This window comes from Periplaneta americana, chromosome 9 (genome assembly GCF_040183065.1).
Source record: "Periplaneta americana isolate PAMFEO1 chromosome 9, P.americana_PAMFEO1_priV1, whole genome shotgun sequence".
In the NCBI taxonomy this organism is placed as follows: domain Eukaryota; kingdom Metazoa; phylum Arthropoda; class Insecta; order Blattodea; family Blattidae; genus Periplaneta; species Periplaneta americana.
The window spans coordinates 126,825,935-126,889,026 of NC_091125.1; the positions used below are offsets into that span (position 1 = coordinate 126,825,935).

At 34.1% G+C, this 63,092-nt stretch overlaps 1 protein-coding gene across 6 annotated transcripts; it reads left to right on the forward strand.

Moving 5' to 3' along the window:
* Window positions 1-1,974: 1,974 nt before the first annotated feature.
* LOC138706459 (uncharacterized) lies at window positions 1,975-56,880 on the forward strand. 6 transcript variants are annotated; one of them, XR_011333999.1, is made up of 9 exons: window positions 1,975-2,176; window positions 3,057-4,581; window positions 5,516-5,699; window positions 19,993-20,050; window positions 27,524-28,861; window positions 44,659-44,778; window positions 45,939-46,067; window positions 54,241-54,298; window positions 56,570-56,880. XR_011333999.1 is itself a non-coding variant. In XM_069835783.1 (6 exons), the coding sequence occupies exons 3-6, from the start codon at window positions 8,933-8,935 to the stop codon at window positions 22,970-22,972; spliced, it is 264 nt and encodes an 87-aa protein (XP_069691884.1). In that variant the 5' UTR covers window positions 4,320-4,581; window positions 5,516-5,699; window positions 8,832-8,932; the 3' UTR covers window positions 22,973-25,272. The 6 variants fall into 6 exon arrangements, 3 of the variants coding, with proteins under 3 accessions (XP_069691884.1, XP_069691883.1, XP_069691882.1); XM_069835783.1 differs by lacking the exons at window positions 1,975-2,176; window positions 27,524-28,861; window positions 44,659-44,778; ... (1 more) ...; window positions 54,241-54,298; window positions 56,570-56,880 and adding exons at window positions 8,832-8,951; window positions 16,062-16,175; window positions 22,900-25,272 and having other exon boundaries at window positions 4,320-4,581; XM_069835782.1 differs by lacking the exons at window positions 1,975-2,176; window positions 3,057-4,581; window positions 5,516-5,699; window positions 19,993-20,050 and having other exon boundaries at window positions 28,837-28,861; window positions 45,939-46,007; window positions 46,038-46,067.
* Window positions 56,881-63,092: the final 6,212 nt, after the last annotated feature.

The following is a 63,092-nucleotide window of genomic DNA, read 5'->3' on the forward strand; positions in this document are numbered from 1 at the left end:
TCAAGTCATAATTTCCAATTCAGAGGATAATTTACAAAGAGGATTGTATACATTAAATGAAATATTAAAAATTTTGGGATGGAAATTTCAGCACAAAAATCAAAAGTAATGGCATTTTTAGGACAAGACCCAGTGAGAAGTAAGATAATACACAATAACCAATGCCTCGAACAAGTGCAAAATTACAATTATCTGGGTTGTGAAATATCTTATCAAAATGAAAAAGATGTGAACAAGAAAATTACCAAATTTACACAAATTCTAGGAATAATAAACAATACATTAAAAGCTAAATTAGTACAAAAATCTACAAGAATAAAAATATATAATACACTAGCATTACCCACCCTTCTATACGGAAGCGAGATTTGGACATTAAAGAAAAAAGACATGAACAGAATCAAAGCAACGGAAATGAAATTTTTCAGGAGAACAGCAGGATATACTCTTTTAGACCGAAAAAGGAATGAAGAAATTTTAGAACAATTAGAAGTAGAGTCAGTAGAAGAAAAAATCACCAGATACAAATTCAATTGGCTAGATCATGTAAGAAGAATGGAAAATTCAAGAATCCCAAAAATTATGATGCAATATAAACCTAGAGGACATCGTCGACCAGGAAGACCGTTAAGAAGACTGCTAGATGGGGCCGAAACAGGTCTACAGAGGCCTAATTCGTGAAGGATGATGATGATGATGATGATGTGTATACGATCCAGGACACCATTTATACGAGGGGACTGTGCATTATTTTAAGATCCATCCATAACTTCTCTTTTTTCAGTCAGTGACATAGAAAAAGAGATATTCGAGTGTTCCTTCTTAAAATACAGAAAATAACTGTTGCACAGAATTCTAATAGGCCTATAAGCAGCCTATCCTTAGGAGAAATACAACTGTAGATTTTGATAAGCGAAATCCCTCCTGAAATTTTCTGTCACCCGCTCTCCATAATTTTTAAGTACGATATTTTACGACGCTTTATCAACATCTTAGGTTATTTAGTGCCTGAATGAGATGAAGGTGATAATGCCGGTGAAATTTGTCTGGGGTCCAGCACCGAAAGTTATCCAGCATTTGCTCATATTGGGATGAGGGAAAACCCCGGAAAAACTTCTACCAGGTAACTTGCCCCAATCGGAAATCGAACCCGGGCCACCTGGTTTCACGGCCAGACGCGCTAACCGTTACTCCACAGGTGTCGACCTCTCAATCATTTCTATCCAAGTAATTCAAGTACTGTACAATAATAATCGCCTTCGAAATAATCACCTGTGGATCTGGCCGCCATTTTCTTTTACTTGCTCTACTAATCACTGGTTATCTTCTTTAACCACTCGAATATGTCCGATTAGAGATTATTGTGGTTAGCCTCCTATGTAAGTCCTAACCAAGGTCGATCCACCGTAAAAATGGTTAACCAGGGGTTAGGTGACAATTTTAACCGGTGGTTACACTAACCGAAGTTGATGCAGGTGGACAATAATCATATGCTTTGCTTTTTTGAGGTTTACTTCTAAACTTATCTCCTTACTTGCTTCAAGTAAAATTCTTGTGTTTTCCCTAATCGTTTGTGGATTTTCTCCTAACATATTCACAACATCCGCATAAACAAGCAACGTTCAATAATAATATTAATAACAATAACAATAGCAACACTAATAAATTTACTAAGAATTCTCCACAGTAGAACAGTTGCCCTTTTCACTTCACTAGACCTCCAGCCATCCACTTCTCTTTCGCTCTTCCGATCCAACGCACTCTTCCTATTTCCAGCTTCATTATTTTTCTTGGAATCTATTTGTATGAATGTTCTTATGTCCAAACCAGCGTAGTCTTATTTCTCCTACTATATCGTCCAAAAAGAATTTTGACCTTTATGTAAGGAAATTCTCAGGCAGTAGTTTTCGTTGGGTTTCGTATCAAATGGTTTTCATAACAACGTGAATTCGAAAATATTTGTTTTGCTAAATCTTCTGTTTTATAATTTCAGAAAAAATACTTCAGCACCTTGGCATAATTCCCAGATTCTACTTCCATAAGAAGGAAACTGAAACGAATTCAAAAAGAAGAAAACAGTACAAAGAGTATAACATGAATAACACCACTAGGTAAACTTACCATGTACCTATGTACCCTGAGAACCTGCATCGAAGAAGGCATTTTTAACAAAAATGTAAGTAATTTCTGTATGATTTGTAGCTAATCTCTTACTTACTTACTTACTTACTTACTTACTTACTTACTGGGTTTTAAGGAACCCGCAGGTTCATTGCCGCCCTCACATAAGCCCGCCATTGGTCCCTATCCTGAGCAAGATTAATCCAGTCTCTATCATCATATCCCACCTCCTTCAAATCGATTTCAATATTATCTTCCCATCTAAGTCTCGTCCTCCCCAAAGGTCTTTTCCCCTCTGGCCTCCCAACTAACACTCTATATGCATTTCTGGATTCGCCCATACGTGCTACATGCCCTGCCCATCTCAAACGTCTGGATTTAATGTTCCTAATTATGTCAGGTGAAGGATACAATGCGTGCAGCTCTGCGTTGTGTAACTTTCTCCATTCTCCTGTAACTTCATCCCTTTTAGCCCCAAATATTTTCCTAAGAACCTTATTCTCAAAAACCCTCAATCTCTGTTCCTCTCTCAAAGTGAGAGTCCAAGTTTCACAGCCATACAGAACAACTGGTAATATAACTGTTTTATAAATTCTAACTTTCACATTTTTTGACAGCAGACTAGATGACAAAAGCTTCTCAACCGAATAATAACAGGCATTTCCCATATTTGTTTTGCATTTAATTTCCTCCCGAGTGTCATTTATATTTGTTACTGTTGCTCCAAGATATTTGAATTTTTCCACCTCTTCGAAGTATAAATCTCCAACTTTTATAGTTCCATTTCGTACAATATTCTGGTAGCTAATCTCTAATGCTGTGAAAAATGTTGAGTTAATTTATGATCTATGGCAGAGATTTTGTTATTGAATTTTGTGAAAATAAATTTTATTTACTGGAATTTATTATTATTTTGTTTCTTTCTTATGTTATAGCTTTGGAAGTGTATTTCGGGGTTCGATTCCAGATTATAGAGGACTAGTTCATATAAATTATGGAGGATCGTTTCCTGAAAAAAAAGACGAGCTCGCAAGCCTGAGCAACCACTCATATAGAAAATATAAATAGAAAAGCAGAAGCAAGAATTTTGTAAATTCTACAATATGAAGCTGCAATAAGACAACGACATTAATAGTTTTTTGTACAATTTCTAAGAAGTCTTTCAAGTGTAAGCAAGGAAAACAATAAAAATAGTGGTTTATTTTAGTATCAAGATATTTTGGTCGCAATATGTGACACTATCAGTTACTTCATACCAGAACAATTTACAAAACATTTAAATAACGATGAAAATCTCTTAAACACTGAACACAGAAATAAGAGATATAGAACAAACCCGACTAATTTCGTGATATTTTTATCCACCATCTGCTCGAATGCATCCATGCATCTGATGGCTGCTTATACAGTCTGCCCATGGTCAAACATGTAACATGACATATATTATGCCCATAACCACAAGTGACTTCACTGACCGTTAAGAGCTGCCATCTAGCGACATTTTTTTCTATTCAATGAGTTGCTCAATTACAAAAGTTGGTATATGACAGAATTAAAAACAGTTTCCAAGTTAAAAATGTCAAATGAACTACTAGTAGAACATTTTATGGAACTTGTAAGGTTAAGTTGTTATTTTTGTTCTTAAAAAACTGACTAAGACCATAGTATATTTGGTGCTCCCACCTAACATTTCTGCGGAAGCATTGTTAGAATGGTCTCATGAGCAGGCAGTATAAGCAGCCATCATATGCATTGAAGCAGGCGGTATTTGTATCTAATTATATCACGAATTTATACCAGGGACAAATATAATCCTGATGGTACATTATAAAAGGCAGAAGATGTATTATAACATAGATTTTGTCCACTGAGATCTTGGAGTGACATGAGCGGATTTTTTGGAAACTACTTGAAGAGTTGTATGATCTGTAGCTTTGGATTTGTGAGTGAATACACCAACCGATTTCCTTCGTTAAAAGGAGAGTTTTTGCTGTGCTTGCAATATTTTGTAAGTAGGGGAGAGTCGGGTAGTATCGGACATCAGGTAATATCGGACAGTGAGTTTCTTTCATCTACCACACGATGATAGTACCTGATTGACATGGTTACGTTTCTGTGATGTCGCATAGAGAAACGTCACCATGTCATTCAGGTGCTACCATATGGTGGTAGATGAAAGAAACGCACTGTCATATTACCCGATGTCCGATACTACCCGACTCTCCCCTAAGTCAATTTAAACAGATTGGTTATTCTTCTTTCTGACAATATAACCACACATCTAGTTGATCTAAACTTTCAGAGATTATTTAGTAATCAAAGAATGCGGGAAATGTGCGGTTTAGTCTCCAACATCCTCAACCGTTGTTTCCATTTCCGTTGAAGTTATTTATTTAACTTCCACTGAATCTAGCAGTGACATACAACTTTAGATACGGACATACTGCAAACAGATAACGGGTAAGTAAGACTAAAATATTATTGGAGCAGTATGACTTTCTCCCGTACTTATCATTGTTGTTTACATAGGCTATTTCGTAAGTAGACGATACCGCACGTTCTGTCATTGCTATATAAACAAAAGAGATATCACAGTGTAGTGCGGTAAGTAGAAACAAATACAAAAATGGAGCCTCTATTTAGAAAAATTAAATGTTCTATTATAATTCGTACAATTATTAAACAGATACTTCACTCTTCTTCAATCTCTTGATACACTAAATCCTCAATGATTTACCATCTCAAAATTTGTTTTTAGACTTTAAAGTACTTAACGTAAGACAAATTTATTATATTGTATTAATAAAATTCATACATAAAAATCGAGATAATTTTGAATTGTATTCTCATAGTTATGAAACAAAAGGTATGAATTCTTTAAGATTGTTTGAACCAAAATGCAACACTGTTACAGTATTTAATCATAGTAGTAATTTAGGCCCAAGAATATATAACAAATTTATATTTAAATATCCTAATCTTGTCAATTCTAATAGTTCTAGTATTAAATTTAAAAAGTTATGTATGGATTTTATAAAAATTGAAAAATTGTAAATTTAAATTTATATACTATAATTGCATAGAAGACATAAGACAAAATAATCAATGACTTACCTAAACAGATTTTGCACTCTAAATGTTTACAATATGCTGATGATATTAAATTGTATAAAGTCATTAACAAACAACAAGACGCTTCTGATCTACAGCATGATTTGGACAGACTATATAGATGGAGTAGCGATAATTTTCTACTGTTAAATCTTAATAAGTGTTACTTTATGACGTATTCTAAAAATAAGACAGTTGCTCAAAATTCATATGAAATTAATGGTGTGAAGTTACTTAGAGTTGAATCATTTAAGGATTTGGGTATTTATTTTTTTATTTTTAGTAGGTTATTTTACGACGCTGTATCAACATCTCAGGTTATTTAGCGTCTGAATCAAATGAAGGTGATAATACCGGTGAATGAGTCCGGGGTCCAGCACTACCTCAACCAGGTAACTTGCCCCAAGCGGGATTCGAACCCGGGCCACCTGGTTTCGCGGCCAGACGCGCTAACCGCTACTCCACAGGTATGGACTTGGGTATATATTTTACACACAACTTATGTTTTAAAGTGCATTTAAATCACGTGGTAAGTGACGCATATAGAAATTTAGGATTTATAATCAGAAATACAAAAGAAAAAAAAATGTAAATAATATTGATACTCTATATAAAACTCTAGTTAGGAGTAAGCTAGAGTATGCGTCTGTAATATGGTCACCTCAGTTCCAGTCCCATCAGATGCAAATAGAAAGGATACAGAAAAGATTTTTACGTCATTTATATTTTAAAGAACATCACGTGTCATCTTATGACAAGCAAATTTCATATAATCAGTTACTTTTTTAATTTAATTATGAAACTTTACAATCTCGACGATTAATAAATAGTAAAATTTTACTATATTAGACTGTTAACGGTATATTGAATAACTGTGATTTTCTAAAATTCCTTCAGTTCAATATTAAAAAAAAAAACAGAATTACGTCATAGGCAACCTTTTGTTATTCCCATTCCTAGAACTGTTTTCTTCAAGAACTCTCCATTGTTTGTTATGTGTAATACTTACAACTCTCTGTCTTTAAGCTGTGATTCTCAATTAGATTTCAGTTTAACAGTTGAAAAATTTTATACAATATTAAAAAGAATTGTATTTCCTTAAATATTTAAATTATAAAGAAGTGTATTATAATGTTTTTACTCTAGTTTTTAAATAATTTTGCATCATTATATTGACATTTGGCACTATATTAACAGCAATATTATATTCTAGCATCTATTACCGTTATGTATTTTCTTTCTTTCGTTTATGTTGTTTGTTTTGTTTTTTTTTTCTTATTATGTATTTTGTGTATGTATATATGTAAGCCACCTGTAATTGGAAGCCTTCTTCTGTTGGTGGTGGATTTAAAAATAAAATAAAATGAAATATTAATAGAAATTTAATTATCAGAAACAACAAAGACTGTTTACACAAACAAAATAACCGACATATTGCCTTGGCAACAACGTTCAAAACTTTCTCACAGGAGACAATTTTACCTATCAAATAAGTTTATGCAATATTCAAAATTAAAAACAAATTTATTTACATCGCGATCATTAAAAAAGTATATGCAATATACATGCATTAAGTGCGTAACAGAATCTCTGAATTTGAAGAAACGTTTCAAATTGTTTCCTTGGTTCTGTTATAATGCACTTACCACATTTGTATCACAATATATCTTCTTCTATATAATTTGAACTGGTAATGGAAATTACGGGAAAACGGCTGAACGGATTTTAATAAATAACCCCTCATTTTGAAGCTTGGAACCCAAAGTTTTTCGGAAAAATAGTAGTTTTCAGTGAAATGTCAATTTTCCTACATCATTTTCCTTTTTTTTTTTTTTTTTTTTTCCAAAATCCATCTTTCGTCAGTTTTGAGAACTAATTGTATCCACGGCCGACTTGATGTTCGCTTCCTTAAGCGAAGCGACATCAAGTCGGCCGTGTTGCATTTCAGAATAAAACAAAAGACACACTACAATAAACAATAGGCTATTACACGAAGGCCATGACCTACAGGATTGCTGACATAGAGTTCAGACGGCTCAGATTCTTTCGAATCATAATGCCAATATGTCGATCTTCATTTGTGAAATTCTTTGATAACGTATAAAAAATAATTTACAGGTTTGATTCCCTGGTCTGTAGTTTTCCGAGTACAGCTGTGTATTGGATATTAAGAACTACGAAACTTTTTTGGAGTCTATAAATATTTCAAATAGTAGCAAACGTGTCCTTAACTCAATTTCATTAAAAATGACTAGGGATGTTTTTGTAATAATGTCTTCATATTATCAAGCATATTTTAACTATATTTGTTTGCGTAAAATTCTAATTTTTAATAATATTAATACTTAATTACAAGTGGTTTTTAAGGAAACCGGAGGTTCACTCCCGCCCTCACGTAAGTTCGCCATCGGTCCCTATTCTGGGCAAGATTCGTCCAGTTTCTACCATTATGTCCCACCCCTCAAATCCATTTTTATATTATCCTCCCATCTACGTCTCGGCCTCCCACAATGTCTTTTTCCCTTCGTCCTCCCAACTAACACTCCATATGCATTTCTGGATTCGCCCATAAGTGCTACATGCCCAGCCCATCTCAAGCGTCTGAATTTAATTTTCTTAATTAGATGTTAGGTAAACAATATAATGCGTGCAGTTCTGCGTCATGTAACTTTCTCCATTCTCCTGTAGTTTTATCCCTCTTAGCCCCAAATCTTTTTCTAAGCACCTCATTCTCAAACACCCTTAACCTCTGTTACTCTCTCAAAGTGAGAGTCAAAGTTTCACAACCATACTGAACAAACGATAATATAACTGTTTTATAAATCCTAACTTTCAGCAATTTTGAGAGCAGTCTGGATGAAAAAAGCTTCTCAACCGAATAATAACAGGCATTTCCATATTTATTCTGCGCTTAATTTCCTCTCGAGTGTCATTTATATTTCTTACTCTTGCTCCTAGGTACTAGAATTTTTTCATATTTTAAAAGAATAAATTTTCAATCTTTGTATTCACATTTCGTACTATGTTATGATCACAAGACATAATACTTTGTTTTTTGAGGTTTACTTCTAAAATTATCTCCTTACTTGCTTCAAGTAAAATTCCTCTGTTTTCCCTAATCGTTTGTGGGTTTTCTTCTAACATATTCACAACATCCGCATAAATAAACAGCTTGCAATAACAATATTAATAACAATAACAATAGCAACACTAATAACTTTACTAGGAATTCTCCACAGTAGAACAGTTACACAGAACTATTAGTTTTATATCTCCAAAAGTTTACATTATAAGTATCCTCTTCCTTTTCACTTCACTGGACCTCCAGTCATTCACTTCTCTTTCGCTCTTCCCATCATACGCACTCTTCCTATTTTCCGCTCCATTATTTTTCTTGGAATTTATTTGTATGAATGTTCTCATGTTCAAACCAGCGTAGTCTTATTTCTCCTACTACGTATATCATCCAAAAAGAATTTAACTGTATTTAAGGAAATTCCCAGGCAGTAGTTTTCGTTGGGTTTTGTATCAAATGGTTTTCATAACAACGCGAATTCGAAAATATTTATTTTGCTAAATCTTCTGTTTTATAATTTCAGAAAAAATGCTTCAGCATATTGGCATAATTCCCTGATGCTACTTCCATTAAGAGGGAACTGAAACGAATTCAAAAAGAAGAAAACAGTACAAAGAGTATAACATGAATAACACATCACTAGGTAAACTTACAATTTTTTTTTATTATCCAATTTAATAAACCCTATTTCACCCTGAGGTATATTAGGGTTATAGTTGGCATCAAAATACATATTTTATAAGCAATAAACAATAATAAATTTATAATACAAAATTCGAAAATGTCTAACCATTTCAGAGTAAATACACGACCTAAAAAGGTAATCATTAATACATTCATAATTCATGTGAATTGTAACCTTGACCACAATTCTACAAGAATGGATCCTGTTAAAGATTAATAAGATGTTTGAGGAATAATCAATTGTATATTATACAAAAATGTCTAACTCTTTCGGAGTAAACACACGACCTAAAAAGATAATCATTAATCAATACTAATAATAAATCTGTAGCCGAAATTTTTCTGCTAATTTTAGATTTTCCAGAAATAATTGGTTCTAACATATATAATTAACCACCCTGAAACCGAAATTTATGTTTGTATGTCTGTCTGTCTTTCTGTCTGTATGTTTGTTACCTTTTGACGCGATAATGACTGAACGGATTTCGATGAAAATTTGAATATAAATTAAGTTCGTTGTAACTTAGATTTTAGGCTATATGGCATGCAAAATACTTTATTTAAAAGGGGGGTTATAAGGGGGCCTGAATTAAATAAATCGAAATATCTCGCTTATTATTGATTTTTGTAAAAAATGTTACATAACAAACGTTTCTTTAAAAATAATTTGCGATAAGTTTTATTCCTTGAAAAAGTTTGATAGGACTGATATTTAATGAGATAAATGAGTTTTAAAATAACTGCCATCTAAGACCGTGTAATGAATTACAAAACAAATGACTTCGTCTATAAGGGGCCTTGGACAGCAACAATCGAAAGCTATGAAAGATAGCCTACAGATAATGTTTCTGCGTTTCTATGAAGTAATATCGGAAGCTAAATTAACCGATTTGTATAATTAATTATTAATTCACCATTGGAAAGTGTAGTTTCTCTAGATGGACATAATGCTATAATGTTATTACAGTAACTTCTGATATGATATAATATAATATAATATAATATAATATAATATAATATAATATAATATAATATAATATAATATAATACAATATACAGTAATATAATATAATAATATAATATAATATAATATGTAATATTATATAATATAATTTAAGTTATTTTAAGGGTTCACAACCATAGTGGGCCAAGCGCCATTTACTGAATACGTAGAAAACAAGGGTTAAAATTAAGTTATTACCATAATTCAATGGAAACCTATAACAAGTAAACTATGGTTGCATGTAATAAAAATTAAGAAACATGTTAAAGGAATTGTCATTGCACCAAATGAGTGTCTCTGGACCAAAATGATGGCATTTTAATTATTTCGATGCAATTTAAATTAAGTAACATATTAAACGATTTATCCTTCTATCAAACACGAATGTTCCCTGGACCATATGTCCTATTTTAATTATGTAATTACTTTATATTTATTTCTAACGGGTGCAGCGGAGCGCACGGGTACGGCTAGTACATTAATATAACAAAGTTTGACTTTCACTTTCAAATTTATACTTAATTCATGAACAATGGAACAGTTAAGAGTAATAAAAGGATATTACAAGCAATGATTTACGGTTACAAGTTACATACGTGATTGAGGAACAGGTACAATAATTGAAATAACAGCACAAGTAATTACTTATAACTAACGAAATTCTTGAAGGGCAATACAAAAGATTTAAAAACAAATGTAAACAGTAAAGGAATAGTAGAAAAATTGACTTAAAATTACACATTCTTTTTAAAGTAATAGGTAACAAAAAATAGATACTAATAACAATACACTGACTGTAGTTAGAGATTAAACACATTATTTTAAAAACAAACACGCAGAGGAACAATAGCTATTTTCAGGCATTATATACATGGACCATGTCTTTAATTCACATTTTTTGACGTTACTTCGTATATAATTTTGTCTTTCAATCTATTTAAATTTGTTATTTTTCACTGTAACAACAAAAATATGTTTCATAAAGCCTCAAGGCTTTGTATCATGGTACTCTTTGTTAATGGCAACCTCTAATGGTTTTAGGAAGATATATATATATATATATATATATATATATATATATATATATATATAAAATAGCAATTAGACTTGTTATTTTAGAAGCAATAAATAGCTATACTAAGAGATGGCTTAAAATTTACGAATTAAATACATTATTTAGTAACAACAGTTGGCAATAAGGAGGTATTACAAGAAATGGCTCAAAATTAGAAATCAAATGCCTAATTAAAATAATAAATTAAAACCAATAGTACAATATTATAGTATGCGAAAACAGTTTCATTATAGTTGATTAGAAATAGTACGATTTTTTTTTCCCGGAATAATTTAACATTTTACAGTTTCACGAATATTCTATTCACGAAGGACATGAAATAATTATACGACTTAGAGTTGGTAAGTATATTGGTTAACGGTTTGGTAAATGTATAATTTAAAGTGTTTAGTAACAACTCAAGCTCGTATCTTTCACGGCAAAAGACTGGACAATCATATAATACATGTTTGACATTTTGAGAATCCTCCCCACAAATGCAAGTTGCATTGTCTTTAATATGGAATTTATTTATGTATTCCCCGAATTTTCCGTGCCCAGTCAAAAACTGTGTCAGTACGAAATTTGGCGTTATTACTTTACATTTATTACGATCATACACCTTTGGAAAATATAGCTCTTTTGTAAGAATTCCCTTATCACTATTGACCCATCTTTCGTTCCATTCTTGCATATAATGTTCTTTGGATACTTACAATTTAAATGTATCACAAATTTTAAAACTTCAGTTTGGAATGACTAAACACGGATCGGAGGCACGACCAGATATTAATGTGCTAGTTCAATTTGCCAAAATTATAGGAAAATTACTAGTGTTCTCTTGTTACCAGTATTACTGTAATTCAGGCACTGTAACTTTATTTTTTGCTCTCTTCCGTGTAAAAATTTGAGGTATCTAGTTCTTGCATTCTGGTAAAGATTTAATGATGTTGACACATAGCTGAATTATACAGATTTATATAGGATTTTACTTGGCAGTATATTAAACACAGACAAAACTATTAATCTCTAGAGTCTTACTCTTTAAATAATTAACTAAACCTCTTCCAAATGGTTTAGGTACGAACATTTTAGCACTGAAATGTTCACTTCATATTTCCATATGTTACCAAAATAACTTTCATATTTTGGCAAACTTTTCTTCATATTCCACCGGTCCCTAGTCATAAGCTTAGAAGTAATGCTTTAGCTGTTTTACGAGAGGGTGAAGGATACTGCGAAGAAAGGTTACGATATGTAGATAAATGTTAAATCTAATGAGAAAAAATTGACATGGGAGATAAGAAAATTCCAATGAGTGCATGACACGTCTAACTCTAATCATAGCAATATAATAATAAATCGTCGTTGTTCCTGCAATAACTCCTATGTGACACATTTATCGATCGTCAGATTTTTTCTCTATTTTTTAAATAGTGATAGAGCAATTAATAAAATCTGCTATATGTAATTATATTTCTTTGTTATTCACAGTCTCCTATGTACGGCTGCCACAGGATGAATAAATGTGTTTTTTCTTCCTACTGAAAAATGTTATATTTTACACATAGGACTTATTCTAGGAACAACGACGAAATACATTTTAACACTGTAGTAGGTCTATTTTATTTTATATTCATGTTATAATTAATACTCGATATAACCATGATATACCCAATATTTCCATGACTATTGCCAGCACTTAAACTTATCTTACAGAACATTGCTCATTTTTATATTTTTTTCATACCTGTGAGAATTGGTCTAATATGACTGAAGTAGACAATAAAGTTCAAAAAATGAAGAAAATCAACATCTCTAACAAACAATATAATTACAGCAATTATTCGTTATAACGATAAGTTTTATTGCAATGTAGTAGCTCATGGATTGTGTAAGGAAGTGACAATAGTCTTCTATTTCCATGGTACGAGTGACGCCAGAGTTTGCTGAAAACCTTTCATGTCAAAACGTTACAATTTTTCTCTCCTACTAGGTTAAGTATAGGAGTTTCACTTCAAAATATTATGATAGGGATTTATGCAGTAAACACCATAGAACACGGAAGAAAACGTAACACCGAAACTGTCCATTATCTGTATTAAAGGGTTAGGTACAGCTTACAGCAGTAGAATTTTTCGAAATATTCAACATTTTTTTCTTCCATTAGGATATATCTTGTACAACAATGAAAATTGCTATATATAAATCACTGTCCTTCAGCTATATGAAAAAAAAATATTTTTTTACGATTTAAAAAATTATTTACATTTTTTAATTCAAAACGGCAGTAATGAAGCTTTTCCCTCATAACTCAAAAACTTGTTAACTTTTTCAAGTTCTCTCTCGTTTATTTTATTGATGAAACTCCTGTTTACAATATCATGCTGTTTCAACTACTTTCCTTAATTAATAATTTATATTTTTATTTTGTGTTGGAAGAAAATACTGATATTTGACTATTTTTTAATGAATTTATTTTTTATCAGACAGTCTATCAAAGTTACAGAAGTGACCTTGCATTATATTGTAGATATGATATGCATAAATACTCTAAAAAAATTTATAACAGAATGTTGGACAGTTATTTAGTCATGCGGGAAACACTTCATCGCTGCACAGTGAATTGAATTTTGAAATAAAAAATGTAAATAGTTTTTTTAAATCGTAAAAATATTTTTTCACATAGCAGAAGGACAGTGTTTTACACATACTAATTTTCATTATTGTACAAGATACAGTAATGGAGGAAAAAATGTTGAATATTTCCGAAATTGTACTGCTCTAAGCTGTACCTAACTCCTTAATTCCATTTATTTTCGTTAGGTTTTTACTTTTTTTTTTAAGGATAAATGATACGTGATCGATGCATGGAGATAAACTTTATCTTTAAGATTATTTTCTATTCCACTGTATTGGGCATTGGACCCTTCGAACAGATTTGAAGACACAGAATTTGATATGAAGATGTCTTTGTATCACTTATAGGTACAATACAGTCTGATCCGTTAGGGAATACATGAAATAAAATCTCTACAGAAATTATATCCGGAGAGATACGAAAGTTATTTTAGTTGAAATATGAAGTTCAAACACGGGAGTTTTGTATCATTGTTTTTACAAACAAAAAATCAGATGGTCACTTAGCAACGACAGAATGAACAAAACAGCGTTTAAAGGCAACTAGCTACCGACATCTGTATTGCTGTTTGCAAAATTTGAAAGTGTAACATAAGTTCAAAATCATTTTAACCTGAGTAGGCCTATGATGTCCGCATAGCTACGAATTACAAGTTCATAAGTAGGCATCGCGACTCCGGACCCAATAGAGCAGTTCAGTGGGAAATCCGCACAACGGCGTACTGAGTATAGTGGTAAAGCGTACAGTGGGTGGGAGTACTGTAGAATGAATGCAAACAAATACGCAAAGGAAAACGCTCTATATTTAAAAGTTCTGATGAATAACTTGGTTTTCATACAAACCTATTTTCAAACTGTGTCTGGAACTATTACACGGTTAGAAAAGTCAGAGCAAGAGATGCTGGAAGCCCTCAGATTAGTTGAGGAAATGACACAGAAAATTAATGAAACACCAAGTACACCGGTTACTGAACGTGTAAAACAGAAGTGGAAATCAATTTAATGTAAAAATAACGGATATGGAACATTGTGTAACATAAACAGCAAATTAGTGGACATAGAGTCACCCGAGAATAAAGGATTGTCTCTTAGAGACTGCAATGATGTTAGGTTTTTTCGTTTTGCTCCTATCACGTCATGCGACGTGAAGTGCAGCTATTCACAGTACAAAAACTGTGTTTGGCAGATGAGCGAAAAAGATTTACGTTTGAGACACTGAAAACGTATCTTGTAGTACATTGCAATTCGGTACTGTAACTGCACTTCCTAAAGACGACCAATAGGATGAATAAAGAAATTAAATCTGCTACATGTATATTTTCACCATTAACGCTGTGTATAATTAAACACAAATGCTTATAAAAGACAGGAGAATAACCTAAATGCTTTTCACATTCTTTTGACAATGTCATTGTGTAATGTATATTTACTTTCAGAATGTACATATGTGTGTGCTTCCCCATACTACCGTACTCTACTCTAAATAGCAACGTTGTTACCTCAGCCCATTTCTGCCTTTCACTACCTGCTGCGAGTCAACAACCTATAGTACATGCACAGTAAACTTATTGTATCGGATCCCAAGTCTCGAAGTCTATTCATAAGGTTATGGTACCGCATATTTGAAGAAAGTGGATATGTTAACATGCAAAATACTGCTGGGCATAAACGTGTTCTCAAAACTGAAGCTCTTGTCAGCGCTGATAATGATATCTGTATGATAGCAAGTTCCAACAAGAAATATTGGACGACTGTCTGTAGAGATAGCTATGTCATACACAACTTGATAACATTACGTGGAACTTTACCTCTACCGCATGCCACGTATTCAGGCATTATACGATGTAGATCTCCAGAAAAGGATCACATTATTTTCTTTTCATGCCACAGCTGCAAGAGGAAAACAACATGAGCAGGGTGATTGAGGAAAAGAGGTCGTGAATAATATTCGACATCAATTGGTGAGGTCATTGTGGCCAATTACATAGCATCCAAATTCTCCATAGTTGACGCCATCCGAATGATGATGTCTATGCACGGCGATCCATGAATATTGATGATTTCAAAGCAAAGATTATCCTTGTTCCTGAAAAAGCTTCCTACCCTTGAGATGTTACACATGGGAGAAATAAGACGATATAAATTTAGTTGTGTAAGCAATGGTGGCAAATCGAGTTATAATGTGGGCAAAACCACCATATTTCTAGAATATACTTATACCTCACTGAAAAATATGGAGCAGCACTTCTGATATTACAGCATTTTTATGTAATGTGTTCCCAAACGAATCAACCTGTATTTTTAAAGAATAAACTTAAACTGTATACCAAATATTTATAATCTTGAAGTTAGTAAATCATATTATTTTACAGTGCTTTTGTATTTCCTGATGTCATGTATGGGTCTAAATATCCACGCTCAATTGAAGAACGACAGCGAGAATGATAGTACGGAAGAAGATAATACGGAAGAAGACAGCATGTATGGTAAGAAACGTATTGAAATAAAGTATGTAATATGCTCATAGTAAGATAAACTATTATTATTATTATTATCATTGTCATTATTATTATTATCATCATTATCATTATTATTATTATTGTTACGTTCTTTCTTTCATTCGGGTTACGATTGTGCCTTTCCTGTGCTTATCCGACAATATCTTAATCTGTGGTCTAAAGCCACGCTAGCCTCGTGAACAGAGAATATTGTAACTTTTTATTCAAAACAAGAATGTAATTTTATTATTTCAACAATAATAATCACTTTCTACAATTTAATTCTACTCCCGTCAACAATGGGATTTAGAGCAACACAGTATTCGTTATTGCACTCCACAGACGACAATGACAATTTACTTGGATTATTGAGAACAACAATGAACTGTTAATCTTAATTAATGTTCACAAAGCACTATTTACAAATCAGAACTGTCAGTTCTCAGTTCACTGTTCGTTTGCCCTGGCTAGTTCTTCTAGCTCAGTCACTCGAGTTCACTGTAACTCGAACCCCAGACCTTCATAGACAGTCCACTGAACTTCGAACTCAGGTCCCCCAACTGCGGTCCACTGCACTCGAACTCAGGACTTCGGACACTCACACAGCTGCGGACACATTCAAGTCGAACTCCGGTCTCGAAGCTGGCTTCACTGCTACACAAGACTGGCTGGCTTGCTGTTCACCGACTATACAACAACTAACTGCTACTCAAGTTCACTCGTGTGTCGTATTTATAACTAAACCATAGTTTCTGGAGAGTTCGCAATCAGTCAACAGATGCCTAGAAGATAACGCCTATCCAGACTTCTCTGGGTTTCTCCCCTCTCTGCTGCGGTCGCTCTCTCTCCTCTCCTCTCCTCTCCTCTCTCCTCTCTACGCCACAGCACATGCCACAGGAAGCAGATGAGCGCGCAACTTGCGCCGAACGGCGGTCGACCTTGTAATCCTTCTGCCGGTCGTGAGATCGTATCCCAGCTCTGTCACAATATGTTTACTTGTGAATAAAGTTTTTTAGTTTTCGAAATTCTCACTCGAGTGATAAACTACTAATGTGTCCAATTTTTTATGCTTATAATACATAATAGTCCACACCTGTGGAGTAACGGTCAGCGCGTCTGGCTGCGAAACCAGGTGGCCCGGGTTCCTTTCCCGGTTGGGGCAAGTTACCTGGTTGAGGTTTTTTCCGGAGTTTTCCCTCAACCCAATACGAGCAAATGCTGGGTAACTTTCGGTGCTGGACCCCGGACTCATTTCACCGGCATTATCACCTTCATATCATTCAGACGCTAAATAACCTAGATGTTGATACAGCGTCGTAACATAACCCAATAAAAAATACATAATAACAATAGTAATTATATCACCGGCCTTAGCGAGTAAAAGTTCTAGTTTAGCTTGGTCTAATACAGGCCTGCATAAACGGTGCTCATTGAGCGCGGCCGCTCCTTCGGAGCGGGAGAGTCGTCTAACAGCTCTCCGGAAAGGTACGTCGGAATGACGTAGGCCTGCTATAAGTAGAAGATAGTCCACGCAGCAATCTGGTGTAATGGGTATTATCAGTAGTTATTTCACTTTGCCTATCTACGGCTACATAATGGAGGAATCTAAAAGACGGAAAAGTGATCATCAGGCAAATTCTTTCAATACTGAATGGGAAAATGCTTATATTTTTACAGAAGCTGGAATCAATACTTATCTGCCATAAAAGTTTGAAAGAAATAGAAAAATATAATATAATGCGTTATTACTAGTACACACATACAGATAAATGGTTTTGTTAGTGAAGATCGCAGTAAAAAGGTTCAGGAGTTGAAAATTGCATTATTACATGAGGTAGGGTAGGCTACGTTATAATTTATCAATCTTCAACAATTTAAATATCTCTCTTCAGGGAAAAGGCCGCCTAATTGTTGATATGTTGAATAAATTACGGGATTTCAGTCGTAAACTTACACTTTTCGTAAGTCAGTTTCGGGGAGATAGAAACTGGTCGTGATGAAGCTATATTAAAAGATTATGTGCAAATATTAATTGAAATTCAAAATGAATTTAATTCTAGGTTCCAAGATCTTGTCTTAATTGGAAAGAAGTTTAAAGTTGTCATAATAAATGCCTTCAACAGCAGTTGAATCAGTGTCATACGATTTACTTATTGATTTCAATGTGGCCTAAGGGCTAAAGGCCGTTTAATAATACTAGACTACTAGTCTGGTTGAGTTTTACAAGACTAAACCTCAGCAATAATATCCACGACTACACAAGCTGGATGTGAAAATGATTGCTATGTTTGGCTCAACATTTATATTTGTGAGCAACTGTTTTCTATTATCAACTTTAACAAAGGCAGACATCGAACATCTGTAACTGATGTTTCATTACCAACAGTATTGTTTCTTTCAGCTGCCAATAGCATAAAACCCAGTTTTAATGTACTTACTTACGAAATAGCCACAAGAAAGAAACAGGAAGAAGAGGATAATAATATGAAGAATAAGCTAGTAAAGGGAGAAAAAGATAAAGAGAAAGATGATCAGATGTACCGAGAAATATGAAGATAATTAAAAGGACGAAGGAAAATTAGCAATGGAGAACAAAGAAAGAACAATATAACGTAAAGACAAGTTTAATAAGAAAGAGGAAAAAGAGAAAGCAAATAGTAAATGGAGAGAAATATTACAGTGGAAGTGAGGGCACTGAAAAGGACGAGTCGAAGAATAAAATGGTGAAGTCTGCAACAATAAGGAAAGAAAATTATGAAAAAAGAGACAAAGATGGACAAATATTCCATTCCTTTCAAAAGCTCTTGTGGTATTTTTTCTTACTTGGTTATTTAATGGTGCCTTATCAACTACTAGGTTGTTTAGCGTCGATGGTATTGATGATAGAGGGATGATATTTGGCTAAATGAGGCCGAGGATTCGCCATAGATTACCCGACACTTACCTTACGTTTAGGGAAAATCTAGGAATCAACCTAATCAGGTAATCAGCCCAAGCGGGAATCGAACCTGCGCCCGAGCGCAACTCCGGATTGGCCTTAGCCGACTGAGCTACGCCGGTGGCTCCCAGTGGTATTAAATTTAAATATTAATATACGATTATTTCATTCAAGATTATCAATAAATTAGAGCATTAATATCTTTTGCACGATAGTCTGTTTTTTCGTCGTTACAGTAAACGGCCACCACGACTGTAAGTTGATTTTACTGAATTCAGAGCTGGCAACCTAGATAAGTACGTTGAAATTTTACAAATAACTGCTCTAGAATTGTAATAAAAACCACTGCCTTCTATGTATGCTACAATCCTATAATGCATGTAAATATTCATACGTAAAAGGTAGTATTAATTAATATATAGGCCTATATTATACGAAATAAATCACTGAATTTTAAATGTACTGAACTTCAATTTAACAATTCGAACTTCACTTAACAATATATATATATTGAACACCAAATATTGCAAGTACATGAATAATGTTTACTCCTTCACATTAAAGGTGATGGTGAAGTTTCTACATTGGCCAGATTCAGCTGTTCATAGTGTAATGTACGTAGCCTATTGTACATTAAAATTTTAAAAAATATTATTTTCAAAATATATGTACTATCGTACAAAAAATACTGTACAATGCTCGTTTATGAAGTGCATTACAAAATGTCGGAAATTGGAAAACTGCTCTGCTCGTTTTTTAATTATTCCTCGATTTTATAAAAAGGACTTCCCAGCCTTGTCTCGTAATACACTATTACACTTCTTCCACGCTTTACAGTTACTTTATACTTGTATTAATTTTTTCCAGACGATTTCGTCATAGATTCATCAGAATCAGGAAACCAGCCTGTGTTCGTAATACCATTGTGAGTATTTCGCTGTGTCGTTATTTGTTTAAAAAATCAATTTATATTACCATAATTACTGTATGGTTATTCTATTACTGACAATAATTATATGCATATAATTTATGAAATCTCTTGTATTTTGTGAAACGTCTTCACCAAACATGCCAAAATCAAAATCTCAAGTGGGTCAAATGATCTAACAAGCAAACGTTGTGATGGGGGCAGATAAAACAGTTATTTTTTTCTTACACCATGTTAATAATGTCAAAAGAATTGCTTATACAAATTTTGGCCACTCGACCGCAATTACAAAGGCCGTAAAAAAATAAGTTCGCCATGGGCCGTTAACATAAAAGACAATTTCACTCGACAAATTTATTGGAACAGACACAGCAATTTTTTAGCTATTTTTCAACATATTTTCCACCGGAATTGAGACATTTCTCATATCATGGGATCAACAGATAGAGGTACAAACGCAGTCAAACGCTGGTTCCGATCTGAGGCGGCTGACTTCTATAACACAAAAATTGATCCCATGGTATGACAAATCTCTCAATTCGAGTGGTGGTTATGTTGACAAATAGCGCAACAATTCCTGTATCTGTTTCAATAAATAGTTCCATGCAATTGTGCTTTTCTCTATAAACGGCCCCAGGCAAAATCACTTTCTGGACGGCCTCGTAATTGCGATCGAGTGGCCAAAATTTGTATAAGCAATTCTTTTGACATTATTAACATGGTATAAGAAAAAAAAATAACTTTTTTATCTGCCCCCATCATAACGTTTGCTTGTAAGTGTAAAGGCTCATTCACAATGAAAATTAAACATAACGTAAGCGTTAACTTAACAATATAAACGTTACGGTAAAATCAAGGAGTCATATCATCATTCACGATAGGAACATAAACATAACATCAAACACACTTGGTAACCATGGAAACATAACAACGACGCCATTTCCTCATATTCTGTCGTATACTTCAGCGCTCCACCATTGTGTTCTGTTTGCAAATCACGTAAGCATAAGCATGAAAGTTTGGAGTTTGCAAACTTTCATGTTAACGTCTTGCGGTAATGTTTATGTCAATGCTTATGTGACACATTGTGAATGATCCCATTTGGTAGCCTGGGCAGAAACTTCTGTGTTTATGTTACGGGTATGTTTAATTTTCATTGTGAATGGGCCTTAAGGTGCCGGCCCGGATGGCTCAAGCGGTAGGGGCACGGCATGTCCCTATCGCTTGGTCCGAAGGGTTGTGGGTTCGAGTCCCGCCTCGGGAATGGGTGTTGTGATTGTATTAGTATAAGTAAAAAACAAAGGAACCAAAGGTAAAACAAACAGAAAACAAAAATAGATAACTTTAGAAAAACGGCCTCTGGCCGGTCGAAATTTAAAAAAAAAAAAAACAAAACAAAAGGTCGTGTATGTCGAAAAACAAAAATAAATAGTCATACTTATTATGTAATCAGTAAAGTGTTATCAATGTTTACTTTTGCACGATTGTGTTTTTTGTTGTATTTACAGCTATTGTTGTTTCTATTGTATTTCTTCCAATCCTGATTAGCCCAATATGATATTTTATCCAAAATGAATTATTCCAACATAAAATTTCGACCAATCTATAGCTAATCTGCATGTACTCGTACATCATCATATTAAATTACATAAAATGGTGAAACAACTGAATCAACTTAGTCTTCCTCAATGACTTCTTCCACTGGATTTACTTTTTCAAACGATAACAGGGGTTCAGAAACAAAGGGATACAAGTGACATTTCTAAAAGATGAGTTAAGTACATCCAGGGTAAGCTAAAGCATAAAAAGTTTTAGTGGAAAAAGGATATCTATTTTAACGTCGTCACACACTAAAATTTAAAATTAAAACTTGATGGAATTTACAAGAACTTAAACATTTTCAATCTCATTTTCTCAAAAGTAACTAAAGTGCACTTATAACCCTTTGCTTCTGAACCCTCTCATTTGAGAGTGAGCGGAGGCACGTTGAGATCCGGTTTTCAGCCTTGTGCTCGGGATATTGCTGTACTAAAGAGAAAATGAGCTCTTGGTTACGTAGATAGCGGCTGTATACAAGAATCCTATAGTTTCTTTCACCTTCGAGAAGGCGTGTGATAACTTGTCCGTTCTGCCTCTGCTCCTCCTTCATGGAGTCAATAACCTCCAAAACGTTGGATGATGAGCCAACAACAGTAATTTTGAATATGATGTATTGGTTTTCCTCTGTCACTCACAATTTCTGCAACATTCAGAAATGAAAATATTAATCATTAGAAGTTACCGAAATTTTAATGTTACTGTGGAAACGGAATGACATAGATGTCTTTGTTGTGTCGGCTGACTATTGCGTTAGACAACTATAGGGGATGAATAGAACTGGACGAAATGTCCTTCAGGACGAGACAATTATTTTATGGACATACGTTGGACGAGATTTGGGTTGGACGAAATGTCTCCCTAGACGAGACAAGTTATGGCAAATGAGATTTTTGGGTTGAACGAAGAAAATGGGACGAAATGTCCTCGAAGTCCATCATTTCATGGGACCAAAGATATTTTTCCTAACGGTCGATACTTTATTATTTGACGTGGTATTATGAAGCAGACATTTTACATTTGTTGAAATGCGGGATTAGCGTATTATGGTTAGTCTATGTGCTCCGAGAGAATGTGTCTCGAAATCATAATAAAAAAGAAGGTTTCTGTATGATATATAACTCGTCTCCACCGTTGATAAATGTTCATTTTGTTATCTGATCTATGACTGAGTTTTTCGGATACAATTTTTTGAAACCATTTTTATTTTCTGGAAGTTTTTATTATTTTCTTTCCTTCTTATGTTACAGCTTAGCAAAATTACTTCGGAATCCGTTTTCAGATTATAAAGGAACTGTTCAACAAGGAAATATCTTGAGTTGACAACTTCAACAATACTTTCCTGAACCACTGATAGTGAAAGTATACATATATAGAAAAAGCAGAAGCAAGAATTTTGCAAGTTTTACAATACTGAAGATGCAATTAGAAAACTATATAAATAGTGTTTGTGTATAAATTCTAAGAACACTTTACGATGTAATCAGAGAAAAAAATAAAACAATTACTCGTTTTTAATTATACAAATAATTTGCTGATATCTCTTGTGATAGTTCATGTCAATGAGTTTCGTCATTCTCCTTAAATGTTCAGTAGGCCTATACACAAGCTCTTAAAAATACTGGGCAGTTTCATAAGGTTGCACGCAGTCTGTGATTAGAGTCGTGCATAACCGGTTACGAAAAATATAAATTATACATTGCTACTGAACGCCTAGAACTGTAGTCGGTATGCAAAGCTCATCCGTCCCGCGGAGTGTCTGAGGTTCGGTTTAACGAATATTCGAGTTGTTTCTCACTTTTTGTGGATGGACGGCAAAGGCAGACCACATTGAGCCATGCAGGAGTACCAAGGGCCCTTACAAGGACGTGATTATCATTGTATAGGCCTATTATTTAATTGATCATTCTTCTCTCACTACAATCAATCATCCATCGATCCAACCATCCATCCATCCATCCATCGACTCATTGATTCATTCACCCATGGATTCATTGATTGATTCACTGATTCACTGATAGATTCATTAACTGATTGATTGATTGATTGATTGATTGATTGATTGATTGATTGATTGATTCATTCATTCATTCATTCATTCATTCATTCATTCATTCATTCACATATTGCAGCTGGTATCGTCAGGAACAAAACATATTTTTTAATGATTTATTAATGAAATATTGCATCTCCTTAGAATAATTAATAGTTATTTATAGTACTTGTGAGGTAAGTGCATCTTTATTGCGCGAGTGGAAAGATTTAAGCACGAGCCCTCATATAATCACCTATAATAGATGGATTTTTAGAATCGATACGTGTACTAGGTAGGTCATGATGTAGGAGCCCGTGATTAGTGAAGAATGGTATCTAAGGTGTTGGATAAATAACAAATTATAATTAATTATATAATTTTAATATATATTTTTTTTTCATTTTAAACGTGTATTTTCGTCTTTTTGAAGTTTCAGGGATTATTTAGAGGTGTTCACGGGACTAATGTGATTAAAAAAATTTCACATTTTACTTCTGTAAACTTAAGAGGAATATTAAAATGTAATTAATCATCGTGTCTGTTTAGCTCAGTTGACTGACGCGTGTTACTTTAAAATCCTATAAACCCAACTTCGCAGGTTCAAGTCTCCTCGCATCCCAAAAGGTAAATTATTACTTACTTTACTTTTGTGGGCTTCTCCACTCTTCAGCGGTTGCCCTGAATTCCCTTCCGCCATCCTTCTCGATCCCGCCAATCCTCCTCCTGCATATGTCGGTCCTTCATCATTTGCATGACACCAGCTTTCCATGTTTTTCTTGGTCTCGCCCGCTTCCTCCTTCCCCGAGGTGACCATTCCAGAATAATCTCTGGCCATCTTTCTTCTTTCATCCTTTTTACATGGCCATACCAATGAAGGGTTCGCTTCTCGATTCTTTCAATTACAGACTCTTCCATCTCTATCATTTGTCTTACCTCCTCATTCCTTCTCCTTTCCAATCTGGATACTCTAGCAACTCTTCTTATTCCCTCCATCTCCGTCGCTTGTATCTTACACTTCTGACGTTCAACAAGTGCCCATCCCTCTGCCTTTCCAGTTACTCCTTGTACATTCCACGTTCCAAATGATAAAGTCCGTTTACGCAGCGAAAGTCGATGCCTGTTAATCCGTCCGGCTTTAATATATTTGGGAAACGTAGCAGTTTATATTTTTATAAGACCGGGTAGCTAGCCCTGTGCTTAACCCCCTCCTTGGAGGACCAGGATTTTCTTTCAGGGTCGACTCCCTTAGCCTTTGTACTGCCAACTACACCGCAAGGCAGCGGTAGTTTTCTGTCAGGGTTCTCTCCCTTAGCTGGTATGTCCCAATTATTGCGTCAGGATCTCGCATTTTCGCCCTTTCATGTCTTAGTTGCAAAATGCACCCAGGGGTCATGACGAGGACTTGCATGAATAGGACTTGGAAGGAATTTATGGCCTTTCTCAGGTTTTAATGGTACACACCCACCAGCAGAGTGTGTCCCCCTGAGACCATATACTGCCCCTTCAAAAAATACGTATTAGATATGGATGCAATGCACAAATTACGACGTAGTAGATACAGAAAAGAGAAGGAGATTGAGTATATATATATATATATATATATATATATTTTTTTTTTAAGAAATGGTAATAAACAAGTGGAGGTAGTGACATCTAGTAACTAATATATTAACTTCTTGAGTAATAGTTGAATGGAAAAGTATACGTGCGTGCCCGGGTACTAGGAAAATACTAATGAACTGTGAGATAAAGTTCAAACTGTGAGGTAAAGTCTTTATCTCACTAGTGAAATAAAGTAATGTTGAATAAAAGCCTACTTTACAAACGCAAAAGTATTTAGTAAAGGCGTGCTTTTCGTTGTGGTCATGGATAAAATTATTAACAACTACTGTTTTAGAGATATGTATTTTGAGTTTAAAGTGTAAACGTTACAATAGAATGTATGTACTTATTTCATCTTCTATTTAGTAATTGTAATTTATTCTGTTCTCGCATTTCTTTATACACCTGATTTCATATTATGCATTACACTTATTTCCTTTGTTTTTACCGGTGTCCATTTTTGATATATATATGTTATGAAGCTAAGTATAATAAAGCATGCAATGAATTTTAGGCCTATATTAAACAAATACATTTTCAAGTTACACACGATAAATTTATTTCAATTGTTACTCCGTTTGTGTACTCAGAAAATGTCAGTGTTCTGTCTAGCCTTCAAAGCATCAGGGGCAACCGGTTGAAATTCGATTATACGGTCGAATGCTCTACCTTGACGGATGCTCTCTGACCGGTCGACTGAAAACCGGTTGTAAGTCCTATTCCGCAGCTATCTAATCAGTGATACTACAAGATTTTTTATACCAACACAATGTACAAACCACGTATATCAGTAACAGAGGCTTTTCGAAATACAGAACTAAGACATTTATATTTCCAGGAATGATATAATAATACACATGACGATGAATCCATGCAATAATTGTACACAATAGTCGCTATATAACAAGAATTTATATCCTTAGATTTCAATTTTGAAGCGGTATGGGTTCTTTAAGTTTTTATATATTATGTCATCAGTTCTCCATTATTCTATCATTAACAGTTTTCTTCCCCGTCTTCCTCTTAGTATCCATTTATCTTAATGTCTATCATCTGATACAATCTTCTGTCCCGAAATTATTCCCGTTTACAATTCCTTCCAATGCATCATTCAGTAGTTAGTTTCTTCTTAGCCAGTGACCCAATCAATTTCTTTTTCTCTTTCTGATTAGTTTCAGTACCCTTCCTTCTTCATTCACTCTTTCAGCGGTTTCTCTTCATTTCGCCGTAATGTACAGTTGTCAAAAGAAAAAGTGTCCACTCTCCTGAAACAAAGTTCCCTTCGGTTATCTTCGCTACAATTCGGAGACAGGCGATGTTACATGTTGTTGGACCACGTTGGCTGATATCTATAGTTATAATTGAAGTATTCTCTGTGTTATTCGATAGCGTAATGGTAGCGTTCCGGCCTCTTATTCCTGAGGTCCGGCGTTCGACTATAACCTCGTGCTTTTTATGTTCTTTTTTGTTCTGTTTTTGAGAGACAAACTATACATAATGGCTCCTTTCTCTTTTACGATTATTCTAATTCTAATCACACTGGAAACTGCAATTGTTTAAAATCGAAAGCCGTGTTAGTCGGTATTACAGGAATAAGTGGGATAAAATCATCATCTTTCCTTTTCACGAGTTTTTTCTTTCACATCAACGCTTATTTCATTATAATATAATTTTGGTGGGTCAATATTTCGCAATAATATGATTGGTGATTCAACATTAAGTATTAAATTATGTGGTGGTATTCCTCGTGATTTCAAAGAATTCAAGAATTCAGTTGTGTAAAACACATTCTGCTCGGAACCTGTATAATAGGTACGCATTACATACATTTTCTAGATTTTTTATAGTGTATCAGCAATGTTATTTAATTGTGTGTTTTTTTTCCACGGCCCCATGAAATCGATGTTGAATATAATAGAAATGAACAACAAGTGAATGTAAAAGAGGCTATTTTAATATTGTCATAAATGCAGGTTTGACCGCTTTTATTTTTATTTCTTATTCCTTTAAAAAATTTAAAGTCCATTTGTCCAATTTTAAGTAGCATATGTTTTTTTCCTAGTTATGAAGGCCATATGTGCAAACTTTGGCATGTATCGGGCAAAGCGTGTCGAGTTTAGAGGCGCACATACGCACGCACGCACGCTCTCGCTCTCTCTCTTTTTCACTTTTACATATTACGAGTAGATAGTGGCATGATTAAATCTTTCAGTTCATTATTTTCTCCTTTGTTATAGTGTGGGAAAATTGCAGAAGATACCGTTTGCAATTTATCGATCAAAAGTTGCCTTGAAAAAACCTCAATTGGAACTGCACCTGTGAAAGCAACAGAAATAAGCGAAAACTGCAATTATGACCAAAATTCACTCGAAAATTGAAGTTCTAAAAGAGCAGCGAATAAGTTGTAAGTTTTGTAATACCTAGAATTCAACATTAAAATAATGACAAATAAAATACTAAATGTTATATTAGGCCTATATTCCAAGACATGTATGCCACAATTAATACAAAACTTGAAAATAAAGACTAAAAAATTCAGACATTTGTGTATTTCTTTTAATATTCAGACAATTGGTTTAAACATTCTTAGTAGTGTTTCCCAATACAACGAACTTCTTACCTTACATGCAAAGTTGTTAAGAATTATTAGGTAATATAGGCTTATATGCTCATCTATGACACTACCAGCTTCTTCACACAAACATCATATTGGGAATAAGAAAATTAAAATATGACGTAAGTGATCTGTGAGAACACCAATTAGTGTTCGAATTTCTGCTATATTTCCTACCATTGTATGTATGTAGGGGAGACCCGGGCAAAACGAATAACCCGGGCAAAGAGAATAATGCCTATTTCTTAGAAACGCCAACAGGTAGCGCTTTCTGCTATGTTGGGGAAGAATCCCTACCAGATTTTGCTGCTGGAACTGACTTGTCGTCATTCTAGCTAGTAAGAGACGAAGTCAGCGTGTGTTTGAAGAAAATGGACTGTTTTCTTAAAATATTTCAAGGTAAGAGAAACATATATACAACATAGAGTACTGCAGAAACTCTTTGTTATGTGATAGTAATATATAGGCGATAGAATTAGTTCTAAAATGCCGTACTTACGAAGAAGATTATTGACGTTTATGTTTGCATAACCTTAAATGAAAAGCGAAGTGGCGTCTGCGGGCAAAGTGAATAGGGCAAAGTAGATAACTTATCCACTATATAAGTGTCAGCTGTATTTTTGTATATATTTGTCTATTGTAATAAAGCGTTTTAGATCATTTTACATAGTGGAGGCATTAAGTCACACCAATTAAATTATAAATCAGCAACATTGATCTTAATTTTTACTTAAAAAGGTCGTAATGTGTTTTCAGATGGTTTAATTTTTCAAGAGGAAGACGGAGCAAGCCAAATGGTCGGAAGAAGACATGAAGAAAGCACTTGAAGAAATAAAATCTTCCAATCAGTGGTTCTGCTATCTGGCCATACAACCATAATGTGTTTGTTGATGAAGAGTTTGCTGCAGATGAACTTACAGATCGCCCACAATGAGACTGATTCGGAAATGTAGACTAGGAGGTAAACCTGCACACCAAAAACTGAAATCGCCAATACCTAAAACTAGAGACAGATTATAAATAGTATTAGACTATATGAGAACTAGCTCAGGAAGTGATTAGGTAACTAGGCCTTAAGGCATATAGGAAAATCACCCAAACTCACACGGACTGGCTCCCCTTGTGAGTAACCACCGCTACGTAAGAAGGAGGCCCTTGCCCTGAAGGGATTTTATGAGCTTGATAATAAGATTTTAATAGTAATAATAATAATAATAATAATAAGTTATTATTATTATCATCATCATCATGATTCCTCGTCCGTGCAAGTGACTTTTGGGGCTGAGAGAAGGTGTTCATTTGAGCTCCAAGCCTGTTGACCACTTGTCTCACTCTGATTTTCGTCGTTCCGTTTGATGGTAATTAAGAGAATTCTGGGAGGAAAAACATCGAAAACGAACTTAATCTAATAAATACGGAGGATAATGTCATGAATGAATGAATGAATGAATGAATGAATGAATGAATGAATGAATGAATTGACGGAAGAACGAATGAGAGACAAAGAGGAATTATCATTAAAAAGTACACGAGATACTCGCGTCCTTACAAGCATTCTTGGGACTCACAGGAGTGAAGCTAGAGTGAATTATGAAGGTAGGCAGAGTAATTATGTGTTAATTGTAGAATCATTGCACTCATAAGACCCAGATAAGCCTCTGATGAGATCGTTTATTTATTTCCCCTGTTAGGCCTATGAGAAAATATTTTTTATGGTTATTGTTATGTTCAGCATGCACAGATGCGGAATTAAAATTTGAAGCGAGTCTTGATGGGAGTCCACCTGTATGTAGACAACAATTTCACACGACTGTCCACAAGTAGCGTATATACAGGGTCTCTTTTTTACTGTACATGCGCAGTGTGTTGTAAGCGAAATTTATACAATAATGGATCTCCAAATTTTATTTTCGCATCTGTACGTAGATAGCAATACATTTTTAAATTGGATTGTTTTCACAATTAAGGCGTTCAGAATAAAGACGGCAGATCCCAACCGATCTCGAATTTTGAGACACGTGTATGGCTGAGTACTCCTGCCATTAACCTTTCATACGGTGAAGTATCATATTAATTGGGATATGCCAAAGCTCTCATATTTCACATTGAAAATTAGTCCTTAGTGGGAAGGAAAGCTTTCTCAGTGAATAAATTGCATATAGCCAACTATGTGGGCTTTTGTTTGCGTCCACTACAAGTTCATGGCGTTGTAGTCAATATGATGGCGTTCAGTAACACTTTTACCCGACATTCATAGTGCTCCTTCTTGGATTTACTTACTAAAAATTAAACTTTTCGATACATTCATATATAGGCTAGATTATACGTATAAGGACTTACAGATAAAGAAACTCATTATTATCCCATTTTTTTAATTTTCATATAGATAGGTACTCTGTAGGTACAACAGAAAAGCAGACGAACTACTAACAACAAAGACTCAAGAATTTGCAGGTACACTGTTAGAACTATATTTAACAAATCCTAAAAAAATTAAGTCTTAATGTTAAAAATTCACAAAGGTTTTAAAACAAACATAAAATGTCATTTTTCTCAAAATGAATTTTCTTTGGGATCTGACGCTGTTATTCTTAGCTCCTCAATTTTGTAGTAAGTTAGTGCTACATATTAATTTAATACTTTCATTTGTCCCTTAAGGGGAGAGGATAGTCTTTTTTTTAACTTTTATTCTATTTGGTGTAAATTATTAATTTTTTGTATGTAGAGAGCTCATAGCTGTGGCAACTCAAGCAAATAAAAATAGTTTGAAAAAATATATATTTGGGGGCCCAAATTTGAAAAAAATATGCCCAATGCAGGATTGTACTAAAACCGATATATCTAAACCGTTTTTAAAGATAGATTCAAACTGTTTTTGCAATGTATTTGCAAAAGTATGTTCTACAAACTGTCTGTAACAGAATTTTGATATTAGTCCCTACGTTTGTAAAATAAACAATTAAAATTTAGTAACAATTTTCTGATTTCCTTTCTTGCAAACAAACGGACGTGCTTTTAAAATGATATCAATTAACAAAATCCTGTTACAGAGAAAAGTTTCCTAATAGTCTAAAGAATGTGTGTTCTAAATTCCATGCATGTATATATAATAATTCAGAAATTATATCCATTTTGTCTGGCAATGTAGCAAAAAAAATGAAGTTACTGGAAACCGATAAAAGCTGGCGTGTGATTTAAAAATCCATAGCGCAGGAAGTTTAAAAATGACGTCTCAACATCCGATAAGGGTACAAATACCCACAAAATTTTATGCAATGCATTCCACACATATCAAAGGGTATTTTAAAGAAAAAAAATTGAAAATTTAATTTACTGGAAACAACAATAAAAGTGGGCGAGTGATTTAAAAATCCATAATGCAGAAAGTTTAAAAATGGCGATCAACACATATCACAGAGTATTTTAAAGATTTTTTTGAAAATTTAGTCATTTTTCATCAAAAATACCATCCTCTCCCCTTAAGGAATTAGATTAAGATTTGTTCTTATGTACAATATTGTTTCGCTAACTGTCTGCACCGTTATTTTTTATGTATTATTGTATGTTTTACATTGCGAGCAGTCTAAGTTTTCAAATTGTACTATGTTACATTGTTACTAGCATCTGTAGCATGTTTAATAGCTAAAGACATTGAATATGATAATTTTATTATACTGTACGAATGACTTTCTACCTCTGATTTTGATCAATATTAGGTCCCCTACTTTTTCTAGTGTTTATAAATGATCTTGCCCCCCTAATAAAAGATGTAGGTCATCCCATATTATTTGCAGATGGCACAACTATAGTAATTACAGACAATAACTCCAACACATTCCAATCTTCAACACAAGAAATTGTCTTCAAAATATGTGACTGGTTCTCAGTCAATAAATTGGTATTAAATTGTAACAAAACTAACATAATTCATTTTAAATGCTGTTCAAATTCAAACTCGCAACTTTCTAGCGCAATAATTAACAATAGATCCCTATTAGAAACAACAACAACCAAATTTCTTGGCTTAAAAATCGATAATGTGTTAAACTGGAAAAACCATATTGAAGAAATTACCCCCAAACTAAATTAAGCTTGTTTTGCTATTAGGTCTATGCAAAAGATAGTAAATATCAATACCTTACAAACAATATACTTTGCATACTTCCACTCGGTAATGAGTTTTGGAATAATATTCTGGGGAAATTCGACAGATAGTAACACTATATTTCTATTACAAAAAAAAAGAGTAATTAGAGTAATAGTAGGTGCAAAATCTAGGGAATCGTGTAGGACTATTTTTAAAAAAACTACAAATAATGCCCATGGCTTGTCAGTATATCTTTTCATTAATAATCTTTCTCATATGTAATCGTGAAAATTTTGTAACTAATTCAACAGTTCATAGCATAAATACACGTCAAAAAATGACTTTCATACTCCATCGGCAAGTCTATCGTGCTATCAAAAAGGGGTGCGTTATATGGCAGTAAACATTTTTAATAGCCTCCCTATCGATATAAAAAGTGAAACTCAAAACATAAGATTATACAGGGCCAAATTAAAGAGATACCTAATTTTAACGCCTTCTATTCTGTAGGTGAATTCATGACATTCAATAACACTTCATGAAATTGATACCAAAACTATGTGTTGTACTAGTAGACTACATTGTAAATCTCGTTTGTATATATTTCATCTAGACTGTAAATATAAATTAAGACTTTATAATAGTAATAAGTTTTTTTACTTGTTTCATATTCTAGCTATAAAGCAATGTATGAATACCATGGAATGTTAATAAATACAATACAATGCAATATGGCGAAGTAGAAGAGAAGGCCTGACGACCTTAACTTCACCCTAATAAATAATTATAATTCTAAATTTGATTGGGCAAACGTAAGAGCGTGAAGAGAAAAGCCTACTCGACAATTAATTTAATTCGTGATTATGGGCATGAATTGGGTTACAAATTAACTTATTATCATTTATTCCCTTGAAATTAACCGACAAAAATATACAAAGATCAGAAGCTTCAATAAAATATTTTATTTTACAAGATTCAGCATCATAAGCTGATGCAATGGGGCACAAATACACGAGTTCGAAACCGATTGTTACTAAAAGTAGTCTTTATAATTTCAAAACAATGCTTATTCTATTATCAACAGTAATCTCACTAGACGTTTTGATTTATCTAGAGAAAATCAAAATTAGAGTGGGATTTAATTGACTATTACACGACTAGAAGAAAGTATATAAAGATTAGAAGTAACGAAGTACTCCAATACAATAAAATATTAATTTACTTACGAAAAGACAACTGTCTTCAAATGTATTATTGTACCATCTCAACATTACAGATATTACGCTAGATGCATGCTAGATGGCAGTAGTGTCTTTATACAGGCAGTGTAATGATTACTATTCAATAAATCTTAATATTAAACAATCTCTGATACGTGACTATCCATAATATCTTATACAGAAGCTATAACATAACCTAACTAATATACACAAGTGTTAGAAAAGTTTTAATTAACGACGATGACATAAAAAATAAACATGAATAATTTTAAAAGGAATAATTATTGAATGTACAATTTTCAAATTTGAATGTGGTTGGTGGTTCAATTGATGTTATATTGGTCGTGTGCTAATAGAAGTGGAACTCGTTGATTTAGGCCTACATGGTGTATTCAACTTATTCAGGATTTCCGAATGAATAATTTTAAAAGGAATAATTACTGAATGTACAATTTTCAAATTTGAATGTGGTTGGGGCTTCAATTGATGTTATATTGGACGTGTGCGTAATAGAAGTGGAACTCGTTGATTTAGGCCTACATGGTGTATTCAACTTATTCCGAATGGATAATTTTAAAAGGAATAATTATTGAATGTACAATTTTCAAATTTGAATGTGGTTGGTGGTTCAATTGATGTTATATTGGACGTGTGCGTAATAGAAGTGGAACTCGTTGATTTAGGCCTACATGGTGTATTCAACTTATTCATGAATAATTTTAAAAGGAATAATTATTGAATGTACAATTTTCAAATTTGAATGTGGTTGGTGGTTCAATTGATGTTATATTGGTCGTGTGCTAATAGAAGTGGAACTCGTTGATTTAGGCCTACATGGTGTATTCAACTTATTCAGGATTTCCGAATGAATAATTTTAAAAGGAATAATTATTGAATGTACAATTTTCAAATTTGAATGTGGTTGGTGGTTCAATTGATGTTATATTGGACGTGTGCGTAATAGAAGTGGAACTCGTTGATTTAGGCCTACATGGTGTATTCAACTTATTCAGGATTTCCGAATGAATAATTTTAAAAGGAATAATTATTGAATGTACAATTTTCAAATTTGAATGTGGTTGGTGGTTCAATTGATGTTATATTGGACGTATGCGTAATAGAAGTGGAACTCGTTGATTTAGGCCTACATGATGTATTCAACTTATTCAGGATTTCCGAATGGTGCTCTTCATTTATTTGTAAATCGGATTTTAGAAGATGTATAGGTATGATCAGTGATTTTTATTAATCCTTGTTCTTGAATGCCAATGCGAGTCATATTTGAAACTGCTGTGCATCGACTGGAGTGGTTTGTAATTTATATATATATATATATATATATTTTTTTTTTTTTTTTTGACGTCCAGACCAGCCGTTGCTCGTAAGCAACGAGACCAGCGCAGTTTCAAATGTTGGCAAACAAAGAAACAAATGCTAGGGACGCGATAAAATTAAACAAATGCTAGGGACGCGATAAAATTAAACAAATGCTAGGGACGCGATAAAATTGTGCGATAAGCAGCCATGATTGGTTGAAATACGTCCTTTCGTACCGTTTTATTGGCCAAAGTAGTATGACGTAGTGAGAGTGTAATAGTCAGTGTAAAAACCCTAATGTTATTTGCGTGCTAGAAAAGCTTACAAGTCAGGAAATTGGAGGAACACAATCGTGTGAAATGATGCAATTCCTTTCTCCAACACTTTCCTTGTGTAGGCTATATATAAAGACAGGACATTACTCATCAACCACTTCTGGGAGTAGTTCTGTGTAACCTCAACTTCTAAAAGGATATCTTAACGTAACAATTTGAAAAATTTTCTTTCTATTATAAAATTTCAGACATACGACTTGAGTCAAGTCTTTTTAAAAGGTAAGTCTTTGAAGTTAGGGCACGCTTATGATATTTTAAAATTTAAAACCCATATAATATGTATCTAGGTTCAATTCTCAGTGAAGAAGGGATTTATTTTACACAGGAGTAGTTGTACATGTTTGCATTGTGTTTCTTTTGTGTTGTCGTAAGCGGAAAGCTAGTATCATGCTGAAAACACGACCATGAAGTCCAGATATTTCTCTTTGAAATTGGATCATAATAAAAGATTTAAACTGTAAGAACCGAATGGATTTAATGCTAGAAGAAAGGTTCTAGTGATGACTAGTAATAATTGTGGTAATATTGATGCTGGTGATGGTGATTGTGGTTGTAAGAATTTTAATTTTTACGTTGGCGTTATTATTATTATTATCATTATTATTTTTATTATTACTGTATTTTCATTATCGTTGTCTTCAAAACATTATTTTTCCTAGTGTATACGTTTAAAAAGAGAGAGATAACCTAATATGTTATTTTATTTTAATATTTCGCTTATGCACCAAATAACAAAATCACCAAAGGGATGTAAACATCAGTTGATTTTCAACCTATATGAGCCATTTAGGTACCAGTAAAACATTATTGTTTCTGATGACTTGTACAGAAGTGTCTCGATTATCCGGACTATAGGGGCCTATGGCAATCTGGAAGAAATCCGGATAATGCGAAGGGTGAGAGCGTTATGTGGTTTTTGATCCTGTAATCTTAAAGGCACAAAGGTCGGATTCAATAATGTAGAAAGACGTTGCTCACATTATGTAATGAACGAATTTTTATTCATCATAGCGTACAGTATGTAATTGACTATAAAAACCTTGTTATTGTTCAGTACTGTATATACGTACACTACTGTAATAAAAAAAGCGATCCGGATAACACACAAGGCCAGATAATCGAAGTCCGGGTAATCGGGACTCTACTGCAGTTGTTTTCTGCTTATAAGGTAAACATTGGTAATTTCGTGATAATTTCATGAACATTAATTTAAAATGCAAATGTGTAAATATATCCTTATTCCGATTTTTTTCATCTAAAAGACGATAATTTGCTGTACAAATCTGGAGACATAAAAGATTGGATACGTTCTTGAACAAGTGCCAAAAATCACTTTTACAACTTAAGCTAAAAGGTTGGTTATTTCGTGATAACCTTGGTAATTTCGTGATATTACAGTGACTATTTCGTTTATATGACGTCATTCCATTTTCGACCAATGAAGTGTAATGAAATTTTGAATTCCAACCAATCACAGTCAGACTTTGCGATAATTTCTGCAGCTAGATTTATCGCTATCAATTTATCGCATGGTCGTTCTTTTGTTTAGTCGTCGCCAACTGTTTCCCCGTAAATTGATGATCATGAATACATTAAGATGCAACTACACGGTTAAACTTTTCTTTCAACTTTAAAGCAATGAATGCGAGATTGATATTTAATATTAATTAATATATTTACGCAGTGAAGACCATGTTCAAAACGGCGCACCATGTAGACACAAAATATTTATGCATGTTAATTGAACGTACCTTTTAAACTTGATTCTATTCTTCCCAGATTGCACGCATATGCGATTGGAATATTGAACTGTGTAGATGCAGCTTTAGTTCCGTTACACACTACAGCGATAATGCGTTTGTCGAGCTATAAAAAATGTTTTCGTGTAGCACTCATTGTAAGTAACGGTCGAAACAAGGCACAGCTGACATTGGTCCTGCTTCCACAGGTAGGCCTAACGTAACCTATAAAATTGTAGCCTATAACATTTGTATTGAAATTAAACAATTAATAGACGTTCAAATGTATGTAACATCATCGCATATCAAACTCAAAGGCCTTGCATAGTAATAATGTCTTTGAACAAACTGCCTTTCGTATGGCGTAATAAAATTCGTGTTTTAATTAGGCCTATCTATACAGAGATGGCTTCACTGTGTAGCAACATGTCTCACTGTGAATACATAAGCATTGGTATATAGCTGTCCCCACTGTTACTGTTAAATTAAATTATGATTTCAGCAGATAATGAAAATGTATTTGTTATAATAATAAGAGAAAAGTGCAGTACAGGTAATTAACAATGTTAACCCTTTATTTCGCTTTTCGCAATTGGCATTACTGAATAATGACATCGAATTTCTTTATTGCAATAATCGATATTCATCTAAGAGTATTTCAACTTCACAAAGTCTGAATAGGTTAAGTATTCGTTAATATACAATTATTAACATTTTGTGATCGAATTTTAGGGATATATTATTCGCTCGTGGATTTATCGGCAGATCTCAGACCTCTCGTGACATTACTACAGATAATTTCATGAGAGGTAGAAAAATTGTGGAAAAATTCATTAATGTGAAATGAAATTCTCATTTATTGTTACTATACTTCAAACATAGTAATTCCGTCTAATATTCATAGCAAGAAAACATAGAAATACATATCAACACGTAATAAGAATGAAAACAAAGTAAAAATTGAAATTGAAAAGGGATCTTCTTTGCCCTGAAAGGGTAACACTTTTATTACGGACTTTACTATAGCCTATATTACTAGGGTAACTCCAAAAGTAATGCATAATATTTGTTTAAAAATTATATTTTTATCCTACACCTTTGCTATTTTCACAGAATGTAGATGCATCCTTTAGGAACAAAGTGCCACTTTTCCACATAATCCCCGTCCCTTTCAACTGCCTTACATAACCTAGAAACGAGGACCTGTAGACCAGCACGGTAAAAGTCAGGACTAACACGTCTGAACCACTCTTTAGCAGCGTGCACAAGGGAGTCGACTTCTAACCTCCTTCCGCGAAGGGATCCTTCAGTTTACCAAAGAGATGGTAATCGCACGGTGCCAGTTCAGGACTGTAAGGCGGCTGTTTCAGTGTTGTCTATCCGAATCTGATCTGGTCTGTGGTCTCGTGAATGATATATGGCTATGCGTTGTCGTGCAATAGCAGAATATCCAGCTTCTCCCGATGTCGTCGAATACGACTCAGTCGAGCTTGAAGTTTCTTGAGAGTTGAAGCATGCGCGTCAGAATTAATGGTGGTTCCGTGTGGCATGATGTTCACAAGCAAGAGTCCTTCTGAATCGAAAAACACTGTAGCCATAACTTTTACTGCCGAATGTGTACTTTTGAATTTCTATTTCTTTGGTGAATTTGCATGATGCCACTCCATTGTCTGCCTCTGTCTCCGGTCCAAAATATTGTAGCCATGTTTCATCTTCTGTAACAATTCTTGCAAGTAAGTCATCTAGCACTTATAATTGGCACTTAGCACGATAACAAATCAAACAGAAGCTACACTGAACCCATTGCGTCTCCCTTTTCTTTTTTGTTATCACATCTTATCTTTAGATTTCTAAAATTCTTATTGTAATGCAATTTTTAAAATAATATAAAATGTAACACTTAATATTCAACAAAATTTCGCCTCAAACAGCTAAGATTTCTATCAGTAAAGCTAAGCCTATATATCGACTACAGCTCTGTCTAAAATTCCAAAAACATTTCCTAAAATTTCATCAAGATACAATAAATCTTTGTACTAAATATCATATGCTTACCTTTAGTAATAAGCCTGTAATATAATTACAAACATCCACAAAATTTGTAAGCCTGAGAAGTCGACGCTAACTTGCTCTCTCCAAACATAAAAGTTCACTGAAGCAGCTACAATAGTCACACAAAGCGTAGCTATATGTTTCTGGAAACTGGACAACATATGAAATCCCTTGGCGGAAATTTGAATCTCGTAACACCATTGGTTAGTTCACGAAAGAGCAAAGAAAAAGTATTACGAAATAACCACTGCCACGAAATTACCAATGTATACCCTATTGAAAAAGCAAATACAATTTTTGTGTCCGTATAAATAAATGAGAAATATTATAACCTCATTATATCTATAACTCAAAAATAATCTTTCAACAAAATTTTCTCAGGATCAAGTTGATTTAATACATTTATTTTTTTAATGGTTGGCACTTCCATTATTGAGAACACAATTAAATTTTAAAGTTTTAAAATTTAATTACATTTACGTATAATAAAAATGAATGCTTGTAATATTCTGCTACTTCATTCATGTAGTATTTCTAAATTTATATTTTAATTCTTTCTTTGAAAATGTAGCAGTTCGTGATAGCTAAGTTATCAAATATAATAAGACATAAGAAATTAAATCTTCATTCAATAATATCTTTACTTTATTCATTATTTACATGTTATTCTCTTTGCGAAATAGTACCAATAAACATCATGAGAGGTTTCTATGCTTAGAATAAATCTACGACCGTAACTGAAAAATTATTGTTGTATTATCTATGGTAATAATGGTAATGTCTATTCAAGTCAAGAACCGTACTAGTCTAAAACAATATGACGTCACTGAATAATGTGCGGTTGATTGAAAGCAAAAGCCTATAGTAAACGCAATAAAATATAACTCGTAAATAATTGTTTATAACTACCGATTTTACACATAGGCCTATTATGACAATTCGTATCAGTGCAATGTAATTAATAATTACGCTAGATTAAAAGAAACCTAATGTGGTTATACATTAATATGTACTTGATATTTTCTGTTTACCACGTGAGTAGGCTAGTGATACTTTAGTATGGTCCATGGCTTGGATATATAATATACAATTTTGACAATTCCGAAAATATCTTTAGAGAAGGAATTGAAAATGTTTCTTTACTTAATTACTATAGTTATGATGCCTAGTTTTTTAGAAAAAAAATATGGAAAGAGATTCATAGAATCCCTATAATTACGTGAAATATTTAAGTTGTTGGTGGTCGTGTGATTTCAAATTATCGTAGGTCACCGATTGATGAGAATCATCTTAGCATAATTAATCATAAAACCAAACATTTGAACTTTCAATGAATACCATTACTAGCGAAAGAAATTCATTGAAACAGCTTCACTGCTCAAGCCACTAATAATATCTTTAATGTAATACATATACGATGATAATGAAACTTACTTTATTTGTTCTATAATATTACGTTGCTGATACATTGGCTCGCTAAATAGCAATGATACAGAGCGTTCGCCTACGGGTGGGGCCAGGAAAGCGGCCTGCCTGCGGTGTCGCTTGCGGGAATCGTCTATCCGTAAGCTTCCGCTTTCTATAACTTACTATACTCTGTAGGGTTTTAATTTTGAAAGTTTAGCAGCAGTGAAGACTTATGTTTTCGAAACACTAACTTCCTGTGAAACACGTCTTAGAGATTTATTAGGAGAGCGTGGAAATTATGCACTGATTTCATCAATTTTTCTCCCGTCAATACTCTATGTTTTCGCTTAGGAATTGTGGCATTTATCGACCCTGTTGTCCTTAATTTGTTAACAAGACGTCTAACAGTTTCTCTACCCTGAATTGGAGCACCCGAATATTTCACTTCAAATTGCCTACGAACCTCTCTACATTACTCTGTTTTCACATGTGCATCATACATAAAAAGTCTCTGTTCAAGCGTGAATTTTGCGTTTTGCATTGTTAACAAATTTTACACACACGCTGAATATTTAAGCAACTGTGTCAAGAAACTGCACTGTACGTGTTAAATACTGCAACATCTGGCTCACAACTGATAACTTGTCGACCTTGATGTCCTTGATTGTCGAGCGTGTCTCAACAACTGCGCGCACAAAGCGGCGTATCAGTACATGCCGCTTTCCTGGCCTCACCCGTAGGCGAACGCTCTGTATATTGCGAGTTGGATCGGCGCGCTTCCGCTTTGGAGCAAGATCTGTGTAGAGCATTACAGAAATGTTAACGGACATTTATTTTTGAATAGGTGCTCACTTAAACGTTCGACGTTAAAATTGTTTGAATTTAAGTAAATTTATTCCCACCCTAAATGGCGTTTTATTAATCTTGTGCTTTGATGATTTTACAATAATTCGTAACGAAATTATTTAATATTATTACTAATACAAATGGAGTTATCCATAATGCTCTTCATTATCTAATTCTGAAGTTATTCAAACTTACGGTAATAAAGCGTCTGTTGCTAAGTGAGGTATGTCTAAGTTCCTTTTTCTTGAAATTATACAGAATGTGGTCGACCTGGTTGGCGAGTTGGTATAGCGCTGGCCTTCTACGCCCAAGGTTGCGGGTTCGATCCCGGGCCAGGTCGATGGCATTTAAGTGTGCTTAAATGCGACAGGCTCATGTCAGTAGATTTACTGGCATGTAAAAGAACTCCTGCGGGACAAAATTCCGGCACATCCGGCGACGCTGATATAACCTCTGCAGTTGCGAGCGTCGTTAAATAAAACATAACATTTAACATTTACAGAATGTGTAAAAAAACATTCAACATTTTGTGAGGCGATAGTTTTCTTGCTTTGATGAATACTAAGTCATATAAACATTAGTACTTGTTCATCAACATCACAGCAGATGCTCAATGTGATTTACATAAAAAAGCATTCAATATTTTGTGAAGTGACAAAACAAAAATTGTCTAATGAACATGGATCCTAAAATTAAATTTTGTGCGAAACAAGGACTTTCAAACTGAATTTTAAGAACTGCATATGCTCTAATGTGAAGCAGCCATTGGTAAAAAGAGAAACTGTATGAATGATCCATATCTTCAGAAATCTGACGATTAAAGTTGGCTTGGAAAAACATCTGTGGACATTGAGAGTTGGTCGTAAAATCCTTAGGAAGAATAAGATATTGTGTATTATACTTATGAAAGATTTATTCAACTTGTCATTACTTTCATAATAGCATAATAAGCATATTTTAACTTTATTTGTTTGTGTAAAATTCTAACTTTTAATGGTAATAATACTAAATTACAAACGGTTTTTAAGGAACTCGGAGGTTCATTCCCGCCCTCACATAAGCCCGCCATCGGTCCCTATTCTGAGCAACATTAATCCAGTCTCTACCATGATGTCCCACCTCTCTCAAATCCATTTCAATATTATTCTTCCATCTACGTCTCGACTTCCCCAAATATGTTTTTCCTTCCGGCGTCCCGACTAACACTCTATATCCATTTCTGGATTCGCCCATACGTGCTACATGCTCTACCCATCTCAAGCGTCTGGATTTAATGTTCCCAATCAGGTGTTACCTGAAGAATACAATGCGTGCAGTTCTGCGTTATGTAACTTTCTCCAATCTCCTGTAACTTCATCCCTCTTAGCACCAAATATTTTCCTCAGCACCTTATTCTCAAACACCCTTAACTTCTATTCCTCTCTCAAAGTGAGAGTCCAAGTTTCACAACCATACAGAACAACAGGTAATATAACTGTTTTATAAATTCTAACTAAGTTTCTCAACCGAATAATAAAGGCATTTCCATGTTTATTCTGTGGTTAATTTCCTCCCGAGTGTAATTTATATTTGTTACAGTTGCTCCCAGGTACTGGAATTGTTTCACCTTTTCAAATAATACATTTTCAATTTTTATATTCACATTTCGTACTATGTTACGGTCACGAGACATATGGCGAAGTGCATCAATCTCGGTTTAAAACGCAGTAATCATACATTACGAAATGACGGTTAAACAGTAACCGTGATTAAAATGTAATTTCTGTGCACCATTCATAATCATCGATTACTTAAACATGGTTGCTAACACCTCATTTAACCAGCGTAAAGTCTATGATGGTACATTGTTTCTACAAATTGACTAAAGGAAAGCATTCATACCTCTGCAAAAATAATAGTCAACGTCTAAAAACGACTGCAAAAACTCCGTTCTACATCAAAATGAACGTGTCCTACATTTTCGCGTTACATTTGTTTGCCTTTGGACGCTGTTATATTTGCGAGTTGCATTTCTTTGTTTTTCAGTGGTTAGGTTAAAATCGTAGAAAATTGAAAATTTAATGCATAAAAGATTATATCCCAATGTGAGATTGAAGTATCGATATACTTAATTACTAGATTTAAATATATTATAAAAAATGCAATATTCATAAAGGAAAATGACGCAGAAGATTAGTAGGAATGTGTGTACGATTCAGGACGTCATTTATACGAGGGAACTGTGCATTATATTAAGATCCATGCATAACCTCTCTTTGTTCAGTCAGTGACATAGAGAAAGAGATATTCGAGTGTTCCTTCTTAAAATCACAGTCTAGTATATACAGTCACGAGGCTCAATACGTAGTGAATATATATCCATAGATAGTTGCTAACCACTAGGATCACTAATATCGCCTCATTACAGACAATGCGAAATAGTACCGGCACAGTCTATTGTTTCTAGCACCCTCACAACTCAAGCTTCGTGACTGTATATACTAGACTGTGTTAAAATACAGAAAATAACTGTTGTATAGAATCGTAATATAAGCAACTTATCCTTAGGAGAAGTGAAACTGTAGATTTTGATAAGTGAAATCCCTCCTGAAATTTTCTGTCACCTAATTCCTCGCAAGAATTCTCTCCTTCCACTAAAGAAACTTCAGGCTCTCCATAATTTTTAAGTAGGTTATTTTAAGACGCTTTATCAACATCTTAGGTTATTTAGCGCCTGAATGAGATGAAGGTGATAATGCCGGTAAAATGAGTCCGGGGTCCAGCATCGAAAGTTACCCAGCATTTGCTCACATTGGGTTGAGGGAAAACCCCGGAAAAATCTCAACCAGGTAACTTGCTCCGACCGGAAATCGAACCCGGGTCACCTGGTTTCGCGCCCAAACGCGCTAACCGTTACTCCACAGGTGTGAACCTCTCCATCATCTCTATGCAAGTAAATCAAGTACTGCACAATAATAATCTTCTTCGAAATAATCACCTGTGGATCTGGCCGCCATTTTGTTTTATTTGCTCTACTAATCACTGGTTATCTCCTTTAACCACTCGAATATATCCGATTAGAGATTACTGTGGTTAACCTCCTAATTAAGTCCCAACTAAGGTCGATCCACCGTAAAAATGGTTAACCAGGGGTTAGGTGACATTTTTAATCGGTGGTTACACTTCCATAAGTTGATGCACGTGGACAATAATCCCATGTTTTATTTTTTTAGGTTTACTTCTAGACTTATCTACTTACTTGCTTCAAGTAAAATTCCTGTGTTTTCCCTAATCGTTTGTGGATTTTCTCCTAACATATTCACAACATCCACATAAACAAGCTACGTTCAATAATAATATTAATAACAATAACATTAGTAACACTAATAACTTTACTAAGAATTCTCCACAGTAAAACAGTTGCCCTTTACACAGAACTATTAGTTTTACATCTCCAAAAATTTATGTTATAAGTATCCTCTTCGTTTTCACTTCACTGGACCTCCAGCCATTCACTTCTCTTTCGCCCTTCCCATCCCTTGCACTCTTCCTATTTCCCGCTTCATTATTTTTCTTGAAATCTATTTGTATGAATGTTCTCGTGTCCAAACCAGCGAAGTCTTCTTTCTCCTACTATATCATCCAAAAAAATTTTAACCTTTATTTAAGGAAATTCCCAGGCAGTAGTTTTCGTTGGGTTTCGTATCAAATGGTTTTCATAATAATGTGAATTGGAAAATATTTATTTTGCTAAATCTTCTGTTTTATAATTTCAGAAAAAATACTTCAGCGCCTTGGCATAATTCCCTGATTCTACTTCCATAAGGAGGAAACTGAAACGAATTCAAAAAGAAGAAAACAGCATAAAGAGTATAACATGAATAACACTTCACTAGGTAAACTTACAATTTAAATGTATCACAAGTTTTAAAACTTCAATTTGGAACGACTAAACAAGGATCAGAGGCGCGACCACATATTAATGTGCTAGTTCATTTTGCCAAAATTACAGGAAAGTTCGTGATGTTCTATTGTTACCAGTGTTAATTCAGGCAGTGTAACTTTTTTTTTGCTCTATTCCGTGTAAAAAATTGAGATATCTAGTTCTTGCATTCTGCTAAGGTTTTTGATGATGCTGACTCATAGAATAATTATATAGAAAACATTATATATGTATATATATATATATATATATATATATACAACATGGGTATGGTGTTCGAGCAGGACGGCTGAGGAAAGAGGTCGTGAATAACAATTGGTGAGGTCATGGTGGTCAATTACGTAGTATCCAAATTCTCCACAGTTCACTCCATCCGAATGATGATGCCTATGAACGGCGATCCATGAATACTGATGATGTCAAAGCAAAAATTATTCCGGTTCCTGAAAATGGTACCTATTCCTGAGATATTATACATGGAAGAAATAAGACGATATGAATTTTGTTGTGTACGTAATGGTGGCACATTGAGTTCTAATGTGGGCAAAACCCCCCATATGTTTACACCTCACTGAAAAATACAGGATGCGACATAAATCAGTTAACCGAAAATGCATAGTGCAATATTAATATATTATTAGGCCTAATGTACAAAAAGAGTTGTACGGAATTTGTTGAACGTGGCCTCCATTCTTATCTAAACATTGAAGACATCGTTCAAGCACAGATTTACATATCTTGTTACACGCGCTATTCTGTGGACAATTTTCTGTTCATTACGTTAGCTTCTCATGCAAATAATGGATGCACAAATGGAGTCGGAAACCAGCTTGTCATTTGTTACTAACAAGACAAGTCAGTCCTGCCGCTACTCTAAACAAATTTCACTACACACAAATTATACTTAGCTTAAATGCGACCATCGACAATAATGTGGAGCGGTTAACTGATTTATGCCGCACCCAGTATTATATTGCAACAGTTCTTATGCTACAACTTTTTTTATAATATTATGTCTTCCAAACGAGTCACCTCGTATTTTTAAAGAATAAACTTAAACTGTAAACCCAAATATTTCTAAGCTTGAAGTTAGTAAATCATATTATTTTACAGTGTTTTTGTGTTTCCTGATATCATATTTGGGTTTAAATATCCACGCTCAATTCGAGGATGACAGCGAGAATGATAATACGGAAGAAAACAGCATATATGATGATAATACGGAAGAAGACAGCATATATGGTAATAAAAGTATTAAATTAAAGTATGTAATATACTCATAATAGGATATATTATTATTATTATTATTATTATTATTATTATTATTATTATTATTATTATTATTATTATTATTATTATTATTATTATTATTATTAGGGTCTATTCTTGTTACATTCTTCCTTTCACTCGGATTGCGATTGTGCCTTTCGTGTGCTAATCCGACAATATCTTAATGATTTAGGTACAGCTTACAGCAGTAAAATTTTTGAAAATATTCAACATTTTTTCCCTAAATTACAGTATTTTGTACAACAATGAAAATTAGTGTGTGTATAAATCTGTCCGTTCGCTATACGAAAAAAAAAAATATTTTTACAATTTAAAAAAAAGTATTTTTTTTTATTTCAAAATTCAGAATGGTGGCAGTTCACTGTGCAGTGATGAAGCTTTGCCCACATAACTCATAAACTTGTTAACTTCTGCATGTTCTCTCTCTTCTATTTTATTGCTGAAACTCAAGTTTACAATATCATGCTCTTTTAATTACATTCCTTAATAAATCATATATTTTTTTATTTTTGTTAGAAGAAAATACTGACATTTGACAATTTTTAAAAATGATTTTATTTTTTATCAGACAATCTGTCAAAGATAGAGAAGTGATTTTGCTTCATATTGTAGATAAGACATGCACAACAAATTTCATCCCAGAATGTTCGATAGTTTTTGAGTTATGAGGGATACGCTTCATCACTGCACAGTGAACTGCTACCAATTTGAATTTTGAAAAAAATATATACAGTATATTAATAATTTTTTAATCGTAATTTTTTTTTCATTTAGCAGGACAGTGTTTTACACATACTAATTTTAATTATTGTACAAGATACAGTAACGGACGAAAAAACGATGAATATCTCCAAAACTTTACTGCTGTAAGCTGTACCTAACCCATTAATGTGTGGTCAAAAGCCACGCTAGTCTCGTGACTAGAGAATATGTTTATTTGTAAATAAAGTTTCGGAGTTTTCGAAATTCTCACTCAAGTGATAACAATCTACTAATGTGTCCAGTAATTTATGCTTATAATACATAATAACAATAATAATTTATATCACCGACCTTAGCGAGTAAAAATTCTAATTTAGCATGGTCTAATACCTGATTAGGTTCTCTCACCTCCGCCGAAGTTTCCCTCAATTGTAAACAGTGTGTCAGGTAATTCCAAGGTGGCGAATATCGAAATCATTTCCACAATTACCACCTTGCTGTCAAGCCAGATAACAAAACATTTGATGCAGTAGGCCTATACTTAAATTACCTATTTAGAAAAACATCATCCCACTTTCAGCGAATTTTCTGGTAGATATACCACGATGCATCAGATGTCATATACAAGAACACTCTGCCCAGTTTGGAACGAAATTGGATTTTGCGGAGGGAGGCACTATGACTCAGCACTACGACCTTTCACGATCTATTGTGCTGACCGTCAAGCAAGGTGCATTCCCAAACTAGCAACGGTTGACTACACTAAGGTTCCTGCGTACCCAGTTTTCAAGTAGGCAACTCTCTTCGTCACTAATTCAGCCTCCTCCGTGCGTCTCTAGCGGGCGTTTGGGGTATGCTATGAAATGATGACGAAATGGAGAAATATCAATGAAATTATGTAGATACCTAATGTGGGATACAGGAGAACCCCGAAAAAAATACGCACTGCTATCTTATCTGACACAAGTGCCACAGGCCTGACCGGGACTTGAACTCGGACCGCCTGCGTGACAGGCTGAAGATCTGATCATCGCAGGGGACCTCTACCCTGTTTTGTTTCGTTCCCAATGCTGTTTTCGAGTTGATCGCAACAGATGTTCTATGCAACAATGAAGTCGTCTGATGCAGAGGAAGGCTTTTACATCCCGAAACACCACAAAAATAGTTGTGCTATACAAATGCAATGCACTTTTAGGACTGAATATAAGAAGTCGATTACAAAATGTCATATTCAATTTGTTATTTTAGGTCATTTGTGTTTGTGTCCTAAGAAAACTACAGCAAATTAAATATATATTCGACAAATTTTAAATTATTCTTCAATAGTCTTATAGGATGAACATTAGTAGCCCTAAATTGGACAGAATCTAGAATTATTTATTTCCGAACAGTTTCCAATGCACGCGCTTTGTGTGCGGTAAATTTTGGAACTTTGCGTCATAACTCAAAAACTATCGAACATTCTGTGTGAGGCCGTCGCTCTCGTTCCGTCGTCTGTGTCGCGTTAGGTGCCTAGGATCGGCACCTCTTCACGCGACGTTTTCTGCCTCTTCTTTCAGCTCCGGTTGCCAGCTCCACTTATGTCGGAACAGGTGACTCTAGGTGGCAAATTTTGTTGTGTTGTTGTTGGACGCCAGCCCCCTCGAATCAACTGTGGTAGATCAGAGTTCTTAGATAGCTAAGGAACGATCGGGACGTGGAGTTTGGGAGAATGTAGCGTAATGTATGAAATGATGTAATCGACACGTGTATAAGTTTGTATTCATTAACTTCAATTGGGATGTTTATTTTCGAGTGTGTGATGCTATATACAGCTGAACGCGTATCCAAGAGTGTGTTAAGTTCACTGTTATAGCAATTGACGAATTGTATGGTGGGTATTACCCGACGAATAAAAGTTATGATCGTAATCGGTGAGTTATTAAGGTTGCTGATAATTGAAGAATGACTAGATGATTCACGGGTAATGGAAAGAGGTATCTCGGTGGAGACTACTATGATTTATCTATATATCTATATATATAATTTGAACTGGTAATGGAAATTACGGGAAAACGGCTGAACGGAGTTTAATAAATGGCCCCTCATTTTGAAGCTCGGAACACAAAGTTTTTCGGAAAAGTAGTAGTTTTCAGTGAAATGTCAATTTTCCTACATAATTTTCCTATTTTCCAAAATCCATCTGTTGTCAGTTTTGAGAACTAATTTTATTGAATCACGGCCGACTTGATTGAATTTCAGACCAAAAGACACACTACTATAAACAATAGGCTATTACACGAATTTCCGACATATTTAGTACTCAATTCAATTTTTTATTAAAAACTGATTCTGCAGTGTATAATTTTCTGAGTACAGCTGTGTATTGGATATTCAAATCTACGAAACTTGAGGTGGTTTGATGACATTATTACCATTATAAATTAAATATTATTATAGTTAATATCATGATGCGTCTATTTTTCATTAATTGTACATAATATTGATGCTATATTGATGACATGAAAGTGAAACGTTTTGAGGTTATGTAAGTAAATGTAGAGAATATCTTAATTAAAATCTTCATTTCTATAATTTACTGAGTGACTGCTATATATAACTATAAAACTTAAGTAAGATAATAATATTGTTATTAAAAGTAGAAGTTCTTGTAGAGAGCTAGGAAACCGTTGCACATGAAGGCGTACAAATTGTAAGTTCACGAGAAACGACCTACAGATACCATAGAATAAACAATTATCACCATTAAGTTCGTGCATAGCTCATTCACAAGCTTCCAGAATGCTGGACTGAATTAATGGAAAATGAACCCATGCCTTAATGACAAGGCCGTCGCTACCATCTGATTTAACGCCATGCGATTATTTCTTATGAGGCTACATGAAGGACGGTATGTTCGTACCGCATCTTCTATATCACCTGTGCAGAGCTGCTAATAAGTATTTAAGAGGCCGCAGTTTCAATGATACTATATGTTATCCATATTCTGGCAGAGTTCGCATACCACACGCGGCGCTTACATCGATACCAACAATATCAGAAAAAACCTGAAAACCTTTTGCGTCACATGAATCACAAAATATAACCTTATATACTGCACTACATAATTTGAATAATACATTTTTGGAATTGAAACTTCCTTTATAGCCACCAGTTATTTCATTATTATTATTATTATTATTATTATTATTATTATTATTATTATTTTATTTTCAATTGTAGAAAGTAATAATAATAATAATAATAATAATAATAATAATAATAATAATAATAACAATAATAGTAACAAATAACAAAATAACTCTTACACGCAAGTTATCTGTCGTCTCGTTTTCTGTATTTATGCTCCAACCAAAACCTAAATACTAGATCTCAGATCACCGGTACATTGAGTATATCTCATCATAACACTTCACGATACCCTTCATCATTCACCGTTCCAATTTCTCGTCATTGAAACTCTCTATCTCATACCTTACGTGGCTGTCAGACATTTACTAATTTCAAAACCCAGTTATCAGTTAGACTGCTTAGACTGTGAGCTTTCCTACAACATAATTTTTTCTAATATATGATTTTCATTTTTAATATATAGTACAATTTTTCTTTACTATTTTAACAATTACTTCCATTCACGTTACCGTAATTGTTTGATTCTTAGAATTACATGTAACTAAACTTTTCATTTTGTTATTCTTATTATTATTATTATTATTATTATTATTATTATTAGTATCATGATTATTATTATTACCATTAATTATATATTGTTCTTGTATTTCTGCCATTTTTATATCTGTTATTGTTCTTATATTGGTTGAGTGGGTGAGAAGGCTTTACGGCCTTAACTCTGCCAGAATAGACAGACAGAGACAGACAGACAGACAGACAGACAGACAGACAGACAGACAGACAGACAGACAGACAGACAGACAGACAGACAGACAGACAGACAGACAGATAGATAGATAGATAGATAGATAGATAGATAGATAGATAGATAGATAGATAGATAGATAGATAGATAGATAGATAGATAGATAGATAGATAGATAGATAGATAGATAGATAGATAGATAGATAGATAAATGCACTTCGTGGAATAACCTACATCAAAGAGAGAAGAAACAACTGCAGGAGGATAAAGATTTTCGCCTCATCTACAATGAAATATGTCATTTTCATTACGAATAATATTAAAATGGATGTATGAATTGTAATATACTTACTCTACTAGAAGATAGAAATAAAAAAAAAATGAGAGAATACACATGAAGAATGCAGAATACGAAAACACATAGAAAAAAGTCAATTTTCACATAGATACATTGAATGGCAATTTAAATAGCAACAAGAAAGAAACAGGAAGAAGAAGATGAAGATGATAATAATATGAACAATAAGCTAGTAAAGGGAGAAAAAGATAAAGAGAGAGATGATCAGAGGAACCGAGTAATAGGAAGATAATTAAATGACGATGGAAAATTAGAAAAGGAGAACAAAAGGAGAAAAATATAGCCTAAAGACAAGTTTAATAAGAAAGAGGAAAAAGAGAGAGCAAATAGCAAATGGAGAGAAGTATTACAGTGGAAGTGAGGGCACTGAAAAAGACGAGACGAAAAATAGAATGGTGAAAACTGAAGCAATAAGGAAAGGAAATTATGAAAAAAGAGAGAGAAAGGTGGACAAATATTTTGTTCATTTCAAAAACTCCTGGTTGGTTATTTAACGGTGCCTTATCAACTACCAGGTTATTTAGCGTCGATGATATTGGTGATTGCGAGATGATGTTTGGCTAGATGAGTTCGAGTATTCGCCATAGATTACCGGACACTTGTTTTACGGTTGGGGAAAACCTAGGAAACAACCGAACCAGGTAATCAGCCCAAGCGGAAATCGAACCCGCGTCCGAGCGCAATTCCGGATCGACAGGCAAGTGCTATGTTGGTGGCTCCCTGTGGTGTTAAATTTAAATGTTAATATACGAGTTTTTCAACCAAGGTTATCCGTAAATCAGAGCATTAGGCCTAATCCCTTTTGCACGATAGTCTGTTTTTTCGTCGTTACAGCAAACGGCCACCACAATTCTGCAGTGCTCGGGAAAAGTGACACAAGTCAGTTTCCACAAATCTTTTTTGGTAATTTATTTACAACTTACGGAACATCTGCTCGCTTGGAAAAAGGTACATAAGTACTTCTCCCATTACAATAATTAATACAGAAAAAAATGAAATCGACATAAACCAGTGTAAGTTGTCAATAAATTATCAAAAAAGGTTTGTGGAAACTGACTTATGTCACTTTTCCCAAGCACTACAGAATTGAAAGTTGACTTTACTGAATTCAGATTTGATAACCCAGGTAAGTATGTTGAAATATTACAAATAACTGCTCTAGAGTTATAATAAAAACCACTGTCTTCTATGTATGCTACAATCCTAGAATGCATGTAAAAATGCATACGTAAAAGGCACTGTTAATTTATATATATATATATATATATATATATATATATATATATATATATATATATATACATACACAGGGACATCATTTTATTTTTACTAATATTTCTAATATTAACCTGGCTATACCTTTGGATCTATGATTGAGAACCGGAAACACCGTTCGCTACCCCCTTCCACGAGTAGAGTTCGATGGTACTGACGTAATATACAAACAAATCACTTTACTAGGTATAGGAGGGAAGAAAAGCAGTTAATCCATTTACGTAAAGTAGGAAATATCGCGATTTTGAGTTTGATAATTTTCATTACGTTTTTCTTTACTCAAAATACAGTACAATGAGTGTTTTTACTCACGAACTGAGGTATCCATGCGGACGTATTCTTTATGCAGTGTATATTATACTGTCTACAGCACATTAGCGTACAATATAGAGAATGAAGTTAAATTGAAAAATAATCATAATATGGATATTTAAACACATTTTTGAAAATGGTGGCCGTTCATTTCGATACAGGCTTCAGTTTTAATGTGCATATTATCGCACTATAGACTATTGTACGTAATTCCAATTACCAGGTTCGTACTTCGTATCAGTAACTCATGTTGAAATAATTCTGTACCTACTCTGTAAAAGAGTACCTTACGTACTGTAAATTCAGTCTTCACGTCTGCCCGATTCGAAAAGATAAAGTTACTCAGACATGCTATTCACTGTCCGTCCAAGTGGTTATGTCGCAGGGTCGTAGAAAGGGAGGAAATCACATGACAGTTAATTACTTAACTAGGCCTTTTTATTTAGTAACATCTTTAGTAAAATCATTTTATTTAAGTTATTTTAAACAATTGTATGGGTATAATATTACGTAGACGTCCAATTCCTAACAGAAATTAATGTTCTCAGAAAAGAGGTAAGACAGCCCAGCCACTAGCCTTTCCAGAGAGGCGAATATACGTGTAAGCAGGTGGGGGAAACCGGGATGCGACGTAGGCAAATGGACGACAGTACCTGTGCGAAAATGATTCAATATTGAAAGCTTTTTCGTCACTGGAAAACGCGAACATATTTTTGGAACGTACTGTTTACTATGACCGTACGGCTACTATGACTGTATATGCGGTCTTGGATCTGTGTGGAGGACGGTTGGACTTCATTCGTAGAAGGGGTGGGAGTGAAGTACATTTAAAAACTCAGGTACAATAAAAATTGAAGTAAAAATAAAATGATGTCCCTGTATATGTATATATATATATATATATATATATATATATATATATATATATATATACACACACACACACATAAATCACTGCATTTGAAATGTACTGAACTTTATTTAAACAATAATCAAACTTTACTTAACAATATATATATTCCAATTCAACACGAAATATTACAATTACCTGAATCATTTTTACTTCTTCACATTGACATTGATGGTGAAGTTTGTACGTTGGCCAGACTAAGCTGTTCATTGTGTAACGTACATACTGTATATTAAGATTTGAAAAATGTTATTTTAAAAATATAACTTACTATCACACAAAGAATACTGTACAATGTACGTCTATGAAGTGCATTACAAAATGTCGGAAATTAGAAAACTTACTCTGCTCGTGTTTTAAACTATTCCTCGATTTTGTAAAAGCACTTCCCAGCCTTGTCTCGTAATACACTATTACACTTCTTCCACGCTCTACAATTATTTTATACATATCCAGAAATGCATATAGAGTGTTAGTTGGGAGACCGGAGGGAAAAAGACCTTTAGGGAGGCCGAGACGTAGATGGGAGGATAATATTAAAATGGATTTGAGGGATGTGGGGTATGATGATAGAGACAGGATTAATCTTGCACAGGATAGGGACCGCTGGCGGGCTTATGTGAGGGCGGCAATGAACCTTCGGGTTCCTTAAAAGCCATTTGTAAGTAAGTAAGTAATGATTTTTTTCCAGACGATTTCGTCATAGATTCATCAGAATCAGGAAACCAACCTGAGTTCATAACACCATTGTGAGTATTTCGCTGTGTCGTTATTTGTTTAAAATAAATCAATTTACTCTATATTACATAATTACTGTATGCTTATTGTATTGCTGATAATAATTATATGCATAAAATTTGACGAGAGACTTATGAAATCCTTTGGATTTTGTGAAACGCCTTCACCAGACATGTCAAACTCAACATATCAAGTGTGCCAAATGATATATATGTAAGGTCGTGTACGTAGCAAAAAGAATTGTTATACTTAATTTGTTATCAGTGAAGTGTTACCAATATTTACTTTCGTACGATCGTTTTTCTTTGTTGTATTTACAGCTATTGTTGTTAGGCCTTGAAAGTTAGTATTAATAGAAGTAGAAATTCCGCTCGATTATTTCCAGAAATATGACACCTTCAAATAAAGTATTTTTATGTACTGTGTATGTATGTACAATTACTAAACGTCACTTTGAACCAGAAAATGATACTAACAAGAAAGTGTAAGTACAGTACTGTAAAGGGAAACTGATTTAAATACATTACCTGTCTTTTAATTCAATACTACTTGCAAATTATTTAATGGAAAAACTGAAAAACAAGAGGCTTTTCCCCAATTAAACATTCCCAACAATGCAGAAGCACATTCCATGACAGGACAAAGTTTAAGATCTGAGTTAAGGCGTAGATCGTATAATAATTGGTGTCGTCTTCTGCAAAAAAAGGTAAAGGAGTGGTGACTTACAGTGAAAATCAAAAAAACAACTCTTTGATTAGTAATAGAAGAGGGATATCATCCTCAGAGTGGACCAATGCCGTAAAGATGTCCACAAACATCGCAGCAGTACGATCTGTACCAGGCCGTTTCTTCCAAGATCAAAACTGTCGCCATACAGGATGCAGCGAAGTAGAAACCCTTGGGTATGTTTTGGGTTATTGCTCTAAAAGAGAACTACTGAGGAACAATCGCCACCATAAAGTGAGAAGCTCCATCACAATCGGAAGGCAAAGTGGGAGGTTTACGAAGAAGTGCAATGCTTGGCAGAGAATGAGTAAACGAGGAGAGCGGACATTATAGCCATCGATCGCTGGAACCAAAGAAGGCTCATTCTTGACTCCACTGTCCGTTTTGAGAAGGATGATCAACAAGTCTAAACCAAGATTTGATACCTCGCTCACCACGAATATTTTTACAGCGAACCTATATTTTTTTCACTAGGAATTATTTCTAAGTAATTGAGAAAGATTTATTAAATCATCAGTCCTCCAATGAGGGTGACCACAAGGATTCTGAATACAGAACAATTATGGCTTTTTAATCGTAAGTTAAATAAAAAACTAAATTTTAAATTTGGGCTTCACTTGATGCCAAAATGTTATATTGACAAAATTATATTTCTTGAAAATATAAATGATATTGGATAATATGTAAAGAGTTCCTAGGAATATGCAATATAATGTTTTGTATTTCTTTAGGTGTGTCCATTCGGCAGCAAGCTTTACAGTTGACATTGAGAAAAACATGGAGTTTCTAAGTTAATTCCTGCAACTTTGAGCGACAGTCCTTGAGATTTATTTTAATATTGTCATTACGAATGCTAATCACACTGCAAACTGCAATTGTTTAAAATCGAAAGCCGTGTTAGTCGGCATTATAGGAATAAGTGGGATAAAAACATCGTCTTTCGTTTTTTACGAGTTTTTTCACATCAACTCTTGTTTCATGATATAATTTTGGTGTGTCAATATTTCGCAATAGTAGTATTGGTGAGTCAACATTAAGTATTAAATATTATGTGGTGGCATTCCCCGGGATTTCAAATAATTCAAGAATACCGTTGTTTAAAACACAGGCTGGTCGGAACACTGTGTAATAGTTACGCATTACATGCATTTTCTAGATTTTTTTTTCATAATGTTTCAATATTGTTATTTAATTTTTTGTTCTTTTTTTTCCCCACGGCCCCATCAAAGTCGATGTTGAATATAATATAAATAAACAACAAATGAATGTAAAAGAGGCTATTTTAATATTATCATAAATGCATGTTTGATCGCTTTTATTTCCATTTTTTATGCCCTTTAACTAATTTAATGTCAATTTGTCCATTTTTAAGTAGTCTATGTTTTTGCCCTAGTTATGAAGGCCAAATGTGTAAAATTTGATATGTATCGGCCAAAGCGTGTCGAGTTTTAGAGGCAACCGCACGCATGCTCTCTCTCTCTTTTCACTTTTACATATTACGAGTTGATAGTGGCAGGATTAAATCTTTCAGTTCATTATTTTCTCTTATGTTATAGTGTGGGAAAATTGCAGAAGACACCGTTCGCAATTTATCTATCAGAACTTCACGATTGGAGAGAACCTTCAATTACAATTGCAAATGCACCTGTGGAAGCAACAGAAATATGCGAAAACTGCAATTATGACCAAAGCTCACTCGAAAATTGAAGTTCTAAGAGAGGAGCGAATAAGTTGTGCGTTTTGTAATACTGAGAATTCAACATTAAAATAATGACATAAATAATTTAAATGTTATATTGTAATTCCAAGAAATGTATGCCACAATTAACACAAAACTTGAAAATAAAGACTGAAAAATTCACAACAATTGTGTATTTCTTTTAATATTCAGATACTTGGTTTAAACATTCTTGGTAGTGTTTTCCAATACAACGAACTTCCTGCCTTACATGCAAAGTTATTAAGAACTCTTAAGCGTTAACTTAAGAATATAAACGTTACGGTAAAATCAAGAAGTCATACCATCATTCACGATGGGAACATAAACATAACAGCAAACATACTTGGTAACCATGGAAACATATCAACGACGCCATTTCCTCATATTCTGCCGTATACATCAGCGCTCCACGATTGTGTTCTGTTTGCAAATCACGTAAGCATAAGCATGAAAGTTTGGAGTTTGCAAACATTCATGTTAACGTCTTACGGTAATGTTTATGTCAATGCTTATGTGAATCATTGTGAATGATCCCATTTGGTAGCCTGGGCGCAAACTTCTGTGTTTATGTTACGGTTATGTTTAATTTTCATTGTGAAAGGCCCATTCACTGCATGTACCTACGTGTTTATTTTCATCAAAAGTTTGTAAAATTTGTATTCATACGTTAATGGTGGTCCTGCTACATTTCTGATTTCCGGGAATCCACCCTTAACCACATTTTTATTACAAAAGACTATATTTATTCTTGTCTAATAGAGAATCCGTATAGGTCAGTTTCTATCTGATGCTTTTCCAACTCACTGCGGGCTAAAGCAGGGAGATGCACTATCACCTTTACTTTTTAACTTCGCTCTAGAATATGCCATTAGGAAAGTTCAGGATAACAGGCAGGGTTTGGAATTGAACGGGTTACATCAATTTCTTGTCTATGAGGATGACGTGAATATGTTAGGAGAAAATACACAAACGGTTAGGGAAAACACGGAAATTTTACTTGAAGCAAGTAAAGCGATCGGTTTGGAAGTAAATCCCGAAAAGACAAAGTATATGATTATGTCTCGTGACCAGAATATTGTACGAAATGGAAATATAAAAATTGGAAATTTATCCTTCGAAGAGGTGGAAAAATTCAAATATCTTGGATCAACAGTAACAAATATAAATGACACTCGGGAGGAAATTAAACGCAGAATAAATATGGGAAATGTGTGTTATTATTCGGTTGAGAAGCTCATATCATCCAGTCTGCTGTCCAAAAATCTGAAAGTTAGAATTTATAAAACAGTTATATTACCGGTTCTTCTGTATGGTTGTGAAACTTGGACTCTCACTCTGAGAGAGGAAAATAGGTTAAGGGTGTTTGAGAATAAGGTGCTTAGGAAAATATTTGGGGCTAAGCGGGATGAAGTTACAGGAGAATGGAGAAAGTTACACAACGCAGAACTGCACGCATTGTATTCTTCATCTGACATAATTAGGAACATTAATTCCAGACGTTTGAGATGGGCAGGGCATATAGCACGTATGGGCGAATCCAGAAATGCATATAGAGTGTTAGTTGGGAGACCGGAGTAAAGACCTTTAGGGAGGCCGAGACGTAGATGGGAGGATAATATTAAAATGGATTTGAGGGAGGTGGGATATGATGATAGAGACTGGATTAATCTTGCACAGGATAGGGACCGATGGCGGGCTTATGTGAGGGCGGCAATGAACCTTCGGGTTCCTTAAAAGCCATTTGTAAATAAGTAAGTAAGTAGTGGCGGGTAATGGACCATTTGTCATTAAACCTATATGAAGTCAGTTGTGTAGACCAATTTACCGACAGAGTCGTTGATAGTAGGCTGATCTACGCTACACCCTCAGTGAGATGAGATGATGATGGAGATTTGTTTGTGAAGCCACAGGGAAACCAGAGCTCCCGGAGATAACCCCTGTCTTCTTAACAGATACCGTTTTTTTCTTAATGTACTAGTTAATATGAATATACTTAATATGTTTATGCCATAGTTTTGCCTAACCATTTTTCCCATTATTATGTACAGTAGTGGCAAAAAAAGCGTACCGACGGAATAATCAAAGTCCCCGAAATGAGCCACTGCGCATGCCATGCCCGCATTCACAAGATAGCGAGTAATCTATTGAAATTGTTGTAGTTTCGACTGCTGACGTAGCCCATTTCGAAAGCGATTAGAAAATAAGCTGGTAAAATTTCATGTTCTGAGAATAATAAGTTAATTAAGTAGTAAAATATCGCTGCAATTGAAAAGTATTGGGAATAAATTTGAATAAGGAACAAAAAAAATGTTTCCTTCCCAGACAGGATTCGAACCACGAAAGTCTTAGTTACCAGTCTATCGTGGCTCTGGTGTGAACAAGGCTCTGAAACCAGCTACAAGGTTCGGTCCGGTTTTTTTTTTTTTTTTTTTTTTGCCAGTACTGTACAATATGGATGGCTTCCAAACAGCAGCCGGAGCAGTTTGGTCAAGGATCGCCAGGGACAGAGCGCGGTGGAAACCCTAGCAAGGTGTAGTGCAGTGTAGGGAAGTGCGTCAGACACTAAGTGGCATGATAATGTGACGTAAATGCAGACTAGGAGGCAAACCTGCACATCAAAAACTGAAGTCATCAATACTAAAAAACTAGAGACAGAAATAGTACAGGGACATCACTTTATTTTTACCATCATTTTTAACATTAACCTGGCTATACTCGGAAACACTGTTGCCCCCTTCCATTACAGGAGTTTGATGTTACTAGTGCAATATGTAAACAAATCATTTTACTAGCTATAGGAGGAGAGAAAAGTAGTGTATCCATTTATGTTGTAGGGAAATACGATATTACGATTTTCAGTTTGATCATCACTTTTACGGAATTTATCAAAATACAGTAGAGTAGTAACATTTTTTTTTCAAAAACTCAACTTTTCAGGCGGCTATGTTCGTTATGTAATGTCTACTTTATTTAGCATATTAATTATTGGTGTTAACATACAATGTAGAGAGTGCATTTAAATTGAGGGGCTCATAGGTAAAGGGCTGTAAGTGCACTTAAGTTACTTTTGAGAAAATGGGGTTTAAATATTTAAGCTTTCGTAAAATCGGTGAAATTTTTATTTAAATTTTAATGTGTGATGCGATTAAAATATCCCTTTGCCACTAAAATTTTAGATACTTTTTCTTACACTGGATGCACTTAACTCATGTTATTACAAATGTCACTAGCATTCCTTTGCTTCTAGCCACCTCAATTCAAAAAAAGCTAATCTGAATTTTTAAACAAGTTGCTGAAAATGGTTGCCGTTCATTACAATGCAGGCTTCAATTCAGTACGCATATTATTAAAAACATTTTGAAGCAAATTCTCTGAAATTGAATTTATCGTTTCTCCAATATAATTTTTAGTACGATAATATTAATATAGGTTCTTTCTTCTATAGAAAAAGCAACCATATTTATGAAACACACTGTACACTGCAGTGTTTACTTCACTGCTTGAAGACTTCGAATGCAACAGCGGCCGTAAGTTTGTGTGTCTGACGGGAGCAAGGACATTAGTGAAGGGGTGGGAATGAAGTACATTCAGAAATGCAGGTACAATAAAAATGCAAGTAAAAATAAAATTATGTCCCTGTATAATGTATGTATGTATTTATTTACACTGCAAGTGGGCAAGCACCCGGTGGCAGTGGTATATACAATATTAACAATACACAGTTAAAATGATAAGCAATACACAATACAATTTACAATACATAATAAAATTTACAACACATATACAATTTTACACACAATACAATAAGAATACACAATACAATTTAACACAATAATAATAAAACATAAAATAAAACACCTAATTTTACAACACAACCTACATAATTATGTATAGTTCCTACATAATTTTCAATAGTCTTTCACTTTACTCTCATCTCATTCCCTGTAGTGGCACTATGACGCATTTCACTGACACTTTAGCACACATTTCACTGACACTCTGCAACACATTTCACTGACACTATAGAACACATTTCATTGACGCTATAAATTATCACTGATCGGAACTGTTCACTGCACTGTAAAACCATAACTTCACTGACTCACCTCGCTTCACTGATACAACAGTTCAAATAAGTCAAATAATTGCATTCTTATGCATACTTATAAACAGAACTACATTTAAACTAAACATTTCTAGTCTAAGGCCCTCTTACACGCTATTTTTAAATAATTTACAATTCAAACCAAGGAAGTAAACTCGTCAGGCTAGATAAATACATGCCACCTTAAAAAATTAAATGTTGAATGTCACCTTAATTTTAATTTTCACTTTATACACAACTCTTTAAATTATTCTTGAATCTCCTTAAGGAAGGACAGCCCTCAAAGACCGCTGCAGGTAGGTCATTCCAATCATTTATAGTTCTATTTAAAAATGAGAATTTACCTACATCCGTTTTCTGTTTCCTACATTTGATTTTAAAATCATGATCGTTCCTACCATAGTACGTTGGCTTTTCTAACCGAGCCGTTATGTCTACCCATGCTTTCTGACCTAGATGTGCTCTATACAATGATGTTATTCTAGTTTTCCTACGTCTGTTTTCCAAAGTTTCCCATTTAAGTTCTTTTATCGTATCGTTCCCATCTTCTCTTTTACCTTTAACAAATTTAGCTGCCCTATACTGGATTCTTTCTAAGGAATTTATCTGATATATTCTATAGGGATCCCAACATGTAGTTCCGTATTCCATTAACGGTCGCACTAATGTTAGATATGCTATTTCCCTCGATTTGGGGCTAGCCTTTCTCAAGATTCTCATAATAAAGTGAAGTGCCCTCCATGCTTTGCCTGTAACATTATCAACATGCTCTCCCTAAGAAAGTTTGGAGTTTAAATACACTCCTAGGTATTTACAACATTGTTCTTGCGGAATTACAACACCACTGAATTCGTAATTAAGACTAGTTTCCTCTCGGGTTTTACAAAATTTATAGATTTACTTTTAGAACCATTTATTTTCATCCTATGCTTTAACGCCCAGTTGTAAATGTTATTCAAGATTATATAGTATTATAAATAGTATTAGACTACTTGAGCACTAGCTCAGGAAGTGATTAGGTAACTAGGCCTTAAGGCATATAGCAAAATCGGCTAAATTCACACGGACTGGATCCCCATTTGAGTACCGGTAGACAAGCGAGCCACCCCTATGTAAGAAGGAGGCCCTTGCCCTGAAGGAATTTTATGGGCTTAATAATAATAATAATAATAATAATAATAATATTATTATTATTATTATTATTATATATTATTAATATTAATAATATAATATTATTATTATCATCATCATCATCATCATCATGATTCCTCGTCCTTGAAAGTGACTTTGGGGCTGAGAGAAAGTGTCTACGTGAGCTCCAAGCCTGTTGACCACTCGTCTCACTTTGATTTTCGCCGTTCCGTTTGATGGTAATTAAGAGAATTCTGGGAGGGAAAAGCCGAAAACGAACGTAATCTAATAAATATGGAGGGTAATGTCATAAGAGAATGAATGAACGAACGAACGAACGAGACAAAGAGGAATTATCATTAAAAAGTACACGAGATAATCGCGTCATTACAAGCATTCTTGGGACTCACAGGAATGAAGCTAGAGTGAATTTTAAAGGTAAGCAGAGTAATTATCTCATGCCTATGTGTTAATTATAGAATCATTGCACTCATTAGACCCAGATAACCCGCTGATGAGATCGTTTATTTATTTTGCCTGCTATAAAAAACATTGTTATGGTTATTTTATGTTGAGCATGTACAGATAAGGAATTACAATTTGGAGAGAGTCTCGATGGGAGTCCACCTGTATGTAGGCAACAATTTCACACGACTATTCACAAGCAGCAATATGCAGAGACTCTTGTTTACTGCACATGCGCAGTGTGTTGTAAGCGAAATTTATACAATAGTGGAGCTCCAAATTTTATTTCCGCATCTGTACGTAGATAGTAATTCATTTTTAAATGGATGCCAGTTGTTTTCACAATTGAGGCGTTCAGAGTAATGACGGCAGATCCCAACCGATCTTGAATTTTGAGACAGGTGTATGACTGAGTACTCCTGCCATTTACCTTTCATATGGTGAAGTATATTAATTGGGATATGCCAAAGCTCTCATATTTCACATTGAAAATTAGTCCTTAGTGGGAAGGAAAGCTTTCTCACTGAATAAATGTCATATATCCAACTATGTGGGCTTTCGTTGGCTTCCACTACAAGTTCATGGCGTTGTAGTCAATATGATGTCGTCCACTAACACTCTTACTTGACAGTCATATTGCTCATTTGGGATTTACTTA

Bases quoted from the DNA above. Each gene is read 5' to 3' on its own strand.
- LOC138706459 (XM_069835781.1), top strand. The intron at 46,068-54,240 runs GTAATAAAAGTA...ATTTTTTTCCAG, and splicing joins GGAAGAAGACAGCATATATG to ACGATTTCGTCATAGATTCA. The intron at 54,299-56,569 runs GTGAGTATTTCG...CTTATGTTATAG, and splicing joins CCTGAGTTCATAACACCATT to TGTGGGAAAATTGCAGAAGA.